General features: G+C 40.2%; 1 protein-coding gene across 1 annotated transcript; it reads right to left on the bottom strand.

The window, feature by feature from the left end:
* Positions 1-15,402: 15,402 nt before the first annotated feature.
* GMPS (guanine monophosphate synthase) lies at positions 15,403-68,125 on the bottom strand. Its single transcript, XM_079767172.1, has 16 exons — positions 67,813-68,125; positions 59,562-59,743; positions 53,722-53,836; positions 43,677-43,774; positions 42,400-42,503; positions 38,550-38,743; positions 38,133-38,298; positions 34,428-34,579; positions 33,753-33,926; positions 32,146-32,251; positions 29,888-30,003; positions 25,783-25,908; positions 22,741-22,856; positions 19,263-19,393; positions 18,169-18,341; positions 15,403-16,898 (listed from the first exon to the last, which is right to left on the bottom strand). The coding sequence occupies exons 1-16, from the start codon at positions 67,837-67,839 to the stop codon at positions 16,797-16,799; spliced, it is 2,082 nt and encodes a 693-aa protein (XP_079623298.1). The 5' UTR covers positions 67,840-68,125; the 3' UTR covers positions 15,403-16,796.
* Positions 68,126-72,089: the final 3,964 nt, after the last annotated feature.

Genomic DNA, 72,089 nt, shown 5'->3' with positions numbered 1-72,089 from the left:
ATCCTCTGGGTCCTTGCTGGCCTCAGCCCTTTGATCATTCTCATACCCACCAAAAAGGCTGTAGACCTCTAGTCATACCTCCATTCACAAGGCCCTTCACTCTGAGACCTCCTTTCCATGGTGCCAGGCTTCTTCTCACCTATCAGTCCTTTCCACTTCCATGCAGAAGTACCTGTGACTCCCCAGTGTGCCCTGGTACAGACCACAGAGAACAGGGGCACTATTTTAGGCCCTTCATGGAAATATCTCTCCCTGATACCACTTCTGAACAGAGCCATGAATAGGTGCCATAACAAACCCAGGACTTCCTTCAACAGCCTCCAGTCTTCCCAGTCTGGCTACCCTCTGACAGCCCCAAACCTGTTTAGATGTTTAACCCTGAGGACGTGAAGAGCCAAGAAACTCTTACCGGGCCCTCGAGGCTCTTTCTCAGCCCCTTTCTTCCTCTCCCACCAGAAGGACTTCCTGTTTACTTTCCCTTCTGGAAACAATTCTCCTTATGCCATAGCTTCTTTCTTACCAATCCCATGAGCTTCCTTTCTACCGGGGAATATTTTCCCCCTTCCCTGGCACCAAAAAACCTCATGGTATAGCTCTAATGGTAGAAGGACTACAGAAAAAAGTAATTTTTAATTACCAAAAATAATTTTGAAAAATCATTTCAGAAATATTCGTTTCTTTACAAAGCAGGGATTAAGTGTGATGATCTGTCTCCAGGACTTGGGAGCTTGGATCTACCACTTACTAACTGCATGGCCTTGGGCAAGTCACTTAGCTATTCTGCACTTCAGTTTCCTCCTATGTGAAAAACAGAGACAATTCTAAGCTTGATCTGAGGATTAAGTATAACTGTGAGAAAGCAGGTGTAGCACTCAATATAGATGCTGGCACAAAATAAAGTGTCTTGCGAGCATCAGAAGTTAATAGTGTTTCTTTATCCCCTGGCTACTAAGGTAGTCATTTATTCAGGTTATTAAATTTCCTATGCAGAAAGGAACACTAAACAAACAAAAGATATGCATCATTTTCTTTACCTTTAATACCCATAAAATTCCACCTTCTTCAGTGTTTTAGATTACCTTGCAGAATGTCATGGCTGAGATGCCTGACTAACCCTGGATGACATTGTGCCAGGGGGTAGAATTCATTAAGACCTTAGGAAGTGGGTCCTGGCTTTCTGAAAATGGTATAATTCTAATCAACCTGACAAAATCTTAGGCTAAAATGGGTCTGCCATATAGATACATATTAAAACCAACCAGAAGAAGTATCTGCTTGGTTTTAATATCTTTAAAAAAGGCATTTGCACATCTTAAATGATCTATTTAACACTATGTTTTATTAGCATTGAAAAATATATTTTTTATACTTCAATAAGTGCTATTATCAGTACATAGTCTTTTGTATTCAATGGTCAAGTGTTCAGTAATATCTGATTATTGTGGCTTAATTATCAAAGTCACTTCTGACTGGATCAGAAGCACTTTGAAACTTGGCTAAGATTATTTATCTAGTTGTTCCAATGCATTTCAGTGAAACAAGCTAATACATTTACTTGGCTCACAATCAGGCTTTCTCAAAGTTTGTTGAATAACAAAATGGTATCACTCAATTGCCTTGAGCCAATAATTCCTTAGAAACTACCATTATGGAAAGATTTGGGGTATAAAATAAATTTTACTTAATTTAGTAGGATACATTTAATAACTCACATTGGACTACCATATTCTTTTGTTCATTGGTTCATTCACTCAAACTGTGGTTGAGAGAAATCATCAAAATAAGCCAGATTTGCAATTTCATTAACTCATACCAGAATGCACAAATTTTTCTCTTAAAACTTGGCAGTCTAAATAGTAAATATGTGTTTAATTTAACTAAATATCTAAATAATATTTCTAAGATATCTGAAATATAGTTGCTCTTAAAATGTAAATCACTAGTAACACCCCAAACATGATCAGAATCATATTTATAGTATTAATTTTCATCACCTACAAAGAAATGGTTGGCAGAGCAAACCTCAGACTAATCCCAATGCAATTAAGAATGGAATTCTTAATGGAATTAAGCCCAAACTGAGGAAACTTTGTTGCATTTAGAACCACAAGCAGAGCTATGTCAGAACAAACTAATGCCTGGCAGCTGTGGCTCAGTGGTTGAGCGTTGACCCATGAACCTGGGAGGCCACAGTTGGATTACCTGTTAGGGCACATGCCTGGTTGTGGCTTGATCCCCAGTAGGGGGCGTGCAGGAGGCAGCCAATCAATGATGCTCTCTCATTTTTGATGTTTCTATCTCTCTGCCTGTCCTTTCTCTCTGAAATAGAAAAATAAATAAATAATATAATATATATATTTTTTAAAGAGAACAAACTCCCTTTTCTCTCCATGAAGCCAGTTTTACATTTATTGAGAAAATTCATTTCAACATTTCTGGTTGTGTATAATTCTCAAGCTAGTTGGTTCTCCATTAATTAATGAATCAAATAAAATCATTGAAATTTTTCATTTTATATTTGCATGAGAATCATGATTTTTAGCTTTTTATTAAAATTACTAGAGGCCTGGTGCACAAAATTTGTGCAGTGGGGCGGGGGTGGAGCGGGGGTCCCTCAGCCCAGCCTGCGCCCTCTCACAGTCCGGGACCCCTTGGGGGATGTTCCCAGGGGGATCAGGCCTAAGCTGGCAGTCAGACATCCCTCTGGCAACCCGGGAGCCCTCAGGGTATGTCTGACTGAAGCCATAGTCAGACATCCTTAGCGCTGCCAAGGAGGCGGGAGAGGCTCCCGCCACCACCGCTGCACTCGCAGTCATCAGCCTGGCTTGTGGCTGAGTGGAGCGCCCCCTGTGGGAACACACTGACCACTAGGGGGCAGCTCCTGTATTGAGCGTCTTCCCCCTGATGGCCAAAGCGCATCAATCATAGTGACCGATCATTCCATGTTATGGTCAATTTGCATATTACCCTTTTATTATATAGGATCTTTTAAACAGATCTAAGACACCTACATCAGTCCCTTCCCAAAAGGAAATGTTGAATTTCCCTTCCAAAAAAAAGAAAATATTAATTCCAAAATCACCCCTTAGAGAGCATCCCTGGAGCAAATCACATATTCTACCTGCCATTTCTCACATTGTTTCAAGTTTTTTTGTTTTTATTAATTAAAAATCATTAACCCATAAAGTATAAATAATATATGTGTATAAAGCAAAGAGTGACATCTTCTCCCTGAACCCATAAGAATCACTTCCCAGAAGTAACCAGTGTTGCCAGTTTACCACTCCCCTCTTTATCTCAATCAAATGAAGATTAAAGTGAAGATTGTGCAGACTGGCTGGCATGGCTCAGTGGTTGAGCATCAAGCTATGAACCAGCAGGTCACAGTTTGATTCCCGGTCAGGCACATGCCCAGGTTGCAGGTTCAATCCCCAGTTTGTATGTGAGGGGGTGGGGAGGTGGGATAGGGGGGTTACATGCAAGAAGCAGCCAATCAATGATTCTCTCATCATTGATGTTTCTATCTCTCTCCCTCTCCCTTTCTTTCTCTAAACTCAATTAAAAATGTATTTAAAAAATAAAATAAAGTCAGGAAACAGGAATTCTGCATCCCTTTCGTGGCGTCCTCACAGGTACCATGTGCAGACACCTGCCTGTAGAAGCTGCCCCTGCCTCTGGAATCGCTTCAGGCCCACGCCCCACCACGCACCCTCCCGGATGCTCCACTCCTGGGGGTTTTGTGGTGGTTGATGTTCCCCATTTTTGTTCTGTAACTTAATTCTCATTTTTTAAACAACTTACAAAACCCAGTTAGAGACCCTCTGTGCCAGTGGTCAGCCTTGGCACTCTTCTAGAATATGAATTCCATCTTTCCCTTCCACCAAAGGGGATAAGTAAGTACACATAAAACCAGGTGAGAAAGCAGCCTGCTAGCATCTAGGCCATGTTGTTCCCAACAGAATATAAGCCACACTCAGAGAATAGAAAAATGCCTAAATAAGGCCACTCCATGACCGTATTGAGAATAAGAGAGATAAGGCCACTCTGCAACCACAAAAATGGTGAAACATCCCCCTCTTCTGTTTAACAGGAGAGACTGCTGCTCCTTCACCTCGGTAAGAGCACACCCACCCCGGCCAGTCCTCCTGACTGATAAACACGGCTAAGACACACAATCACAAACCCGCTGCTCTCTCCTCAAACAGCTGACCCACATTGGCCTCCACAACCTTAGGCCCACCCTGAATCGCCCAGAACCCACGCACATGCTACAAGACGCTTCTCCCAGCTCCTCCAGGTTCCTTTGCAGCGTTTGCCGTCTTGCTACAGCAAGAAAAATAAACCACATTTCTTTTCCTTACCATCAGTGTGTTCCTGATGGCCTTTCATTGGTGGGCTTTAACACAAAATACCTTATTTACTTCAACAACATATTAAATTTCATTCTGCTCTTCCAGGAATCCTTAAAAATGATTCTCTCTGTATGCTTTGTAGCCTTCCATTTCGAATGAAGCGTCTTCTTGCCATGCATTTTCTCACTTTAATCTAGCATCAAACACGTAAAGCAAGTAAAATAAGTATTTTTGTCCCCAGCGCCCAGCGAGGTTGAGACTGGTGCAAGTTCATCCAGGGAGTTGTGAATAATGCCATGTAGAGCTCTGACTTCTCCACCTCTGAGAACACTCCAACACAGGGAGAGAAAAGAGCCAAAAGTTTACATCGATCCCCTCAAAAAATACATTGGGGGCACAGGAGCTCCTAGAGAGGCACACCAAAGAGCTGAGCATGGGCTCGGGAACAGTAGCCACTGACACCTGAGCACCTGCACCAAGGGAAAGGCTGGCCAAATAAGCTACTCCTATGGCCCCTGGTCTATACATACATCGTCTCATTGGGGATGGCCAGACTAGGGAGACTATCGGAACTGGAGGCAGAACAAAACCTGTATTCAAGTCTCAACTCTGCTATTGATGTGTATGTTAATTGCTTCTCCAAGGGGAAGACTGATTAGGAATTCCCAATCCCTGACTCCTTTAATATTTTTATTTTTTTATTGATTTCAGAGAGGAAGGGAAAGGGAGAGAGATAGAAACATCAATGATGAGAGAGAATCATTGATCAGCTGCCTCCCGCACGCCCCCCACCGGGGATTGAGCCTACAACCCAGGCTTGAGCCCCCGACTAGAATCGAACCCAGGACCCTTCAGTCTGCAGGCCAACACTCTATCCACTGAGCCAAACCAGGCAGGGCCCTGACTCCTTTAAACACTCCATCAGTGCCCTTCTTTAACTGCCACCACATCTGGAGTCACCTTATTCCCAACCCTTCACCCACTATCTCCCACCCACAGCTTCACAGGTGCCACCTCCAGGCTTCAGAATAGCACAGCCTTCCCAGAAGGTGATCAGAGAACCTGCAGCTACACGGTCCCTATGTGTGACACCAGCAACTTTGTGAGATGTAATGTCAGCAGACACTTGGCTGGTCATTAAGACTTCCTCCAAAGCATTGATAAGCTCACCACTGAAGAATAAGCCTTGAGGTTCCAACTTCAGACACAAGTTATATCCAGAACCATCTCCTTCCCAAGACAGCTGAAGCACTGGCATGGGGCTGGGGCCACCTTCCTAGTTAGTGCCCTTGGCGAGGTCCCAAGTGGCCTATCTTACACTGCTCATCATTTGGGACAATTTAGGTCATCGGAGATGTTGTAATAGCAGTTAACATGGGAAGAGAAAAGTATCAATCCTTGATCCCTGTCTCCTATGCAAATATGACCACTTCCATTCCAGCAAATTCTGAATACCTCATTCCAAGGGATATGGGTTAGAACCTAAGTCTCATTGTCTTCAAAGCTCTTGCTTTTTCCACTGAACCTTCTGGCATAAGACCAATGAGGATTTTAAATAACCACTTCAAAAGAGGCCGCTGCTAGAGATCACTGACCTAGCATTGACTCACATTGAACTAGTGCTATCAAATGACACGTTCAAGTTTTACTGCCATGACCTGCACCTCAAAACACATGAGGACATGTAGTAGGGCTTTCAAGTCTTTTAATATAAAATATAGCAAGAGAAATTGCTTTCAGTGCATATATATTAAATAGAATCTCTTTAAACAAATTTCCATTTAGATAGTTATTTGCAAACACGAGAAATAACATATTCTATGAGCTGTCACCACATGGATCCAATATTTGCAGAACTTTCAGCTGAACATCCTAATGGAACCCTGAGTCACTATGATATTCTTGTGCGTGTGTGCGTGCGTGCGTGCGTGCGTGCGTGCGTGTGTGTGAGAGAGAGAGAGAGAGAGAGAGAGAGAGAGAGAGAGAGAGAGAGTCTGAGCCTTATTTAAAACTCAAGCATTTCACTTTCCCTGGAAAGGTTGTTGGTTTATAAAAAGCCTTCTGGACATCAAGTATAAATAAATGGACTTTTTGAGAAAAGTCCATTTTTGAGTTCCAAAATTGGTATAATGAGGTGTAAGTTAATTCATGCTATTTAGGGTTCCTCTCAGAGGCATGTGCTGTGGTGATTTTACATAGAGGCTATGTCTCCTCTCCCTAAATAGACTCTTGGTTCCTGAGGACTAGCCCTGGGCTTTCTACCCTTTTTATGTTCCTCACAGGAGGCCATAGAAGAGGCTGACATTTAATGAGCCTGTCCTATGTGCTGAGCACATACAGTACCTCGCCTAATTGTTTTAGTTATACCAAGCACAAATATTCCTATAATTTTAAGTAAACTGAGGCACAGAGATTTAAGACACTTATCCAAGATCCCTTGAACTATTATATGAATCTGCTGTATACCCATATACTACACTGTAGTGTGATATACTATGCTATACCACACACCATAAAATGCCTCACTCCAGCTCAGCATGAAAAGCAGATTATGTTCACTAAAGCCTAACCATCCGAATTACTATTGAGTGAGAAGTCAAGTCAGTTAGAAGACACCAATACATCTTCCTTCCATTTTCAAGATTTGAAATTAATAATTTGAAAAGCCACGTAGCAAATGTAAAGCATTCCAAAATATGCAACACATAATCTCATCACCAAAGGAAGAGGACAACCTAACAATTACCTGGTGAAAGTTAGAGCCACATACCTGACACATGTGTTCAGAAAGCACTTATTGAATGAATGAATGCATGCATGCATGAATGAATGACTCAAAGCTAAGCAACACATTTTGCTCTGTTAAGCATTAAGAAATCACTTCAGTTACTCTTAAACTAGAAATATTAACATGAAGCATAAGTTATTGAAAAAAAACTGAGGTATAAGATACACTCACAGATACATTTTTTTTAAAAATCCCAGCACTGTGAGATGTCCCTTTGTCTGAGGAGGTAAGCACAAGAGACTCAAACAGATGCTGCTTGCAGCCCAGTTGGAAGAGTTCGGCAGATGCTCTTGCCCCTCAGGGACTAAGGCTGCAGTGTTCGGGTACAATTCAGCTGCTTTTCTCATCTTTAAAGTAAATAGGATTTGGAAATCCAAATGGTGAAGGAAAGTGAAAAATCCAATAAATCCAGCCTGCAGGGAGGCCCTCTGCTGAGAAGACTGTGAGTCCTCCCCCCGGCCCGCCCCCATGCCCATCCTGCATATGTATCCTCTCTAAATATCACAGTTGCTGCAAAACTTCAATATGGCAAAGGCCAGAGGGGCTTCCAGACTCTGCAAATGAAAGGCAGTGTCATTCTTCAGAGACCCAGATTTGGGCTTATCATTAACGCGGTTCCTAGGAGGGTGCTTCACCCATCTAGCCAAGTCTGCACAGAGAAGATCAATGTACAAACAGGCTGAAAATGAAGGAACAGGGCAAAGGAGTCTTGTAAAATCCAACCACCATCTGCCACTCCAGATCCAGCAGCACTAGAGTAGTTAAGTTGCAGGAAGTGTCCCTCTGGCTTGTAGAAAAATATTACTTAGGCAAAGGTGGAGTAGGGCACTTGGTGGTTTTATGCACAGGAGGACTTTGAGTGGAGATAAATGAACACATTGAGAACAAACAAACAGGAATATCAGAAAGAAATGTGTGCCTGGGTAACAGGCAACTGCAACAACTAGTGTTGGGCAGTGATGCTGCTCAAGTCAGGCTCACCCATGGATGTTGACATAACCTCAGGCATGACATTCTTGGCACAGCACATACACATTCTTCATTTCACTCTGCACTGCCCACATAGATCACGGGGAAGAGCCGTTTCTACCTCCACCAGCAGCGCACGAGGATTCTCGTGTCCCCTTATCTTTGGCCACTGTTTGATATTATGACTTCCTAACTTTTACCAACTGAATTGTGGGAAAATTGAGTCATTTCATTTTAAATTGCATTTTCTGATTACATTCACTTAAGATACTTAATAATTATCCAAATTTCCCTTTTTATTCATTACTTATCAACAGTCTATTTCTGACTTTTCTGGCTGTAAGTTAAAATTATGTTTAAGAATTCCTTGAATATTCTAGAATCTAGATGGTAATTCCTTAGTGGTTTTATACACTGAAAATAGTTGTTCCAAGCTGTTTTCCTGTAGATTGCTTCTCTATGATGACCATTGATGAGTAAGAACCTTTAATTTTGATAAAAATAAATTTTCCATGCCCTAGCTGGTTTGGCTCAGTGGATAGAGTGTCGGCCTGCAGACTGAAGGGTCCCAGGTTCAATTCTGGTCAAGGGCACATGCCCAGGTTGCAGGCTCGATCCCCAGTAGGGGGCATTGCAGGAGGCAGTCATTCAATGATTCTCTCTCATCATTGATTTTTCTCTCCCTCTCTGAAATCAATAAAAATATATTTTAAAAAGTAAAATAAAATTTTCATGTACAATATAAACTATCTGGAGTCTTATTTAAGAAATCTGTCCTCAAACAGCAAGACAAAGATAGTCTCCTGCATTTCCTCCCATAAACTTTAGTTTTATTTTTCATATTAAGCTCCTTAACCCACCTAGATTCCACATGGAGACCTGGATATTCATACTGCTTCCTGAGTGGGCAATAGCAATGCAGCTGCAGCCGCTATGCCATATGGGACGATTGGCAAAAATTCACAAATCTTCCCATTTTTCAAGAAAAGCCAAAAATCTTGCTTCTTTCTACAATGTCTCCTGATATTAAAAACATAGTGCTGCCCAAACAAGACATACGTATATGTACGTGGAGGGTTGGGGATGGTGAGGGAGTCAGAGGAACGAAATGTGCCTATGTCTCCTCCAGGCGTGGAGTGCTCTCTGGAGTCCAGCACAGTGCAGGGCACAGAACAGGTGCTCAGTCAGTAGTTACTGCCACAATGAACCTACATGGGCTCGGAAGATAATAAATGTCACGTTACATATGCCTTCCCCTTACTGAATAAATGCCAAATGTTTATAGTAATTACGATGGATAATAAATCTCTTGCTCTTCTGGCCTTAAACCACAAAATTAATGCAGCCTCTGGCTGCCTCGCATTTGCCAGGCCACTCAGCAGCGCATTAGCACTCAAAAATAAACCTCCTGGGATCAACACCATCAGTCTTCACTTCCTGAGTCATGAACTAAACAGTATTTCTCGGCTGCAACAAAAGCTGAAAAACAACCCTGAAGTCCTCATCGAGATTTAATGACCTAAGCTTCTTTCTACAACTCTCCTTTTATCCTTGGGAAAGAGCACAAGATGGCCAGAGAAGAACTAAGGAGAAGAGTTTCTAAAGGAAACCTGAACTGCCAACAGGCCAGTCTAACCATAAGCACCATGGAAATTGCTCAGACCATCTGAAGCTGGGTCTACCACCCACTACTAAATGCTGTGCTTTTCTTTTTCTTTTTTAATATATTTTTATTGATTTCAGAGAGAGAGAGAGAGAGAGAGAGAGAGAGAGAGAGAGAGAGAGAGAGAGAGAAACATCAATGAGACTCACTGATTGGCTGCCTCCTGCACACCCCACACTGGGGATTGAGCCCACATCCAGGGCATGTGCCCTGACCAGGAATCAAACTGTGACCTCCTGGTTCATAGGTTGATGCTCAACCAATGAGCCATGCTGGCTGGACTATTGATTTTTAAATCTCTGGATACTTATTACCAACTTCTGGGAAATCTCACTATGTGCTACATCATTTATTCAATCATTAAGTAAAAGTACCAACTCTTGAATTTAAGTAATAGGAATATGAATGGGACGCTAGTTGTGTATGTTTGAAAAATCTTAAGGAGATTGATTATGGACATAATATATACAACTCCTAGCACCTTTTTCCCTAAAAAACAAAGCACTAAAATAAGTAGTTCCATTCATTATATCATTACATCCTTACCACTCACACTGTAAAGATGCTGCTTTCTAGAAGAATCAGAAGCTGGAATTTTCTTGCACTTAGCTCAATATTTTGTCTATTAAGCTTTTACTTAGATATTAGAGCAAATATCGATCACCCTAATGCAATTAGGTAAAGACATCTTGACAAAAGGCTCTCATGTTCCTCACTAGTCAATGTGGCCACATTAAGTGGAAATTTTTAAAATATACTTTTCTCTGTGGTTTTTTTTTTTTTTTTTTGCATTGGCAAGTGATATACTGCTAAACGAACTGTAATATAAAACTTCATGTAGAATAGCACTCTGAAATATGAAATGGTATTTAATTAGAATTCGACACAGTATTTGGGTAACAGTGAGGTTAAAATGAAATTCCTAGTTGCTTTTCTAGTATCTAATGTGTGTGTGTGTGTGTGTGTGTGTGTGTGTGTGTGTGTGTATACTAGAGGCCCAGTGCATGATTGAATCATGCACATGTAGGGTCCCCTACACGCTTTCCCTTTCGATCACAGGGAGCTGGGTGCCTGTCCGTTGGTGCACCAGGCCTTTCAGAAGCCTCCGGCGCCGCGGAGGCTTCTGAAAGGCCTGCTGCCTGAGCGGACAGGCACCCAGCTCCCACACTTTTGCTTTCGATTGCGGGGGAGCTGAGTGCCTGTCCGCTCAGGCAGCAGGCCTTTCAAAAGCTCCCCCGCTTTTGATGGTCCGTGCGGCGGGACGTCAGCTCACTGCCCCAGAGGCCCCTTCTGTGCCGCAGCACAGCCATGGCGCAGACGCTGAGCTTGTGCCGCTGCTGGTGACGCAGCTCAGCGTCCCGCCGGCCCAATCAGCTACCCCTGCCACCCCGAGTCCCGCCCCTCCCCCCGCGCCTCCTGGTCAATCATGGGCATAGTGAAGGTACGGTCAATTTGCATATTTGTCTATTATTAGGTAGGATATATATATATATACATATATATATATATTATAATAATCCAGTAACAATCTACAAAAAAACTCTATGTAGCTATGGTATGAAATATAGCTTTTGAGAGCAGAATTTTTCTAAAAAAGAGAGAATGACAGATTTTTGAGAGTTTAAGATATAAACTCAATATTGATTTGAGCCATGTTAAAACAATAAGAACTTTTCAAAAATACAGTTGAATTAAATTCTTCTCAGATAGCAGGCCAGACCAGATCAATGCTGTGAAGGAAACATACTGGAGCAATGGAGCTAGCTGAGAGTAATGAGTGAATTGGTTCTGAACAAAGTTATTTCCTCAAATCCTCATATTTGTAACTCACTCATATACACATTTACTTTGATGAGTTTGATCAACTCTGATAACATAGTTCTGAACAATGAAATGGATCCAATTTTTGTATCTAATTAATAAAGGTAACTTAAGAAATTGGGAACAGATTTGATTAAATATAAATATGTAAGAAGTGTATGTGTTTGTATGTATGACTTTAATTTCAGAAACACAAATACACACCCCTTTAAGCTAATCATTTAAATAAAAAGCTTCCCAGTATTTTATGTCCACTATGCTCACTGTTAACATTCTAGGCAAAACGCTGCCCACCCTCTCACATATGTAAGAGAAGGAGATTAAGTTCATTATCCAGAAACCCCTGATAGTCTATGCAACTTATTTCCCACGTCCCAATAGTGTGTCCTCTTTGCTCTTGCTTCTGACTTTCTCATGAACACTGAAGCTTAACGACAAATTGTGAAAGTGGTTTTCTCCTTTATGACGCATATTGAAGACAAAAAGCATTAAAGTCATTTCACATTAATTTAGCAAAGCGATTTTATGCCAACATTATCACAACATACAAGTATGCCATGAACAATTACATGATTATTTCACAACTATACTACTTACTCCAATTAACAAAATATTTCTTTATGAAAAGTCTGTTCCAAAGGTTACATTCACTTCTTCATTTAATACCTTAAGGTCATAGTAGATTCAAAGACAGAGAATTTCTTACCTTAGATATCTGTAGTCTCCAAAAGCATACACTCCACTTCGGTTACTTTAGTATACCCAAGAAATAGCCAAACTCTGCCGGAAGTTTCATGATTTTGTTAATCAAAGGGCCTTAACAAAGTTAAAAAATGCCACAGGAATCACCAGTGAACAAAGACCCTAGTGGGTAGGTAAATTAAGATGGAGGTGCTCAAAAGATTCTCACTCAGGAACTTAGGTTTCAGGCAGGTAATCTCTAGCTCTCCAGAGAATTAGTCTAATACAGCTCCAGGACTCTTGAGTGGGTACAGGACTAGCTCAGTATCAGTTTCATGATCTGGCCAGACTCAAATTTGGAGAGGTGGCTGCAGCATAGGGGTAGACTGCCCAGCAGTTGTGGCTCAGTGGCTGAGCGCCGACCTGTGAACCAGGAGGTCACGGTTCGATTCCAGGTCAGGGCTACATGTCCCAGCCTGGGCTCAATCCCCAGTAGGAGGCGTAGCAGCTAATCGATGATTCTCTCATTGATGTTTCTCTCTCCCTCTCCCTTCCTCTTTATATATATATATATATATATATATATATATATATATATATATATATATATATATATATACACACACACACACACACACACACACACACACACATCAAATAGATTGAGAGAAGCAACCTCAACAGGGGCAACATTTATGTCAGCTGCCTTAAATACCACCAAACAGACCTTTGTAGTGTCTGAGCAACAACAATGCAGTGTTAGACTCATTTCTGGAGTCTGAACTAACTTAGCTATGAGCTCTTCTACAAGGCAGTATCTATGGCCTTCTCTTCTCATCTATAGGTTTGTCTAAGATTTTAAACCATAACCAGATAGGCCAGGTATATTTCTCATTAACAATTTATTCCAGTGGAGAGACTTAAAACTGCCAATGCTTGAGCCCCACCAAGATTCACATTTGAGTTGATGGTGGGTTCTGGGCATTCATATTTAAGTCCTCGGGCAGTAGTAATAGGCACCCAGGGTTGAGAACCACTGGCAGAAAGAGCAGAGTTTGGTAGCATACCTGGGCCTCTTCAATAAGAAGACCAGGGCTGGGGGCTGGCATTTGACTGGGAGAGTCCAAACCTCTTGTCATTAAATGAAACACTCAGGAAGAGAAGAGCCAAGGATGCCAACATCACTGTCAACACCCTACAGTGGTGAAATACCCTGAACTCCTGTCACCTGTGTGGCCAAGCTATCTCAGTAGGGACAAAAGGAATGCTTTCCGATTGTGGAGGCATCCAACTTGTATTCAGTTTCCTATTGTATTCTTAATTTGGGACAATGAAAGGAGCCTCCATAGGTGTGTCCTCACCACATTCCAATGAGAATTCAGGAAAGAGGGGAAGGAGCAGCAGTGGAGAATAGTGAAGGGGAATAGTACGTAAAGGTAGAAAGAAACCGGGGTATAACATTGGGCATGAGTGTCAGAGGAATTTCTGAAAGATACTACTATCTCCAAACACTAATCACTGTCAAAAAGATGATTAACACTTTGGAAGTACATTTACCCCCAATGGTCAATTACACTGGTAACTTCCTGTTAGGCCTTACCACAAAGGCCCATAGAGCATTACTTCTTCAAGGCAGAGAGTTGTAACCCTGGATTTGAGCTTTAGCTCTGCCAACAATTACCTGTCTACAACTGATTGTGGGAGACTCTTATACTGGCCTCAAAGCAAAAGCATATTCTGCCAACTTTCCCAAAAACACACAATGAAGAGATTGCCAGCGGGTACATATTGATGGGCATTTTCCAAGTGTCATGATCACAACGGAAGATTCAACCGCTCAAACCCTGCTTACGTATGCCATAGCTTCAAAAAAGGGGGTAATGTTTGATTTTACAATGCATTTTGATATTTACCTTTGGGTTATATCTGATGTGGAAAAAAAATTAAAGGACAGTCCCACCTACCTAATCTGAATGCCTTTATTCTCTCAAGGTTTGATTCAAGGATTTTGGTAGAACAGGCTCTCAGGAGTTAAACCCAAACACACCAAGAAACAAACTTTTGCAATTCTTATTTGGCTACATACATGCTGCTGCTTCAGGAAGAAGGCAGAAAAGATGGGTTCTTAAATATTGTATCTGGTTCTTAAATATTCTTTTGTATTTCCCAATCTTAGGAAGCAACGATGCTTCCAGTGCTCTGCTACCCTCCTTCTAATAGGTACAAAGAAACAAGGTATATTAGAGGGGAATCCAGGTAAGTGGTGAATGACAGGGATGCAAGTCATGACCTACCAAGGGTCACATTTAATCTGAAACTCTTTAGGTATCTATTACTAAACTGAGTTTGTTTCCTTAAGTGTAAAATGGGATTATAATCTTAACATTTCTCAGATGCTCAAATGAAATACTCTGAAGATATAGAATAATACTGTATGGCACAAAACAAAAGTGCTTTGCAGAGGAAGAGATGGTATAAAATGTCAGGGAATTTCTGAAATTTTAATTTTTTCTGAATCATGTCAAGGTGTGCTTTGGAGAAACCATTTTCCAGTATTAAGCAGGACTATTTAAGAAGGTGTTTGGTGAATAAATATCAGGAAAACATCAGGTTTAAAAAATTTTAACCACTGTTAACTTCAAAATTTCTCAGAGCTTTGAATGCAATATATACCATCAGTCCCCAAGATGGAAGGACAAGTGAACAGCACTTTCCAAGCTTCCATGATCTAACTCTTTACGTACCATTTCAGTGGAGCAATGTTCCCTTGAATGCACTTTAGGGACAAGGACACAAAAAACCCACTATTACTACAGATTCCTAGTATTTGCTTAAAAACAAAATCATGACACTTTTGCTAGAAATTTTTCACATAAACATAAATATCTGTAAACCCTTTATAGGTTGTCTATTCCAGCTCTAACGGCCAGATCACTAACATATCCTCTTTTCAAAAGGCCATTATGAATAACCCATCATCAGAACAGAGAAGGAGCCTTTCAAGTTTTGTAGAAGTCACTGTATTCCTTGGTCTCAAGTAAGGATACCGGTTACAGTAGACAGAGCTCTTCCCTAGACGGTCCAGCAACAGTTTTCTTGTACTCTGGGCCAGCCAGAATGAAGACATCTGCCACACATAATTTTATTATTTGTCTAACACTGAATCCCATACAAAATTTTGTACCTTAATACAGAATTCTGAGAATAAGAGGCAGCAACCTGAGATGGAAGTGGTATGAGAAAAATATAGACACCTAAAACTAATATGTTGCATCTCAATTGTACTTCAATAAACAAAAGAAGAAAAACATGGTAACATTCTTAAATAGTAACATCAGCTAAAATACTGAGAAATGGTTGTAGAATGTATGTCAAATACTGCCTATTTTTATAGTGCTTACATAAATATTACAAAAGATCTGGTAGAAACTGGTGGCAATCAGAACAAGTCCTACACCAGTTCTTGAATCTTCTCTTACAGCTGGTAGCATTACAAAGTTTGGCAATAGCATGCACAGACCAAGACTAGTCAGTCTTCTGGGCAGTGGGTAATGAACCTGTCTAACACATGACATCTAAGAGTTCATTTTAAACTCTTCACTAGGTGATAGAAGCTGTGGGCGTGCATTTGTAAGCTGCGGGCGTGCATTTGTAAGCTGCGGGCATGCACGATGGTCTTCATGGTCTCAGAGCTTCCCCTCTAACCAAACAAGATTAAAGCCCTCAAACTTGATGCTGCACCAAAGCCAGTTTCTTCTAGGAAGAGAACAGAAACTTCCTATGAAGGCTGCTGTAGCAGGCAATATAAGGCAGGGAGGATAAAGCTCCTTATTAGTGAAAAGGTTACGTGAGCAACACGACATCTATGGGAAATAGGATTTGAAAACATTTTAAACTGAGACCACTCCTATTTTCTTTCTCCCATGGTTGTGGTATCATAAAATTCTAAAGCACTTCCGCAAATTCCTGGTGCTTTTCATCTTAAAGTAGCTTACGTTTATGATGCCAGTGTTCTGAAAAAGTGGCTGGAACAGCCCACCTATACCTTTATCTGACATGTTCATCACTTCCCCCAACCTTTGGAGAAACAAGGTTACTTACATGGAAACTCTGATTCTCCAACAGGCATACATACTAAGTCACGGGAGTTTTCTAACAGCTCTTAGAAACTGGCAAGGGAACGTAGAAGCCCATTACTACCCCAAACTCACCCACCTCCATACATCTTCATTGACAGACATCAACAGCAACAGTAAGTTTACACATAAAGAACAAGTGAGGCAAAGGCAAATGCAGTGTCAATTTGTCTGAGTGTAGGCAATGATGCATTGATTATACCCGTACAATCTTCAGTCCCCTTTAGTTATCCCCAACTGAGCCTTCAGGCCATAAATTTTTGCTGTGAAGAATTCAGATGTAATATAGCCGATCCAGCACTCTTCACAGTACTGCGTGTCAATACTGGGAATGGTCTCTAATGAATTTAAACTGCACACAGTACTTTAGTGAAACAAGAAGTTTATTACTCCCACTCAGTAGTTCCTGGGGGCTTTGATGTTAAGTCATACATAATTCGAGAAATACCAGGAATCTTCTTAATCTCAGTGACCATCTTTAACACCACCTGTTATAAAACAAAGATTACAATTAAAAGAGCCAGAATCCACTGCATGTCCAAAAACCCTAAAGGGCTTGCATTTGCAATTTGAAACTGTAATCTATTTTTACTATTTGCTTCTATGTACATGGGATGGCCTCTGATTAATTTCAGGTAGTGAACCTACTTCCCTCTCTAGGTTGAAGTGACTTAAAGTCAGTACAACTCAAAGTACTGCCCACAGATAGGTGCTAGCCTACAGGTTATGTTTGTCAACAAGTGTTTAGAAACATTCATAGCAATTTCGCATTGCTCTGGCATCTAAACAGTATTTTATGTGTTTAAGCCAATTCTTCACAAATTATCTGTGGCTGAAACAACTCTGAGGCTACCAAGGTGGTGCATAATGCATTATAATAATAACCACTGACAAGTGTACAGGAGGAGAAAGCCTGGTCACTGAACAAAAACTTGGCAAATCTGAGCCTAACAGAAAACAGACTGTAAGCCACATTTCCCAGCCCAGCTGTGCAGCTACAACCAGAGCCTTGCATTAGCTACTGGAGCAATGGTCCAACTAACAAAGGCTCAGTGTGATTTTCATCTTCTAACAAGCAAATGGCTCCTTGGTGGAGAGAGAATAGGAGAGGGAGATGGTGATCAAAAATTGAATTGCTGGCCCTGGCTGGTTTTGCTCAGTGGATAGAGCGTCGGCCTATGGACTGAAGGGTCCCAGGTTCAATTCCGGCCGGGGGCACATGCCCAGGTTGCGGGCTCAATCCCCAGTAGGGAGCATTCAAGAGGCAGCCCATCAAAATTCTCTCATCATTGATGCTTCTATCTCTCCTTCTCCCTTCCTCTCTGAAATCAATAAGAAATATATATATATATTTTTAAAATTGAATTGCTGGTAGCAGAACATTAAAGAATTCTTGGGTTTCTGGTCATAATGCCATCAATTCTCATCCTTATTTCCAATAAACTTTTCTTCAGTCCTTGGGTTTTCTTCTTTACTTAAAAAATATTATTTGTAAAGTAGAGGCTGGTTGGCAAAATTAAACAGTTATAGATTAGAGTTGGTTGGTTCCTCTCCATATAGTAATCAGACATCTAGAGGGTTATAATACATTTAAGGCCTTTTTCTACTATAGTGTACTGAACAATCATGTGGAGATAAAAAGAGCCTGTCTTCTGAACAGAAAACCAAATATCAACATTGTTATAGTCTATTCCACTCACCATATTATAAAATGAATGAGGTACTGAAAATACACATTAGAAGGAATATGTAAATTACCTCTACAGGGATCTCATTGCCAGGTGTTGCAGGTATACCAGTCATGAAATCACTAGTAATAAAGGTTCGAATAACCACAGATCTCTGGCATGAAGGCTGCTTCTGAAGTGGGTCCCGATCAAAATGTAATGGTGTCAAAATCACTGGCATCTGACTGATTTTTCCAGCATAACCTAGAGAAAGGAAGTTAACATAGAGCCAATCGCCATCCATGGAAAAGCACTGCGACCTAGTTCAATAAAACCCTCCCAGACAATATCTGAAATCACATACACACACCAGTTAGGACAGCCATTGTGCATTGTTTCCAGCTACTCTCACAGCATTTTAAGTAAGCTCAATCACAAACACAAGTAATAAAATTTGACTGTAGTGCTATGTTATAGTGATGACACTTTATACATATGTAATACATATATATATATATATATATATATATATATATATATATATATATATAAAGCCTATTCTTATAATTCATGGTAGTTATGATCTAGAGGAAATACAGTTAGGTTCTTGCAAGCCTCTGGTCACATTTTCATCAACCAACCAGTACTACCTTGTTTTATGTGTGTTTTTGTTTAAAGACACCTAATTTAATATTTATTGCAGATTAACATTGAACTCATGGCCAACAGCACTGTAATTCAGGCATGAACAAACCTTATCTATCCTACATATTTTCTCTCTGAGACACATCACAGCTTTCCTATGCTCAGAAATCTAGACAGCACCTCAGCACTATGCTTGGAGGATATTTTAAATAGTAAAATCACCAACCAAAAGCATGAAAATGTCAAAAATATGCCACTAAATAGCCTACAAAAAAGAACATTTGTTTACAGTAAGAAGGCAAAGTACTGCCTTGTTCAACATCAGTTGCAAGTTGGGCAACTCAAATTTTTTGCCACTCTGCACATGTCTGCACACAACCAAAGGGTGGATAAGTTTTTTATGGAGGCAATATCATAGAATTATCCATAAACATGAAAGCACCTAAAAATTAAAAATCTTATTATTCTACTACAAATCACAATGCCAAGCATTCAAATTTTAGTTAGAGCATGCAGTGATAAGCAAAATGAGCAACTTACCGGACTCCCTGAGAATGTTCTGAGCCTCAAAATCAGCTTGGCGTAAAGTACTGAGCACCCCTGTTGTCAAGAAAGTGGGAGTAACATCTGTAGGAGGCTCTTTAACTGGTGGGCCAAATATATAGACAACTCTAGAAGGCGGAAAGAGAAAATCAGAGAGAATTACAATTTAGTATGATAAAGCAATGCACAAGGAATAACATTTTTTCCATTTACTTAGGCCCTCTCCTACCCATTTCAAATCCCCAAATGGATTGGTTAGAATATAAAATTATAGAGGGGTCTATGTTCTATGTACTTCCTCAAAGTGCATTCTCTAGAATACTAATATCTTAGAATGTGCAAAGATATATGTGGTTACCATATTCCTCTTTTCATATGTCTTGGGTTAGAGTGTCCCCAATATACCATATCCACCTGGGACCTGTGGTGAAAATAGGATATTTGCAGATGTAATCAAGTCAAGATAACGTCAGGGTGGCTGTTAATCCAATGACTGGGTGTCTTTCTAAAAACAGAAATCTGGGAACGTAACACATACAGACAGAAGAGGGCATGTGAGAATGAAGAAAGATTGGCGTTATATTGCCACAAGCCAAGGACTGCCAACAAACACCAGAAACTAGGAAGAGGTAGGAAAGGATCCTCCCCGAGAGTCTTCACAGAGAGCATGGCCCTGCTGAAACCTTGATCTTAGACTTTTAGCCTCCAGAATTGTGAGAGAATGATTAATTTCTCGTTTTAGCTTCTCTGTTTGTGGTAATGTATTCCGGTAGCCCCAGGAAATTAATACTCATAAGCTTGGGGAAACAGTGAGTTGAACAAATAAATAGGTTTTACCACAACCCTTCAGAAATTGTAATATGCTAATATGCACTGAAAACATCCAAGATGGGGCTACAGTGAATTTCCCAAACTTATTTGGCCACTCGATCTTTTTTTCATTTTGGGCAACACTGATCCCAAGGAAAGATTCTCCTTTCCACTTTATTAAAAATGTCACCAAAATGGACACCAAAACTTGGTATCCTACTAGTTCCTTCTAAAAAGAATAACTCACTAGTGCTTTCAGTAAATATCTATTTGAAAGATACAAAGGTACGCCGCTGCAGGTGTTAATAAAAGTAGGGTTTGGAACATAGCTTGAGGAAGTTAGGATCAAACAACTCAAGGGGAATCTTACCACCGTTTGGAGGATCTGTTGTACAACCTTCACTCAGGAAAAAAGAGGCAGTCAGGGTAGAGACAGGAGTGCCAACTCGCCTCCCCATTCCAACTCTAGTCAGCAGACAACTAACTATCCCTTTCTCTTAGCCCTGTCTTTAGCAAAGAAGATAAATTTCCCTTGGCAATCTCCCATAATTAAGTTTACTGATGTTTTTCTTTTCTTATTAATATCCTATCTAATAAAGATGGAATATGCAAATTGACCATAACTCTGTGACAAAGATGGAAGCACCCACAGCCAATAAGGAGGGAATATGCAAATTGACAACAAGGTGAGAGGCGGAAGGCGGCAAAATCTAAAACTTACGAAGACACTTTCTTTTAAGGGCTTGTTAGGTTCATATTTTAAAATGTAGTAGGTTTTTTTGTTGTTGCTTATTTGTTAGACATCCTGGGGGAGGGAGGGTTGTACAAGGAGAGAGAAAAACAGAGAAGAGAGAAAAGACAGGAACAGAAACCAGCATATAAAGGGCAGAGACTAAGTTTAAACATGGGTGAGTGCCCTAGGCCAAAGAAAAATAGAGGGAGATAAAACTGTAAGAATGTACTAACTGCAGAGTAAGAGCAGGGGAGTCAAAATTAGGGAAAGGAAATATTCCATTTGACCTCTAAAGTTTAAGTATTAGCATTATTCAGAAGATAAATTATGAGCCATTATTTTAACCAAAACAATTATCTCCATTCAAAAGAGTTAATTACAATCCTAGCCGGTTGGCTCAGTGGATAGAGCGCTGGTCTGTGAACTGAAGGGTCCCAGGTTAGATTCCAGACCTGGGCACATACCTCTATTGCAGGTCCATCCCTGGCCAGGTTGGAGCACATGCGGGAGGCAACAAGTTGATGTGTCTCTCTCACATTGATATTTTTCTCTCTGTCTCTCCCCCTCCCTTCCACTCTCTAAAAATCTATGGAAAAATATCCTCAGGTGAGGATTAACAACAACAAATAGAGTAAGCACCATGATATGCAGATGGAGTATATGCTATTTGCTAGCCCTTCCCATCTTCCACATACTGATTTCCAAGTAACAAAAATTAAAGCCCTGATGGCTCAAATTGCAGAGCTGCCAGGTCTTGGCAGATGAATTCAATCAATAAAATTTGCTTATATAATAAATAAATAAAAAGAGGTATTTACAAATTTACCATTATTTCTCTTAAAATTCACTCTTTTTCAGTGTATTAAAGGTGATTCCTTATTTGGGGGCCTTAGGTTCATCGGAGTAAACCTTTTAATAGGCATATTCCCACCAGTAAAAAACATGGCTTCCCTGTGACTCCTTGTCTGGAAGGCCCCAGCAGCAGGTATTCAGAAAACAATACACACTCTGCTAGGTAACCACCAATGGAAAGATTTCTAATTTCTGCAGCAAATTTGAATAAACTAAAATATCAAGTAATTATTTTTGGTTGTTAACTACCCAATACCCACTTAAAAAAAAAGACTAGATTAGAGTGAACAACTGTGAAATAAGAATAGTTAATGAGCAATCTGACACCAAACAAGTTGAGATTTTTTAACTATACAAAGGATAATGTATTGTAAAATAGATAAAGATTATAAATCAGCTATTGATATATCCAACATAAAAATTAACGTGCAAATTAAAGGGAAAATAAATCTGAAAAACTAAATTAAAAGTAAATTATACATATAGTTATTTTAATGATATCTGGCATATGCCTATTTCTTTTCTTTGATTTCCTGAGATTATTATTAAGTTAACTAAGCCCCTACTTTTAATTCTACAGCCTTCAGATATTTTTTTCAATCCTTTGGAATAAAACGTTACCATAAAATAGGTAGTGTAAGCTGCTAATTTGAAAGACATGATTTAAAACTGCCTTTTTTAAAGCAGATAAATGCATTGTGCTGAAGAAACAAAACACAAGGTATTAAATATATGCTCAATTGTGACCTAAGTAGATATATCTGTATCTACACTTGAGCTTTTTGGTCCTTAAAAAAAACATCTTGTTCAGTTGGTGTGGCTCAGTGTTTGAGGGTCAACCCATGAACCAAGAGGTAACCAGTTTGATTCCCAGTCAGGGCACACATGTCCAGGTTTTGGGCTTGATCCCCAGTTTGGGGAGTGCAGAAGGCAGCTGACCTATATTTCTCTCTCACTGATATTTTATTTCTCTATCCCTCTCCCTTCCTCTCTCTCTAAAGGAATTAATAAAAACATGTTAAAAAATAACAACTTATCCTTCTATTACACCTTATCCCCTGCTCCCACTGTAGAACATACCTGTTAATGTTGTGACACATGCGAGGTATAAGCCTAGCCAGGAAAATAAGAGATTCCCAGTCAGGCTCATCTTTACTGGAGATTCCACACACATAACTGTAGGAACGACAATCACCCTGAAAGTAAAAATGCATTCAATAATTTTAATGGTTTTGCAGATGAGTGGATTAAAAAGCTGTGGTACAGCTACACAATGGAATACTACACCACTATAAAAAGAAGGAATTTTTACCGATTGCAATAGAATAGATGGAACTGGAGAGCATTATACTAAGCGAAATAAGCCAGTCAGAGAAACATAAATATCACATGACCTCACTCATATGTGGGATATAATGATCAACATAATTTGATGAACAAGACTAGATCTACAAATAAATGGCAGGGGAGGGAGGGTTAGAGAGCAACCAAAGGAGTTGTATGCATGCATATTAGCATAATCAATGGACACAGACACTGGGGTGGGGGCTTGCCCGGGGTAGGAATGGCTGGAGGGGGGTAGGGGGGAGGTCAAGTGGGGAAAAAGGAGATGTATGTAAAACTTTAGACAATAAATAAAATAAATAAATAAAAAGTAAAAATAATTTTAATGGTTTTGTAGAAATCAAAAAATGGACTAGAAAACATTTCATGCATGATGACACCATTAATAAGAATCCTTTTTGGAAAAAAAACTTGTTTATAAAAGTATTAGAGGCCTGGTGCATGACATTCATGCACTGGGGTGTGGTCATCCCTCAGCCCAGCCTGCGCCCTTTAGCAGTCTGGGAGCCCTCAGGGCCTAAGCCGGACATCCTTAGCACTGCCATGAAGGCCAGAGAGGCTCCCACCACCACCACTGCACTCGCCAGCTGTCAGCCTGGCTTGTGGCTGAGCTGCGCTCCCCCTGTGGGAGAGCACTGACCACCAGGGGGCAGCTTCTGCGTTGAGCTTCTACCCCTTGGTAGTCAGTGCGTGTCACAGCAACTGGTTGTTCCGCCATTCAGTTGATTTGCATATTACCCTTTTATTATATAGGAGGATATATGGATACTTCTCTAATAATATAAATAAATCCGAAATTAAAAATCTCATATTAAATTCTAGCTAAATCAGTTCAGACATAAAGTGTCATGGTAATTTCAAGAATTTATTCAACACATGCCAGAAGCCCATTGGGATCTAATTCTAAGTACCTGCCCAACTGTGGGCAGCCAGCACACTTAATTTGGAAGACAAGATCTGCCCATGTTGATTAGGTGAAAAAAGGGTTCTAAAGTCAGAGATAAAAAATAAAAATGAGCTTAAAAAGTTATTAAAAACAAGTGAATAAAACCGGTAATAATATTAATTCCCTTTTTCTTTGTCCTGTTTAATCCAAGTAATTTTCTTTTTTTAAAAATCAAATTACACTAAAGAGCAATTTTTAAAGAGTCATTAAACCACCCTAATAAACAGTCTACTAAAAAATGAGAATTTAGGCTACATGAATGCTAATTTGACAGGATCTATTGCCCTAGCTGGTTTGGCTCAGTGGATAGAGCATCGGCCTGCAGACTGAAGGGTCCCAAGTTCAATTCCAGTCAAGGGCACATGCCCGGGTTGTGGGCTCAATCCCCATGAGGGGGCGTGCAGGAGGCAACTGACCAATGATTCTCTCTCATCATTGATGTTTCTATCTCTCTCCCCCTCTCCATTCCTCTCTGAAATCAATAAAATATATATATCTATAGATATAGATATAGATATATATTAAAAAGATAAAAATCATATCCTATATAATAAAACCCTAATATGCAAATTGACCGAACAACAGAACGACCGGCGGAACCGGTCGCTATGACATGCACTGACCACCAGGGGGCAGATGCTCAACGCAGGAGCTGCCCCCTGGTGGTCAGTGCGCTCCCACAGGGGAGCACCGCTCAGCTGAGTGCCAGGTGCCAGACACCGGGCTCACAGCTGGCAAGCACAGCAGCAGTGGCATGAGCCTCTCCCACCTCCATGGCAGTACTACCGAGCTGCGGCAGGCCCAGTGGGGCCGGGATGAGCAGGAGTGGCATGGCACGTGGCCTGAGCTCAGGCTTCTCTCTGGCCGCCTGCCACTTCACGCACTACTACATCCCCCGAGGGGTCCCAGATTGCAAGAGGGCGCAGGCCAGGCTAAGGGACCCCACCGGTGCATGACTGGGGCTCAGGAGGGATGCAGGAAGTTGGCCAGCTGGGGAGGGACCGTGGAAGGGTTCCAGGGTGTGTCTGCTCAGTACTGACCAGCCAGCCCCAGCAGCAAGCTAACCTACCAGAGCGTCTAACCCCTGGTGGTCAGTGCACATCACAGCGACTGGTCGACCCATCAACTGTCTGTTCCCTGGTGGTCAGTGCATGTCATAGCGAGTGGTTGAGCAGCCTTAGCATATCATTAGCATATTACGCTTTGATTGGTTGAATGGATGACCAGACAACGGGACACTTAGCATATTAGGCTTTTATTATATAGGATTATATAGGATTATGAATAGCATTATAAAAGTAAAAATTATATGATCCTCACATGCTTTTACAATTGGAAAGACAGAACAATAAATACACAAATGTCATTTGTACATTATCAAAGCTAAAAGAGAGAAGATGTAAAAGAAATAGAGCACTAGTTTAAGAAATACACAATTTGAGAACAAAACCTAATTGGTGTGTAACATTCATCAGGGGCCTTCTTGCAATTAAAGACTTCTAAAGCAATAGTATATTTCATACCAAGAAGGATAAATGAGAACATGACTTCTTGGTGACTATCCTTCAAGGCAGAAGCAAGCAAGCAAACCCTATAGCAAGTCATTCTTTGAGTTTTTACTTTTGATTACAGATGACAGATGTTCCAAAACTACAAGATCTCAGCCTGAATACTGAGTTCCTATAACCTTGTTCACTCCATAAATATTATAAAAAACATTACCTTTTTACATATTTTCATATTCATTTTCCTAAATCATTCCTATTTGAACAACAGTGAAAAAAACATCTGCAGAAAGTTATGTCACAGGACAATGAATTCACACAACTCACCTGCACACCCACAGTTTTAATTGGCAGCAGGAAGGCATTCAGGGAATGCAGACTTGTAATTTGCATCAGCTTCTCCTGGTCCTCTTCTGTTGTGCAGGCTTTGACTCTTTGTAATAGCGTATGCGGCTGAAAAAACACACAGGTATTTATTAAGGTTTCAAGAAATAAGGTACTCACTCTTTTGGTATCTATTACTATCTTAGATATCTACTTACTGCTTTATAGCAATAGATCCTATTGGGCATTTCTCTTTGATTTGTGTGTGCTATGCAGTATAAACCCTAACCCTGTTTTTATTCTTTTAGAGTTCCCCTTAAATGTTATCACGCATAATTAACAAGAGAATCTCTCTAACCACTTGGCAAACAATGCAAGCATCTTTAAATGCTTTAACTCCAATCAATCCCCTTGTGGTTTACATGTTATATATTATTGTAATATTTTAAAAATAAACACCAATAATTATAGATCATTATTTTTATTATATATTCCATGTTTGCTTGAATGTTACCATTTTCTTTTCTGTTTACCATTTTCTTTTGTTTACCATTTTTTCTTGCATATCATAAAAAGATCCTTTTGCTTCTCCTAAAGTCAGCCCTTTAAAACAGTGGTTCTCAAAAAATAAAATAAAATAACAAAATAATAAAATTAATTAATTAAATTAAATTAAAATAAATTAACAGTGGTTCTCAAGCCTCGCTGTACACTCAAATTACTTGGTATAATCAGGTTCTATCTTGGATTAAATAAGAAATTCTAGGAAGAAGGGGTCCAAGCATTGTACTTTGAAAGCTCCCCCAACCCTGGCCAGTGTGGCTCAGTTGGTTGAGTGTTGTTCATGCAACAAAAGGTCAACAGGATTTGATTCCGGGTCAAGGCACATGCCCCGATTTCCAGCTGGATCCCCAGTAGGGGGCATGCAACAAGAGGCAGCTGGTCCATATTTCTAAAATTAATAACATAATAATTAAAAAAAAGCCCCCCCAGATGATTCTAATACACAGCCAAGGGGTGTGTGTACTGCACTGTTGGTAGTAAACTGTGTTTATCTGAAAATGTCTTTATTTTACCCTACTTTTAGAAGACAGTGTATCTGTTCACTATTGTTCACCATTATTTTCTCTTGGGACTTTGAAGTCTTCTTGCTTTTACTACAGCTTTCTGTATAATAGTCTTTCCTTTGTAGAGTAAAACAACCTTTCCTCTGCAGCTGCTTTGTCTTTGGCAGGATGCAGTTTTGCTAGGTATGCCAACTCGGTATCAAATTCTTTTCATTTATCCTGATAGCAATGTGTTATGTTCTCCTGAATCTGAGGCATGGTTTCAACCAGTGTGGAGAAATTCAAATACTTTTGTCTATTACCTCCTTCTGAAAATATACTAAAGTTGACTTTTTCATTCTATCTTAACTTCTATCCATTGTTCTGATTTCTGGAAAATTTCTTAACATCTTTCCATAGCTGTTTAATTTTAGCTATTATTTTCATTTTTACATTTTAATTTTTTAAAAACTGCCCAGTCATTTTTTATATTCTTATCCTATAAGAATAGCATATATTCTTATTATCTATTGCTTCTTTTAATTTTATGTACTTTATATTATCTATCTGCTAATTTCAGTATTTTGAAGAGTTTGAGGGTTTTCTTCTCGTTTCCACTAGCTCTGATTCATAGAGCCTTATTTCTATACATATTTTGTAATTTTTTTAATGTAAGCTCATATTTGCTAGAACTGTATCTATGGGAATTCTTTGAAGCCTGGTTGAAGATATTCCAAAGAGTAAATTAATTTACATTGCTTCTTGCCTGACACCTGGAAGCACTACCAACCAAGGTCCACTTTAAATAAGAATTGAATTCTCAGCTTGCAGGTTTTCAGACAACACAGGTTATGAATTTAGGCACCAAAACTACAGACAGACTGGAAGACTTTTCCATTCTTTCTCAATCTGGAGCTGAAATAATTCCCCTTGTTTTCTTATAACACATATACAGTATTTTAAAACATCTTTTAAAAAAATAAACAAATGGGACTCCATCGAAATAAAAAGCTTCTGCACAGCAAAAGAAACCATCAACAAAACAATAAGAAAGCCCACTGCATAGGAGAACATATTTGCCAATGTTATCTCCAATAAGGCTTTAATCACCAGAATTTACAGGGAACTCATGCAACTTAACAAAAGGAAGATAAACAACCCAATCAAAAAATGGGCAAAGGACCTAAATAGGTATTTTTCGAAAGAGGACATATGGAAGGTCAAAACACACAGGAAAATATGCTCAAAGTCACTAATCACCTAAGAGATGCAAAATCAAAACAACAATGAGGTACCATCTCACACCTGTCAGAATGGCTATCATCAACAAATGACAAGTGCTGGCAAGGATGCGGAGAAAAAGAAACCCTCGTGCACTGCTGGTGGGAATGCAGACTGGTGCAGCCACTGTGGAAAACAGTATGGAGTTTCCTCAAAAAACTAAAAATGGAACTCCCATTTGACCTAGTAATCCCACTTCTAGGAATATATCCTAAGAAATCAGAAACACCCATCAGAAAGGATATATGCATCCCTATGTTCATAGCAGCACAATTTACAATAACTAAGATTTGGAAACAGCCTAAGTGCCCATCAGCAGACGAAAAAGGGTGGTACATCTACACAATGGAATACTACAGGCTATAAAAAAGACGAAACTTTTACCATTTGCAACAGCATGAATGGACCTGGAGAGCATTATGCTAAAAGAAATAAGCCAGTCAGAGAAAGATAAATATCACATGATCTCATTTGTGGAATATAATGAACAACATAAACTGATGAACAAAAATAGATCCAGAGACAAATACCAAACGGACCATCAAACCTCAGAGGGAAGGGATCAACCAACGGACTTGTATGCATGCATATTAGCATAACCAATGGACGTGGACCCTGGGGTGGTGGGAGCTTGTCCTCAGGGGTGAAAGTGGCCAGGGAGGGGTCGATGGGGGAAAAAGGAGACATCTATATAAAAACCTAATATGCAAATCGACCGAACGGCAGAACGACCAGTCACTACGATGCTCACTAACCACTAGGAGGCAGACACTCAACACAGGAGCTGCCCCCAGCCCTCAGGCCCCATCCAGCGGGAGTGGGGGTCGGGGCCAGCAAGCGGGTAGTGCCAGGCCAGCTAAGGCTGGTGGAAGCGGGGTCCCCTGATCAACCCGCTGGTCACCCCACAGAGAGAGGCAACCAATGGCGGCAGCTGGGGTGGGGCTGGCAAGCAGGCTGCTCCAGGCCAAGGCCAGTGCGAGCAGGGGCCCCAATCACCCTGCCACTCGCCCCACAGATCAACCGTGACCACGGGCCAGACCTAAGGACCTTAACCATGCACGAATTTCATGCACCAGGCCTCTAGTATGTAATACTTTAAACACTTAAAAAACAATGAAAAGAATAATAATAATATGAAAACTTGGGGGGAGGAGCAACAACAAAGCATAAATAAATAAATAAATAAACAAACAAACAAACAAATAAATAAAACCCCTTTTCATTTCTAGCATTTTTAAGGATTCAGGGCATCCAATCTGCTATATAACTGAAAATAGGAGTCTGCATTTTAAGTGTTTACGTAGAATATTTTCTTCATAGTCATTCCAAAAGTTAAATTACTCTGAATTTTCAAATAATGAAACCCTAATAAAACCACTGTAAATTCTGGAGTACAAGAATCCATTCAATTCCTTGTACTGATTAGTTGTGTCTGTTTAAAACTCCCATCCTATAAATTAAAAGGCTAATATGCAAATCACTTAACGGCAGAATGACTGGTAGCTATGATGCACACTGACCACCAGGGGGCAGACACTCAACGCAGGAGCTACCTCCTGGTGGTCAGTGCACTCCCACAGGGGGAACACTGCTCAGCCAGAAGCCGGGCTCATGGCTGGCAAGTGCAGCAGCGGGAGCCTCTCCCACCTCTGCGGCAGTCAGACATCCCCGGAAGACTCCCGGACTGCAAGAGGGCGCAGGCCAAACTGAGGGACCTCTCCCCGAGTGCATGATTTTCGTGCACCAGGCCACTAGAAATATATAAATCCAACGTTAGTTACCTTTTTAACACTTGCAGAGAAATCAGCTACTATTTTCAAAATGTTGTTGGTTTCAGGGAAGTCCTTACAAATGTAAGGTTCTTCAGCACATATTACTCTAATTGCCAGGCCAGGACCTAAAGTGAAAAGTAATAATTTAAAAATTATTTTGAAATGTTAATATAAAAATGTCACTACTCCCAAAATATAAAACCTTTCCAAAAATTAATATCCATGTGCCACTTCAAAGTTGTTTTTTTCAGTTTTACTGACTGGAAAATTTATTATTTTTTATATAATTGATATATCACCATTGCAAATAGTTTCTATTGTGAGGATCAAATAAGACCATATTTGTAAAATATGTAGCAAAATGCCTAGGACATACCAGCACTCAAGAAATGTGAACTATTGCTTTTTTAAATTTCATTAAACCATTTTCTCAACTTATCACCAAATGCTGAGAGCTAGAAACTGAAGTACAAAACTTGCCCAAATTCAAGAACTCATTTAAAAAAACAAGATTCTCAATCCCGACTTTAAACAAATATCACCTCTGTTTTTTTATATGACAAAATAACTATTTCATCTGAGTATTTTTTATTTGTTCATAAATTAGTTACATATGGCCTGTGCAAAGAAGTGGTTCAGCCATTCAGATAAATGAGCCACGGCATAAGGATTTCAGAGAACCAAGTTTTATTAACCCTGTCTTCCATCATGATATCATAGAAAGAATATACAAATCCCAGTTCTGACACCAATAACTGTGTGGCAATGTTATTAAAATACTAGAAGCCCGGTGCACGAAATTCGTGCATGGCGGGGGGTTGTCCCTCAGCCCAGCCTGTACCCTCTCCAATCTGGGACTCCTGGAGGGATGTCCGACTGCCCGTTTAGGCCCGATCCTGGTGGGATCGGGCCTAAACGGGCAGTGGGACATCCCTCTCACAATCCAGGACTGCTGGCTCCCAACTGCTTGCCTGCCTGCCTTCCTGATTGCCCGTAACCGCTTCTGCCTGCCAGCCTGATCACCCCCTAACCACTCCGCTGCCAGCCTGGTTGATGCTTAACTGCTCCCCTGCCAGCCTGTTTGCCCCCAACTTCCCTCCTCTGCCAGCCTGGTCACCCCTAACTGCCCTCTCCTGCAGGGTTGATCACCCCCAACTGCCCTCCCTTGCAGGCCTGGTCCCTCACAACTGCCCTCCCTTGCAGGCCGGGTGCCTCCCAACTGCCATCTCCTCCTGGCCATCTTGTGGTGGCCATCTGGTGTCCACATGGGGGCAGGATCTTTGACCACATGGGGGCAGCTATATTGTGTGTTGCAGTGATGATCAATCTGTATATTACTCTTTTATTAGATAGGATAGAGGCCTGATACAGGGGTGGGGGCCAGCTGGTTTGCCCTAAAGGGCGTCCCGGATCAGGGTGGGGTTCCTTTGGGGTGTGGGGCGGCCTGAGCGAGGGGCCTGTGGTGGTTTGCAGGCCGGCCACGCCCCCTGGCAACCCAAGCGGAGGCCTTGGTATCTGGAATTTATTTTCCTTCTACAATTGAAATTTTGTAGCCTGGAGCAGAGCCAAGCCTGCTGCTCCCTCCGGGGCGGCAGCCATTTCTGTGGCAGTTAATTCACCTTCTACAATTGAAACTTTGCGGGTGAGCCCGGCCAGGGTGTGCGGAAAACTTTGCTTCCCCTGTTGCCGGCGGCAACCCTGGCCTGCTCTCTCAAGCTCCATTCTGCCGCCATTTGTTTGAGTTTGTTTACCTTCTATAATTGAAACTTTGTAGCTTGAGTGGAGGCTTAGGCCTGCAACGGCTCTCGGAAAGCTTGGCTTGCTCTGTTACCTAGGAAACCTTGCTCTCTGTGGCTGTAGCCATCTTGGTTTGGGTTAATTTGCATAGTCACCCTGATTGGCTGGTGGGCGTGGCTTGGCTGGTGGGCGTGGCTTGTGTAGTGGAGTGATGGTTAATTTGCATATTACCATTTTATTAGAGAGGATCTCTATACCTTGGTTTTCTCATCTGATGGTAAGATGATATGTCATCATATAATTTTGGTATGGTATAGTATTTAAATATAAATACAATGGAAAATAACTCTTTAATAAAATGAAGTATATACACTAGACACTAAAAAAAATGTTTATTCCCTACACACCTTTTTCTTTCTCTCAAGTTACATTTTCCTTGTGATAACAAAATTCTTTCAAAATTGTCTGAATTGATTTTTCGTCAACATGAAGGCCTAAGAACATATCAAACAATTCAATTTTAATTTTACCTGGAAATGGATGCCTGGAAACTAACTCTTCTGGAAGTCCAAGTTCTCTGCCTAAAACTCTTACTTCATCTTTATGAAAATCTTTCAGAGGTTCTATTACTTTTCCCTATATGGGGGAAAAAAACAATTAGCACAAATTAGTAACCAAAATCACATGGAAACAAAGGGTAATAAATTATTGGCTTTCCCTATTGTCTTTTACCTCAGATTTAAAAAATCAGTTTTTAAAACTTCACTTCCTCCTGTATGCTTATAGTCATTAGATAAACATTTCAGTGACCTTATTTCTCTTTGAAACACATTTTAAATATAAACCTTTTAGATATAAATAAATCAAACCAAATCTTCCCCTATCTCTGATATAGTTTTCGTTAGAATACAAGGAAAATTAAATATATACTAGTGTTTCAAAATAAAACTCTCCAAATGATGCCATCAAGAAAGTGAAAAGATAATACAGAAGGCAAATCATGTATCTTATAAAAGACTGGTAACTAGAATATATAAAGAACAATTCAATGAAAAGATAAATAAACCCATTTACAAAGGGGCAAGTATCTGAATTGATATTTCTCCAAAGAAGATATACAAATAGCCAATAAGCACATGAAAAGGTATTTAGAAACATTAGCTATTAGGAAAATACAAATCAAAACCACAATGAGTTACCACTACACAATGAGTTACCACTACTCTCTTTATTTATGCACAAAATAAAGACAGACATAATTCACAGCCATTATGATAACTACTATTAAAACAACAGCAAATAACAAGTGCTGGCAAGGTTTTGAGAAATTAGAACTCTTGGTATTGTTGATGGGAATGTAAGATGGTGTAACCACTATGAAAACATGAAGAAAGCCTCAAAATATTAAAAATACAACTACATGATCTTGCCCAGATAGAGTGGCTCATGCACCAAGAGTTCACCAGTTTGATTCCCAGTCAGGCAGGGCACATGCCTAGGTTGCAGGCTCAATCCCCACTTGGGAGCATGCAGGAGAGCAGCTGATCGATGTTTCTCTCTCTCCCTCCCTCCCTCTCTTTTTTTCCCCCCAAAAATACCAATGAAACATATTTTTAAAAAAATGCAACTACATGATCTACCACTTCCTGGTATATATCCAAAAGAATTGAAAGCAGGGTCTACAAGAGATATGCGCAAACCCAGATTCATAGTATAATTTACAATAGCCAAAAGTGGAAGTAACCAAAATGTCCACTGACAGATAGATGGATAAACAAAATGTGTATATACATACAACAGAATATTATTCAGCCATCTTAACATGGATTAACCTTGAGGACCTATGTTAAGTGCAATAAGCTAGGCACAAAATAATTTTACCTATATAAGCTTTCTGAAGTAGTAAAATTCACTGAAACAGAAAGTAGAATGGTGGTTATCAGGAGTTGGGGAGAGGGAGAAAATAGTAGCTGTTGTTCAATAGGTATAGAGCATTTCAATTTTGCAACATGAAAAATTAAAGAAATCTGTTTCACAACAATGCAAATACACCTAATACTACTGAATTGTACACTTAAAAATGGTTAAGGGGAGAGGAAAGAGGCTTTATGGGAACGTTTCATAAGTTTTTACCTACCTCTTCTCTCAACTTCCTGATAAGCTCTGTGTCATTGTGATGGGTTTTGATGAGTTCAGCTTTGCCACTTGCAACAAGGGATGCACTTTCAATTAGATCAGGCCGTAAAGTACCTTGGGCAAGGAAAACCTCCTCAGGTTTCAGGTTCATTTCTCCAATTACTTCATTGGCAATCTATAAGCAACCAGAGTAAAAGAGCCTTTTAAAAGATGACTCTTTTAAAAAGACAGCAAAATTTTATACTTTCAGCTAAATTTCTCAAAGTCCTTGTGCAATATTGACAGGATGAAATCTATCAACTCCCAAAATAAACTCCTTTAACAACATATGTTCTTTAAAGAACATGCTTTAACATGATTCAAAAAGGTATGCAAACATTCCCCCCATTCAAAAGCTAAAAACTAGTCATTGAAATACTGAAAGTCTAACGTCAACTGAAAATACCTATTCTTAAAATAGTTACATCAAATCAATAGCAAAACATAAGAATACATGTTTTTAAAATATAAAAGTTTATACTATTGGTCTATATAGTAGTAATATACAGTAAAACTCTTATCCAAAAATAAAATAAAAATTAGTCAGCAAATTTGGTCATTTGATATAATGGCAAGAAAAAACAAATACTAAAATTCACATTAAAAACACTACACCTTGAGGATATTAAAAAGGTACCTTAACAAAAGTATCCCCAATGATTTTTCTTTTCTCCTCAGGACTTGTTGTCATATTTAACGTTTTGCTGATTCTTTTTCGTGGAGTTCTATCTTCATCTGATATTGGTAGAGTTGTTGTTCCATTGTAGAAAGAATGAGCAGCATTTATCACTGGGGAAAGGGAGCAGAAACGTGTTTTAATCTTTTTTAAAAATATTTCTAAATATCATACTAACAAATCAAACTACAGAAAGAAAACCAAGATGGGTCCTTTGATCTCCCATTAATTTGCCTACATATTCCAGAACAATCAATAAACCACGATTAATGGAGTCTAGACAGAGGTACTCATTAATTTTGTTTTGTGAATCCTGTGACATTTAATGATCTAGGCTCATGGTAGCATAAATTATGCTGGCTGTTTTTCCCCTACTCAGTGCGTCACCAGAACAACAGGCAAAAGTGACAGCAGAAAATCATGGCCCCAAGGAAATAAACAGCAATGGTTCATGTACAGTGATCAAAGTTCTCAGAACTACATAGACTAGTCTCTTGAGAAACTGATGTTTATGAACATACACTTAGTGATTCTTGACTGTCCCTTAATATTTAAGAACAAGGTATTCAAAAACCGACTAAGATCTCTATCTATATACATAAAAGCCTAAGTGACTGAATGACTGGTCGACCAATCGCTATGATGCGCACTGACCACCAGAGGGCAGACACTCAATGCAGGAGTCTCCTCCTGGTGGTCAGTGCGCTCCCACAGTGGGAGCACTGCTCAGCTGACTGACGGGTGCCAGAAGCAGGGCTCACAGATGGCAAGTGCCGCTGCAGTGGCACGAGCTTTTCCCAACTGGAACTGACTGGGCGCAAGGCCGTGGCAGGCAGGGGCAGCAGGCGGCATTGGACTGCTGGTTTCGGCCCAATCCCTGCAGGCCACGCCGAGGGACCCCACCAGTGCACGAATCTGTGCACCGGGCCTCTAGTCTATACATATAAAAGCCTAAGCGACCAAACAACAGGTCACTATGATGCACACTGACCACCAGGGGGCAGACGCTCAACGCAGGAGCTGCCCCCTGATGGTCAGTGTGCTCCCACAGTGGAAGCACCACTCAGCTGACTGCCGGGCACCAGAAGCCGGGCTCACAGCTGGCAAGCACAGCTGCAGTGGCATGAGCTTCCCCCACCTCCATGGCAGCGCCACCAAGCAGGGATGGTGGCAGGCACAGTGGGGCAGGGATGAGCAGAAGCAGCACGGCACCTGGCCTGGGCTCAGGCTCAGGCTCCTCTCTGGCCACCTTCCACTTCGCAGACTACTACATCCGAGGGGTCCCAGATTGCAAGAGGGCGCAGGCCAGGCTGAGGTAACCACCAGTGCATGAATCCATGCACTGGGCCTCTAGTTTAGTAATAAGAACAATTGGTGGGCTTCACTGTAAGATGACAAGGCAGCTTGCTTTTTCATTGGGGGACCTACAGTAAATTTGTGGGTCTTTCTCTTAAGTTCTGTACTCCAGAGAAGACACCTCTAATCTCCTGCCTATCCTCAGAAGTAGTGGTGGGGTAAGAGAGTCACTATTCAGTACAAACATTTCTACTTAATCCTACTGTTTTTAATGTAAAATCTTACTTTCACTCTCAACTATGCCTGGCATTATTAATTTGCCAAAGTCCAAAGCCTCTCCTGTTTAGCCTCTCTATAGAGAATGAACCCAGTCCTCTGATGGGGAGGGACAACAGCAGTTTGTTCCCACATTAAGGAAAAGAATCTGCTTCCCAGATATCCAACCAATCCATTTTAGGCTCACCCAGAGAACCAGGAACCACAAGGAAGCCAATGCTTCTAATTCCTGAGCCTCCACAGAAGTCTTGTTTTTTGTTGGCTTTCTCCCCTCATCCCCACACCAAGGTTTTGGAGTCCTCCATTCTACTATGTCAGTTACCAGGAACAATGCAGTTTTTGTGGGGCTAAAAATTTTTATAATTTGGAAGCCTCTTTCAAGAAATAGAATTGAGTCCTAGCTGGTTTGGCTCAGTGGATACAGCGTCAACCTGTGGACTGAAGGATCCCAGGTTCAATTCCTATCAGGGGCACATGCCCAGGTTGCAGGCTTGATCCCCAGTAGGGGGAGTGCAGGAGGCAGCTGATCAATGATTCTCATCATTGATGTTTCTCTTTCTCTCCCCCTCTCACTTCCTCTGTGAAATCAATAAAAAATAACAAACAGCCCTGACCGGTTTGGCTCAGTGGATAGAGCATCAGCCTGCGGAATGAAAAGTCCCAGGTTCGATTCCGGTCAAGGGCATGTACCTTGGTTGTGGGTACATCCCCAGTAGAGGGTGTGCAGGAGGCAGCTGATCGATGCTTCTCTCTCATCGATATTTCTAACTCTCTATCCCTCTCCCTTCCTCTTTGTAAAAAATCAATAAAATATATTTAAAAAACAAACAAACAAGAAAAAAAAAACAGGAGGGTTAATACATGAAAAAAGAAAAGAAATAGAACTGACAAATTAAGTATTTAAAAAGATCACAAGGCAATACTAGGGTGGCTAACATGAAATGAACTATATAAAACATATGTACAGGCATACCTCGCTTTGTGCTTCGCTTTATTGCTTCTCCCAGATGTTGCTTTGTTTTTTTACAAATTGAAGGCAAGACCCACCACTAGCAATAGACCTTACTCAACTTTTTCTTAGCCTAATCCCAAAATGCCCACAGCTACTCAACCACCACCCAACAGTCAAATTAGAAAAAAGAGTGTTAATTAACTGTAAGTTATTAAAATTTCTTACTTTGCAAATTTAATAAAAATATAAGACCATCTGAAGATAATACTAGGGTCCCTCCCAGGATTTTGGAAAAGGATTGACTTGTAAAGGGTCAGGAAGTTTAAACTTTATTAGCTTAGAGATAATCTGCTTTATCCATCTGCTTTCCACCTTCCAAACATTTTGTTGAAACCATTAGCCCCATATTCCCTTCTCTGTTCTTTGTCCTTGTGGCATTACACTTGTTTTATACCCATGCTGTCATTTTAGTGAAGTTTTGAAAGAAGAAATAGACCCATCTTCACATGTTTAATTACAAGTCTTCATTTTATATTCAATCTTTGGGCAATGATTTCAAATAACTCCTTAATATATATGGTTTGCATCATTAAACTACTGACATGATTTCACTATAACTATTGATTGCATCTTGTTGGTTTTTGTTTTTGTTTTCGTTTTAAGCAAAGACTTCCACAAATGTAAATGTAGTTATGGCCTAAGAAGTTGATTAGTGGCCTTTAAAAAAAAAGTGACTGTAGACTTTTCAGACTCTTCTTTATAAAAGCCTTACTGTTTGTAAAATAAACTATATGGACATACCTTTATAGGAAGGCTTGGTTATTCTCATGCATAAATAGTATTATGGATGGGAAAAGATAACTTAAAAAAGAAACAGAATGAGTAGAAGAAATGATGACAACTGGAAAATGGTAGGTTTTTTATCTATATATAACATTAGGAGTAAGCAACAGTTTTAAAATTTAAACTGGGATTCCCTCCTGAACCAGAAATAATTATAAAAATAAAAATAAATATTTCCAACCCTGAGATTACCGGGAAAACTGAACTTGGTTAAGACAATGTGCTTACTTAAACCATATGCTAGATTTGATTAAACAAGTCCTGACACGAAAATTAACTTTTCTGGGAGTCATCAATACCTTTGACCTGAATTCCAAGTTTTTTGAGGGCCTCTTCTACAGACTGGCTTTCTCGTTTTCTCATAAAGCCATTATCAATGTGTACAGCAATGATTTGATCTTGGTTCAAAGCACGATTCAGCAAAGCTGTACAAACTGTTGAGTCTACACCACCACTGAGTAAAACCTACAGGGTGAAATGTAAAAGATAAAATTGATTAAAATAAGCAAAAAGAAAATAAAAACTATCAGCTAAAATCGTTACCTAAGACATTGTTATCAAAGGAATGTATGGAACTGAAAAAGCACTCTCAAGCAGTGCAACTCACAAAGCGTATGAACCCAGTCAACACTGATGGGCTATAATGTTGAGGAAGCCAGCTCTGTGTTCTAGTATTATTACATAAATTCGTAGACTTTCAGATGTAAATTGCTTACCAAAACTTTTGATGTGCCTACTCTCTCTTTGATCTCTCGAATGCACTCCAGTTCTCTGTTCTGCACAGTGAAGGTCCCACTGCACCCAGCTATATCATAGAGGAAGTTCTTCAGTACTGCTTTCCCGTTTTCTGTAAGGCCAACTTCAGGGTGGAACTGTACTCCATATAATTTTTTAGATTCATTTGCTATACCTTTACAGAAAAAATAATCACAAATTAAAAATTTTTCATACTGAAAAGACTCCACTAGTATTCACAATAATTCCTAATAATTTCTTCCTCAATAAATGTGAAAATTGATATGAGTTAGCTGGATTTTCAGCAACAGGAAAAAATAAAAATTATATTACCATGATCTTTCTTTATAAAAGTCTTTCCTTATGCAGCAATTAGTGAACTATGTGGTAATAAAATAAGTCCTACAGAGATTATTTCATAGTAACCTCACTTCTCCACCTAGATTACTTCAATGTCTTGACTATTAAATGCAATAACTCAATTTTGGTTCTTGGACCCACATGGCTTTCATCTAGAATGTGCAGGTACCAATTTTCTCTCTGAGAAGAATCTCATATATTAGACCAGACAGAATACTTCAAGTGTACCTTTAACCACAAATATAACTTCACTAACTGGACTAATGTGCTTCTGACAATTACTGATTAACTACTGGGCAGTAGATGTTAGACTAGATATTTCACTTGTGCATGTATTACCCATTTATAGCTCTGAGATATCAAGAAACTTGTCTGAACTCACAACTATTTATGTAGTTAAAACAGGCCTGGAAGACTCCCAAACTCATACTCATTCTACTATACCAAAGTACCTCACACTTTCTTTACTTAGCTTCGAAGACACCACTTTCTCGATCCACTTAATTATTTCACTGTCTGCTCCTTCTGAATCTTTTGTTAGTTCCTCTTCATCTTATCCCTCGCCACACATGCCAGTTGCCCACTACTCAGCCTTAAATCTCTTCTCTGTACATTCTGAGTGATGTCACTCTCATGACCTTAAATTCTACCCAAATTTGTTGGTACACTCCCAAATTTGTACCTCCAGCCCAGTTCTTTCCTCTCCAGTCCAGACTCATATATACAACTGTCTACTCATACCTACATTTCAATTTTTAATAAGGCATCTTTAATTAAATATGCAAACCCAAACTTATGCAATCTTCCCCATCAGGTAAACAGAAACGCCATCCTTCTGGCTGCTGAGGCCAAAAACTTTGGGAGTTAAACTTGACCCTACCCTCATCCTCACTCCACATGCAATCCCAAAAGTAAATCCTCTCCCTTCAAAACATGTCAGAATCCAGTCTAACTTCCATTTCCAGTCTGGAATGTAAAAAGCTGGAAGATGCCACTATGTCCTAACAAGAAGTAAAAAGCTGACTACTGCCCTTGGAGAGACCGACAGTGAATACAGAGAATGACAACTTAACATAGCAGAAACCCATGGGTGCAAACTGCTGATGTGGGAAACCTGAACACAACTGATGAATTGCTAGAGGCTCAGGAAGAACAAATCTGAGAGACAAAAACTCCAGAAGGACCCAGTCATCGGGGGATCCCACAAATTTTGTGAATTTTATGTCCAGCAGGATTTGGTAAATTTTTCCTAGAAAGGGCCAGAGTAAGTATTTTTAGCCTTTGTAGGCCCTACTGTCACTGAAGCAACTAAAAACAACAATAGACAATACCTTAAGAATTGGATGCTGCTGTGTTCCAAGTAAACTTTATTTATGAACACTGACATCTGAATTTCATTTAAAATTCTCTTTAAAATATTTTTCTAACCATTTGAAAACATAAAAACCATTCTTAGCTTGCAGGTTATAAAAAAAAACAGGCAGTGAGCCCGATTTGGCAGGAGGCTGTAGTTTGCTGATTCCTTGACTACAGGACAAGGTCCAAGTCCTTTATATTAAACAAAGAGTGGTCATTAAATGGCCACTGTCCAATTAATTTTACTTCTCATCTCCCTTTCATTCTCTATTCCAGCCATTCAAGCTAGCGTGATTACCAAAATAAACCATGTTCTCACCCCAGGTCTATGCAAAAAACCTGCAAGTATCAACAACAAAAACCACTCCTGAATAATAACTGTTTAGAGCAGGACTGTAGGATACAGGTTAATACCAAAAGTTCAGTTTTCTTATACATCAGCAATGAAGAAGTAGAATTTGAAATTTAAAACACAATTAACACCCCCACAAAAATGAAATACTTAGGTATAAATCTAACAAAATATGTACAAGATCTCTATGAGAACCCAGCTACTCCCAGCCGCTTCCACCTCTGCCACACTGTTCCTTACACCATTCTCTCCTTTTCTGATTACTACCATAGATTTCTAGTGAGCCTCCCGGCTTCCACATTTGACTTTGTCTTTTCTCCTCATTATAGCCAGGACAATCCTGAAGTTAGATCACATCTCTCCTTAACCCCACCTCACTATGAGTAAAGCAAATGATTTCATAATGGCCTCAAAGGTCCTGTGTTCTGGTCCCCAGTAACCTCTCTGGCCTCAACTACTAACACTCTCCCCCATGTTTACTCCACTCCAACCAGTCTCCTTGCTGTTCCTCAAACATGGTCCCATCTCAGAAGCTTTGTACTGCTCTTTCCTTTCTCTCCAAATATCCAGAAAGGTCTGTACTTCCTTCCTTCATGTCCAATATCATCTTACAGAAATACCTTCCCTGAATATCTAATAAAACAACTCTAATCACACATGTTCTGAAACACTCCTTTCTTCACCTATTTTTTCAATGCACTTAATAAACACTGACAACCGATACAGTCTGTATAGTCTGTCCCTCCCCTACACTAGAAAGTAAACAAATATTTTATCCATTGTGTTCATTACTGTATCTTGGCACCTAGAACTGTGATGGTACATAGCAGATACTAAAATATTTGTTGAATGAATAAAAATACATAAGCCACCTACCACTGCTGATCTTTTACATGAAATAAAAACATGTCACTATGAAAACCATTCTTATGCTAATATATTATCCTGATAAGTAACTGAGGGCAGTTTACTCAATTCATTTTAGCCATGACAAATCTTTTTTTCAACTTATTATTTAGATATGGCATTTCAAACAAAAAAGAACTTTATTAATTAACCCACTTTTTTCTTTTTTTCCAGAATTACTTGTAATTTATTTACATTACAGTTATCTAGTAAGCAAGTGATTACAAACAGCCAGAAAAGCAAGTCCTCTTCTTCAAAAAAAAAAAAAAAAAACAGAACAAAAAATGGTTTCAGAGTATGGGTTGACAAGCTTTCTACAGAGAGCTAGATAGTAAAAATGTTAGGAATACACATGTACAGTCTCTTTCTTTTATTATAACCCTTTAATAATGTAAAAATCATTCTTGGTTCCACATACAAAAACAGGACTACTTGCTGGATTTGACTCAGAGGTCAGTTTGCCAACCCTGGTTCAGAGAAATTCTGTTTTGCAGCCATTCAAGATACATGCCTATGCATACCTAAGAAAGGCATTTAAAAAGGCAATTATAAATATAGCACCCTAGAAAGAATGGCAGTTCTCAAATTTTTCCCGAGCTATAAAAAGTATAGCTGCTGTTTTATATCTGAAAAACTTGTTAGGATAAACATTTCTAAAAGTATTTTAGAGCAAACCAGTGACTTTTAGATAAACCTTCTAATACTAAATTCCCTTCACAAATTAATGAATGATTAATCCTATGACATTTAAGTTATCTTTTAAAAATAAGAAAAATCACAAACAGTATCTCATAAGAAACATATTTTAGATTACTCAGATAAATTTTTTAAAATCTGCAAAATTTTAGAATTTTCACCTGCCACGATGTTCCCAGAACGTGCCACAACCTTGAATCCATCAGCTACTTTATCTACACTATCTCCATGAGTAAGCAAAACAATTTCTTCCTTCTGAAGGCCCCTAAACACACAAAAAGTAAAATATAACACATACAGATGTAAATTAAAGACATGATTAATGGGTTCCTTTACTTTTTTATCCAGCTTTATTGAGATATAATTAACTTAAACATTGTGCAAGTTTAAGGTGCACAACATAATTATATATACAGTGAAATAATTACAGTAAGGTTAGTTAACACATCCATAGTTACCATTTTTTGTGTGTGTGTGGTTGAGAACATTTAAGATCTACTCTCTTAGCAACTTTCACTTATACAATACAGTGTTTCAACTGTAGTCACATTCATCTTATTGGAAGTTTTTTCTTTTACTTTAGAAATTCTAGTTTGATCAGGAAAATAAAAATAAGCATGTAACAGTGCAACACTGCTGGAATTTAAATTTTTTTATCCATTATTTTAAAAAGCCAATAAAAGAATATTAAATATAGCTCAAAAAATGGGCTTAATCCCAAACATAGAAAAAAACAAGAAAAGAAAGCAAGTGACTAACACTTAAATTTTCTGGTCTTTCTGAAAACTCAGCAAATTTATTTATTTACTTTTTTTAGTAAAGCAGAGATAAGTAATTCTAGGAAGCTAGTGAACAGCTCATTCACCAATTTTAAAGTTATACACCTAATATACTATCATGTAGCAATAAAATCAGTTAATAAATTCACTGTATTCAAAAGACAGCATACCAGGTACAGTTATGCTCAATGTAAAGTTCAGAGGGAAACAAAGCACATATTAAGAAATGAGTCCAACAAATAGGTGGATTGCTAAGTAACAACAGGAATGTGGTATGGGAAGGTATATAAATGCATTTGGTAGATGCAGGACAGTTTACAACGGTATCCATCTGCCACATCTGGCATACATGTTTAGAATCACACTCTACATCAAAGAGTGAAAAGGGAAAACTACAAATGTTGGAATCACAATATGCAATCCCAAATAGGTGTCCAAGACTGCAGAGGTGCTTTTAAATTAAATCATAAGTGCTTTCCTTATTCCTAGTGAACATCACCACCTCCTCTGCTGTTTTGCCACCCAACTAGAAAATAAATACTATTGACAATTATACCTTTGGCCAATACTGAATTACAGTCTCTAATTTTGAAGCATAACAATCACAACTTTAAATTAATCTACTACTATTCTCATTCATCTAAAAATATCTGTAATACCTGAATAATGAGCATGTGTTATCCATGGTAATACTGAAGACTCCATCTTCTCTAACATTTTTTTTGTGCACAGTACCTCCAAATACTTTATTCATCATCTGTTCAAAGATAAAATAAATTAATGTTAATATAAATCAAAAGAAAATTAGCTATTTTCTTAATTACCCTAATTTCATAATTATATTCCTTGTTTTCAGGATATATTATGTCTATGACCAAAAAATAAAAGAAGTTTGATAAATGTAGATACCTTGGCATTATTATATAATTATACAGTTAATTAAGAGACACAGTTATAAAACAAAACTAGATTAAAAATCTGACCTGAGGTTAATTTCCATTAAACACCGGCAGATTTTCCATTTAGTGTACTTTAATTAATTCATCTATTAAAAGTAAGTTTCTCTAATACTTTTATCTGAGTTCAATTTAAAAAGTAATATGAGCTTCTTAGGAAAGGCTATAGTAAACAACATAAGATTTGTGGTATTAAAATTAGATATGTATAAATTCCTCCAACCTGTTTAATCTGTGGCCCCAAAGGAACAGTCTGAAAGCTGGAAGAAGACTGTGCTATGGAGATGGGATAAGCAAAACAATCTGGTCTTTTAATTAAACTCATTTGTTCAAACCCCATATACCTACAGACTTTTATTTCAAACTAGAGGCCCGGTGCATGAATTCGGCCTGGCATGCGGGATTGGGCCAAAACTGGCTCTCCAACATCCCCCTAAGGGTCCCGAATTGCGAGGATGCAGGCCAGGCCAAGAGACCCCACCGGTGCATGATCAGGGCCGGGGAGGGATGCGGGAGGTTGTCCAGCAGGAGAGGGATCGTGGGAGGGCTCCAGAGAGTGTCCGGCCCATCTCGCTCAGTCCTGATCGGCCGGACCCCAGCAGCAAGCTAATTTACCAGTTGGAGCATCTGCCCCCTGGTGGTCAGTGCACATCATAGTGAACAGTTGAGCAGCCTTAGCATGTCATTAGCATATTACACTTTGGTTGAACGGCCGACTGGTGGACCGGACACTTAGCATATTAGGCTTTTATTATATAGGAGGAGGATGGTCTCTTCATCCTGTCCTTCCTTGTGTCAATCAATCTTATTTACATTTACAAATGCCCAAACTCCCAAAAACAAATAAATACAAACACTATTTTTACAAACATTAAATTTGCCTTGATATCATCATTACAATTCATATTGATATGTTTGCTCCATAACAGGTGTCATAAGATATCTGCCATAACAATGCCAGTTGACCTAGACTCCATCAGAAAAGCAAGCAAATGCTACCTAAATGTTCATTCTTATAGTGCAGTGGCATATTCTTCAAAACCATCACCAAATGCTACCCTCTATATTCTCCTCTTAGGCATTCACAATAAGCCTTCCTACAATGAAAGTTTGGGCTAAGCCTATCAAAAAAGAAACTTGCTAAACCTTGTTTAACCCTTTGTATGTCATAGGCGTCTATAGATGCAAACTGGTTTCTGTTTTGGATGCATGGAAGTTAACTGGTTAAACCCAATACAGGTATAACTCATTTTTATTGCGCTCACCACTTTATTGCTCTTCACAGATGTTGCCTTTTTTTTTTTTTTTTAACAAATTGAAGGCAAGACCTTCCACCAGCAAAAAAATTACAACTCACTTTATTGCGGTGGCTAGAGGCTGTAGTTTGCTGACTCCTTGAATTATAGGACAAAGTGTAAGTCCCTTATATTGAACAAAGACTTGTCATTAAATGGCCACTGTCTAATTTCACCTCTTATCTTACCCTTCATTCTTTACTTCAGCCATTCAAGGTGTGTAATTACCAAACAGGACATGTTTTCACGTTTTCAGGTCTCTTCATAGTACCAAGGGACTAACAAAGTATGTGGCCCAGAGCAGTCATTCAAATTTGCTGAGTGAAATCTGCTTCTATATACTCAAAGAACCTTGTATCAATGAACCTCTAACTTGTAGTTCTTAATTACAAGACAGCTGAACAATCAAGATAACCAAAGCTGTTGAAATTCTATACAATTTTAAAGTCCATAAAGTTCAAATTAAAGGTTTTTTAATAAAGCCAATGGCTGGCAGTAAAGATTAAAGCTATGTCACCTGTTCAGAAGGCTTTCATACTTATTTTTGGTTCCTGACTATACAACTTAAAATTGAAAGTGCAAGGAGTTGAAACCCTGACCAAGTAGCTCATTTGGTTAGAACATCCTCCCCATAAGCCAAGATTGTGGGTTCTATCTCCAGTCAGGGCAACATACAACCAGCGAAAACATAAGTGGGTGGGGCAGCAAGTCAATCTCTCTCTCTCTCTCTCTCTCTCTCTCTCTCTCTGAAATCAATAAAACAAAAGCAGTGCAACAACTAACTGATGTTCCTCCCTCTCTCAAATCAATATTTTTTTTTAAGTGCAAGGAGTTGAACAATCAGCTAAGTGTGTGTTTGTGGGAGATGGGGATAATTTTCTGTGTAATAAAGAGAATTTGCTATCTTATTAAATTTTTGTTTTAATATTCTATTTTAACTTAAAGAAATGGTTTTCAGCGTGGATTCCTGAAAATCCCACAGTCCTAAATGCCTCAAAGAAATCCCTGTAATACTACTCCAGGTCTACTACCCCCATCAGATCAGCCCCTATTTTATCTATCTTATATGCCAAAACTTTACAATATCAGGTTTGGGAGGAAGACAGAGAAATTTTGTAAATAAAAACAATTTGACAAAACCTGTGGTGTGTGTAAAAAATCAAGTGCTTGTAATAAAGATGTTTCTTAAAACTCTAAAAACAACAATAAAAAACCCAAATGAAATTATAAAGAATGAAAAGTCACACAATCTAGAAACTATCTGCAGTAAAGTCACAAGCTATAGATTGTTTGCAATATACATAATTGGTGAAAGTTTAGTATTCAGCATATACAAATGAATTTTTTTAAAAGACAATTTAATAGAATACAGGCAAAAATCGTGTTTTACAGTAAAGCAGACACAACGGCAAATAAGCATACAAATTTTACAATAAGGAAAATGAACACTAAGACTACAATGTGATCCTATTTAGTGCCTCCTCAGATAGAAAAATACAAGCAACAAAAAAGTCTGACCATGTCAAGGACTGGCAGAGATACAGAGCACAAGAATTTTTATATACTGCTGAGGAAACGTAAACGGGGAAGAAGAGGGTGTTTTGGAGTGGGGGAGTTGGTGGGAGAGAGTGGGAATATCATTACTTAGTGAAGCTGAGACTCAGCATTTCAACTTATGGTTACCCTGGAGAAAAGTCTGTGTATGTACAACACAGAAGACAAGTACAAAAATACTTATAGCAGTACTGCCTGTAATAGCAAAAACTGGAAAAAGACCAGTAATACTAACAGTGGAATATATAATTAATTTGTGCTATATTAAAACAATAAATTCAATAGTGAAAATAAGTAACATACAATTAAAATGTATTAACACGGATGAATCTCAAAACCAAAGTTGAAAATAATACAAGCAGTACGATTTCAATTATATAAAGGTCAATGGGCAAATATATTATTTCACAATATAAACCTATGTGAAATAAAGTGTTACTCGTGGTGGGAGAAGAGAAAAATGTGAAGAGAGCAAAGTATAAAGGAAGTTTCAAAAGTTCTACTAATATTCTATTTATAGTGCTAAGTGGGGGCAAATTAGTAATAAAGATAAAAGGAGAAGGAAGCAAAGAATTTTTTTCTCCTAAAGATTTTCTTCTTCTAAAGAAAATTAACAGGACGCAACTAGAAAGGCTCATACAAGAGAATCTAGTTAATGGAGAAATATGGTACACAAATATGGAAATTACTAAAGTTTCAGGATGCCAAAGGGGTACACAAAGGTACACATTCGAGTGAGACCTTTGGTGCTAAAATTGCCCAACTAAGTCCCTAAGAAGTGGCAAGTCTATTCCATTATTCTACTATGAAAGCTGATGATATAAAAGCAAACCTTTTTTATGCGTTTAACATAAGTAGGCCTGGCTCTGGCTACCATAACATCCCTATTGAATGACAGCAAAATGTGGCCTTATAATTATATGGAGAGCTGACATAATGGAGAAATAGTCAGCCTCTACCACTTAAATTAAGGAAGCATTTTCCAGATCAATTTTACTATAAGTGGGTGGGGGAAAAAAATCCTGCAAGACTCTTCTTTACAAGATGTTAAAATGCCTCTCAGTATACCAAAACCCTTTTAACTTAATTATAAGTTGTGCTATATAATTAATATTGAATACTCTGGCAAAGGAGATCAATAAATTAGATCCTGGAGGAAAGGTATATTTTTTAAAAGTCAGCCAATTTCCAATGTTTAACGCAATTGGGATGAAGGCTCTTCTAAAAAATATATTCTTTAGAATATTAAGTGGGAAAACCTAAAAATAAGTTATTTATTATCCAAGTCAAATTCATAATCACCATTTGGCTTTTCAGAAAACATTAACAGGGAAAACGAGCCTTTTACTATGCAATGCTTATTTGCCTATAGAAGAAAGTATCTACTGTAGAGTTTTTACTTTGTACTTGACATATTCTTAGTGATCAGTATTTCTTTTAAATCAAAGTGGATAACCATAACAAACAATTAGCAAGAAATGAAGTCTGGTAAAGCTGTTTTCAAGACCAGTGATTTTTAATATCCGGCTCTTGTATCTAAAATAGAAATAATAAAATATTCACATTTTTATATGAACACTAGAGGCCCAATGCACGGATTTGTGCACCGGTGGGGTCCCTCAGCCTGGCCTGCGCCTGTCGCAATCCGGAACCCCAGGGGGATGTCAGACTGCTGGTTTCGGTTGGATCCCTGGCCTGCGGAGACCAGGCGAAACCAGCAGTCCAATGCCGCCTGCCACTCCTGTCTGCCGTTCCCACTCATCCCGGCTCTGCTGTGCCTGCCGCGGGCTCACGCCCAGTCAGTCCCAATCGAGAGAGGCTTGCGCCGCCACAATGGCACTCGCCAGCCCTGAGCCCTGTGCCTGGCACCCATTGATCAGCTGAGCGGCACTCGCACTGTGGGAGCACACTGACCACCAGGGGACAGCTACTGCATTGAGCACCTGCCCCCTGGTGGTCCGTGCACGTCATAGCAACCGGTCGTTCAGTTGCTTAGGTTTTTATACATAGACTAGCGCCCGGTGCAAGAAATCGTGCACTGGGGGGAAGAGGGGGTTCTCCCTCTGCCCGGCCTGCATCCTCTCCAATACAGGACCCCTCAGGGGATGTCCAATTGCCTCTCGCAATCCAGAACTGCTGGCTCCTAACTGCTCACCTGCCTGTCTGCCTGATCGCCCCTAACCCCTCTGCCTGCCTGCCTGATTGTCCCTAACCACCTCTGCCTACCTGATTGCCCCTAAGTGCTCCCCTGCTGGCCTGATCACCCCTAACCGCCTCTGCCTTGCCCCACCACCCGGGACCTGGGCTTCCCTCCCTCTTGCCTGCTGCAGGTACCCAGGACCTGGGCCGGCTTCACCTGAGCTGGCTGCAGCCACAGGTGACCGTGAGCAGGCGGCTTTGCCTGAGCCACAGAGGCAAGTGCTGGCGCTAGGGACCATGGGGTGAGAGGCTTATCCCTCTCCCGGGCCGCAGTGGCAGGCTCTGGTGCCCGGGACCATGGGGCGGGCGGCTTGTCCCTCTCCTAGGATGCAGGTGCAGCCACTGGCACCCATGACCGCAGGGTGGGTCCCTCTCCCAGGCCGCAGCCTGGCTGATCCCCATTTCTCTCTCGCGAGCTCATTTGTGCCTGGTCCCTATTCCTCTCTCGCAAGCTCATTTATGCCTGGCTGGTCCCCATTCCTATCTCCCCAGTGTTGAGTGTCTGAGCCTTAATGGCGTGAGGGTGTGACAACCATTTGCATATTAGCTCTTTATTATATAGGATAGATTGATTTATATTTCTTTGATAACTCCAGTCAGTTAGAAGAAAATATATTGGTCTGTTCACTTTCTACCTTTTAAACAGCTTTCCCAGTATAATATTCATATTAAAGCGCAACAATTTCAATCACACTGGGTTTTTTGCCCACTTACAAAAATTTAAATTATGTTCAATACAAGAACTTAAAACAACTCAGCCATTAGGGAAAAGGAAACATCTTTATCAAGCCATTTATGCAAGAAATTAACCTTTTGCACTCGGATGTCGAGTGTGACTCGACACGGTTAGCATTAGAATAAAGGAATCGAGAAAAAAGCAAGTGAGTACAAAGGGTTAAAAATTAACAGATAATCCTACCTAATAATAGACAAATATGCAAATTGACCATACCTCCGACACACCCACAAGCCACGCCCACCATCCAATCAGAGCGAACATGCAAATTAACCCAAACCAAGATGGCTACAGCCACAGAGAGCAAGGTTTCCTAGGTAACAGAGGAAGCCAAGCTTTCCGCCTGCCCTTGCCAGGCCTAAGCCTCCACTCAAGCTATAAAGTTTCAATTATAGAAGGTAAACAAATTCAAACAGAAATGGCAGCAGAATGGAGCTTGAGAGAGCAGGCCAGGGTTGCCGCCAGCAACAGGGGAAGCAAAGCTTTCCACACACCCTGGCCGGGCCCACCCGCTTAAGGCAACAAAGTTTCAATTATAACCCCAACACAAATGGCTGCCGGCCTTGGAGGGAGCCCCAGGCTTGGCTCCGCTCCAGGCTACAAAGTTTCAATTGTAGAAGGAAAATAAATTCCAGATACCAGGGCCTCTGCTTGGGTTGCCAGGGGGCGTGGCCGGCCTGCAAACCACCACAGGCCCCTCGCTCAGGCCGCCCCATGCCCCAAGAGAACCCCCACCTGATCCGGGACACCCTTCAGGGCAAACCAGCTGGCCCCCACGCCTGTATCAGGCCTCTATCCTATCTAATAAAAGAGTAATATGCAGATTGATCATCACTGCAACACACAATATAGCTGCCCCCATGTGGACACAAGATGGCCACCACAAGATGACCAGCAGGAGAGGGCAGTTGGGAGGCACCCGGCCTGCAAGGGAGGGTAGTTGAGAAGGACCAGGCCTGCAAGGGAGGGCAGTTGGAGGTGATCAACCCTGCAGGAGAGGGCAGTTAGGGGTGACCAGGCTGGCAGAGGAGGGAAGTTGGGGGCAAACAGGCTGGCAGCAGAGTGGTTAGGGGGTGATCAGGCTGGCAGGCAGAAGCGGTTAGGGGCAATCAGGAAGGCAGGCAGGCAAGCAGTTGGGAGCCAGCAGTCCTGGACTGTGAGAGGGATCCCATATTGGAGAGGGTACAGGCTGGGCTGAGGGACAACCCCCCTCCATGCACGAATTTCGTGCACTGGGCCTCTAGTTCTTAATAATCAATTAGGGAGGACCAAAATATTATGAGGAAATTAAAAAGCTGATTTTTAATTAACACCAATTCCATTTTGGTCAATTAGGACTTCACAATTAGATTAATTCCACTTGTATTCTGACCTTATCCTCCCTTCCACTTTAGTATGTGCTATGCCAGAAGTTGGTCAAAAGGGAAAAGAGGTCAAGATAATACACAAACCAGTTAATCCACAGTCACTATATTTATTTGGCTATTCTATCATGGCAGAAAATTCTGCATTAAAAAAAAAAAGTATATTGCTTCTGACACTAGCTAGAAAAGGCAAAATACCATAACATGTCAGTTACTAATACTGTGTTACTCAGGGAATACTTTCCCATCCAATTCAATTTTTAGATGATCTGTTAAATAAAATGCATTTTTAAAATTATCTTAACTGGAAAGTCATTTTGCTTATCACCAGGGATAACTTTTCTTAAATGTATTTATTTATATTCCCACCTCCTCAGTAAATAGGTCTTATTGAAGAAAGCATCTATATACCGTATATAAAACCCTAATATACAAATAGACCAAACGGCAGAACAACCAAACAACAGGTCGCTATGACGTGCGCTGACCACCAGGGAGCATGCGCAGACCATGGCGGGCATTGGCAGCAGGTGATAGAGCACAGATCATGGTTGGTGGCGGCAGCGGCGGGATGGTGGAGCAGGTGAATGGCGGCACCAGACCAAGGGGGAGCGCTGGTCAATGTCACCAGGGCAAGCCTCTGGTGGTTACCGAAAATTATTTGCTCCTGTGCACCATGGTCCCGCCCGGTGCTCAAACCTGCTGCAGGTGCCAGCTCCACTTGCACCTGTGGCTGGTGCCAGAGCAGCCGCTCAAACCCGCTGCCAGAGCCTGGCACCGGCCCCAATTGCTCAGCACCATCAGCGGGTGTGAGCAGCAGCTGCCGGCCCCGATCGCCCCTCAGGGTTTCTCCACCTCCCCCTGCTCTGAGGGGCGATTGGGGCCGGCACCCACTTCTCGCACCTGCTGCTGGCGCCAGAACCACCACTCACACCCACTGCTGGTGCCAGCCCCGTTCACATCCACAGTTGGCACTGGAGCCGCCACTCACCCGCTACTGGCACCAGCCCCAATTGCTCCACGCCATCAGTGGGTGCAAGTGGGGCCGGCACCATCAGCATGTGGGAGCAGTGGTGGTGGGAGCGGGGCTGCCAGCAGACAGAGAACTGGAGGCCACGGCAGGAGGGGCCAGGCGGGGGCGCAGAGGATGGGCCAAGACCCACCCCTGTGCTCACTGCAGCCTCGCAGCCCACAATTCCTTTCAAGGTGCACAAATTCGTGCACTGGGCCCCTAGTTCTTTGATAAGTGAGAATGTAACATATTATAGACTCAGTATTATCAATCATCTTATTCAATAACTAGAGGCCCAGTGCATGAATTCATGCACAGGTGGGGTCCAGCCGGCCCACCCTGATTGGGGCCGATCGGGCTGGGCTGGCTGGGGGGAGGAGCCATTGGCTGTTGGCCAGCTGCCCCCACCCCCTGATCAAGGGAGGGGAGCAATCAGGAGTGGGGCCAGCCAGGGGGAGGGGCTGCAGGCCATTGGCCGGCCAGCCCCACCCCCTGTTCGAACTCCCGGTTGAATTCCCAGTCAAACTTCCAGTCCAAGGGACAATTTGCATATTAGCCTTTTATTATATAGGATCACATTCTACTTATTTGTTAAACTTATACTACTTAAAAATAAAGTAAGCAAAAAATACATTAAATGAGCCAAAATGTATTTCTAAACATTTAACTCATAGGAGAATAGCTTATCTCAACATCTCAATTAGTCCCTATTTATTCTTGCTTTTATACAGCTCCAAGGTACAGATAATTAATAATATTACAGTGACCATCATAACCAAATGACCAAAATTAACATCACCAGTCAAGACACAAATCAACATTGTATGTCTCCTAATGATATGCTCTGGGAAGACCACAGCATCTCTTCTGTGGTACTCCTGCCAAAAATATATGACCTGAACCTAACAATGAAGAAACATCAAACAAACCAAAACTGAGGGATAATCTAAAAAGTAACTTAAAAATAAAATCTATCTAGGTCATGAAAGAGAAGGAAAGACAAAGGAATGGGTCCAAACTAAAGGAGTCAAAGAATCATGACAACTTAAATACAACGCATGGTTGGAACGGATCCAGGATTTACAAGGGACATTAATGAGAAAAACAGTGAAATGTGAATCAAGTCTGTGGATTAGATTCTAACACTGAATCAATGTTCACCTCTGACTTTTAGTTGTACTGTGGTTATGTAGGACAAAGTTCTAGTACTTAGGAAATACAAAGAAAGGACATCATGTCTGCAACTTACTCTCAAATGATTAAAAATGTCAACAGAACTGAGCAAAAGTAGATAGGAGCTCTGTGTACTATTTCTGCTACTTTTATGTAAATTTTAATGTCAAATTTGTTTTTATTTTAATGAACAGTATTGTTATATGCAGTAATAGAGCTACTTTTCTAAAAATAGATTCCCACTCAGGTCCATTCTGCCTTACCAGTGTAACAACTCACAAACAGATATAATATGCACAAATTATCTCATACAACTAAATATCCTAAATAGTCTAAAGACAGAAAATACTAACAGGGTAGGATTCACAAACAGAATAAAATTAAGTCAGCTCTTAAGGCAAATTTACAAATGTACCTGCATGCCATAGCAAATTCCAAGAACAGGCTTGCCAATAGTGAATATTGCTGGATCAAACCAGGGAGCATCTTCTGCATACACAGAATTAGGTCCTCCAGAGATGATAATAGCACTGTGGATTTAAGCAAGAGAGTCAATGGAGAATCTCTAACTGCTAACTTTTATACAAAGTCTACAGATGCAGTGAGTTTATGTTTTTGGTACATTGTAGATATCTAGATTCTATCACAACTAATTAATATCCTCCCAAAGAGCTTAATTATACTTACTCTACTGCAATGTGTGGAAGCCTCAAGTCAACATTTATTTGTTAATAAGCACAACTTCCAAATATATAAATACTAATGTTTCTATCTACTAAGGTGGCATAAATTTGTTTTGATTGTTTTCATTAATGGAAGAAGTAAATGAGAATTCTAAAAGATGGAGAACATACATGTCTTTCTGGGAGGCAAGGTGTAAAGCAGGTCACAAAAGGACAATTAAAGGTATGAAGGCTCTGGATGTCTCAGAGCAACATATTCTACAACAAAGAATGGCAAAATGTGAATAATTACCTAACTTGGCCTCTTCAAAACCTGTCCAATATTCCCAACAATTTTACTTGAGACCCAGGAAAAGGAGCTAGCATCACTTTTGCCCCATATGCCCTGCTCCCAGAATCGAGGTCAATATTATAACTTAGCTACACTACAACTCACAGAGCATTCTATAGGTTAACTTGAGAATCAAACTATTAGTATAAAGGAAGCTACAAACTGAGGCCCATGTTCCTCACCAGGCCACTGACACATCAAATTTGACCTTCAGTATTCACTCAAAAAATTTAGAACATTTTATTACTAGTAAGAATTTGACAGAAAAATTCAGATTTTCTGGATTTTATTTAAGAAAAAGAAGGGAAAAATCTGGCAAAACTAGGCCTTCACTCTCAGATGGCTACAAAAAAACAAATCACAGAGTTGCACTATCATACTTTCATACATATCATATATGCTGTCCAGTTTGCCACACATGCCCACTTACATACAACAGGCAAATTTAGGTCCTTTACTCAATTTAAGATATTCTCAGACTCATCTTAAGTCTGAGTTAGCAGGAATCCTGATTTATCTATATTTCTAAAGGAAAATGCATTCCAAGAGCTAACCAAAATCTACTTATAAATAAATCTGGATTATACAATTTATAATTAGTGGCTGCCTGCCATGTAAAAACATATAAACTAAAATGCTAGGCTTGATATATCCAGAAGAATAATATAACAAAGTCAAGTTCATAAAAATTTCTCAGCAAGCTAGAGCATTTATTTTATTTTTTAAATATATAAATATATTTTTATTGATTTCAGAGGGAAAGGAGAGGGGAGTGAGATAGAAACACCAATGATAAGAGAGAATCATTGATTGGCTGCCTCCTCCATACCCCCTCTACTGGGGATTGAGCCTGCAACCCCAGGTATGTGCTCTTGACCGGAATCAAACCCAGAACCCTTCAGTCCACAGGCCGACGCTCTATCCACTGAGCCAAACCAGCTAGGACTATTTTTTTATTTATTAAGTTCATTGGAGAGACAGTGGTAACATTATATAAGTTTCAGGTATACAATTCTATAATACATTATCTGCATATTGCATTGTATGCTCACCACCCAAAGTCTAGTCTCTCTCTGTCACCATAAATTTGACCCCTTTACCTTCTTCATCCTCCCCTGACACCAAGCCTTTTAAAAAATATATAACTAGAATTTAAGTGAGCTCAAAAGCCCCACTTTTGGAACTTTGTATTAGTAACATGAATTATGTTATATATATTTTGTTAGCCCATCTTCTTTAGAAAGAAACTGAAGACAACCTACTCATATGATAAATATAACATCTTTAAGACAACAATCCTAAAGAGGTGCATCAGGTTAAACCTAATGGTAGATATATAACCTGGCATCCTAAATATGCAGAAGCTAAAATTCTATAAAATATATGTAATATTCACAACCTCTGTAATTTCAGTATATTTCATTTTATTAAGGATAACCACTATAGGACTACCCAGCACCCCACATTAATCTAATAAATAACTCAAGGCTCTAAGAGTCATAATACTTAAAAAGGCAACGGTCTTAGCCAAGGCTAAAAAACTCAAGCAGTACTTACACCAATTACAAAAATTCTCATGTCAGTAAATCTTGAGAAAAGCTAATCACTCATTCTGAGTCTTCTATTTCTATGCTGCTATTATGTTGAAACTAACTTACAATTACAAGGCTCAATAAGACATAAGGCATTCCAGATATCAATTTTATGTTATCAAGCAGATCAAGGTTCTACAAACAAGTAGGTTAAGATGTCTCTTATGTCATAAAACTAACATTTATTCAAAAAAAGGGGGGGGTCAAATATTTATCTCAGTGGCAAAGATCACAGTAATAAAACCCACATAGTTCCTATTCTCCTACAAAGAAAAGAAGCTCTAGGCACAAGCAAGACCTAGGAACTATTTATGACCAAGTGACAAGAAAAACAATTAAACTTCTATTACCAAGTATTTATCTATCCTACTCTGAAACAATTAGTCTGGGTTAATTTGCTGGGAATGTTTTGTTGGTTTCTTTTAGGTTGTGGAATGAAGAAGCTTGGATTTGACAAAGAGCCATTTGGATTTTTCACCGTCTTTGATTCTCTTAAAATTGATTCTCAATGGTAAATGAAGACAGATTAATTAGATAAACTCAAGGATCCCTTCTTACTCTAAAATTCTACAGTTCAAAAAAGATAGCTGTTCCCAAACCACTATGCTCAATTAATATTTGACAAAGGAGGCAAGAGCATACAATGGAATCAAGACAGTCTCTTCAATAAATGGTGTTGGGAAAATTGGACAGATACATGTAAAAAAATGAAACTAGACCACCAACTTACACCATACACAAAAATAAACTCAAAATGGATCAAGGACTTAAACGTAAGACGAGAAACCATAAAAATCTTAGAGGAATCCACAGGCAGCAAAATCTCAGACATATGCCGAAGCAGTATCTTCACCAATACAGCTCCTACGGCAATGGAAACTAAAGACAAAATAAACAAATGGGACTCCATCAAAATAAAAAGTTTCTGCACAGCAAAAGAACCCATCAACAAAACAACAAGAAAACCCACTGCATGGGAGAACATATTTGCCAATGTTATCTCTGATAAGGGTTTAATCTCCAACGTTTACAGGGAACTCATACAACTTAACAAAAGGAAGATAAACAACCCAACCAAAAAATGGGCAACTGACCTAAGTAGATACTTTTCTAAAGAGGACATAAGGAAGGCCAAGAGTCATATGAAAACATGCTCAAAGTCACTAATCATCCGAGAGATGCAAATCAAAATGACGATGAGGTACCACCTCACACCTGTCAGAATGGCTATCATCAACCGATCAACAAATGGCAAGTGCTGGCGAGGATACGGAGAAAAAGGAACCCTCCTGCACTGCTGGTGGAAATGCAGACTGGTGCAGCCACTGTGGAGAACAGTATGGAGTTTCCTCAAAAAGCTGAAAATGGAACTCCCAGTTGACCCAGTGATCCCACTTCTAGGAATATATCCTAAGAAACTAGAAACACCAATCAGAAAGAATATATGCACCCCTATGTTCATAGCAGCACAATTTATAATAGCTAAGATTTGGAAACAGCCTGAGTGCCAATCAGCAGATGAGTGGATGAAAAAACTGTGGTACCCTGGCTGGTTTGGCTCAGTGGATAGAGCACTGGCCTGCGGATTGAAGGGTCCCAGGTTCAATTTCGGTCAAGGGCACGTGCCTGGGTTGTGGGCTCGATCTCCAGTAGGGGGCGTGCAGGAGGCAGCCAATCAATGATTCTCTCTCATCACTGATGTTTCTATCTCTCTCTCCCCTCTCCTTTCCTCTCTGTAATCAATAAAAATATATTTTTTAAAAATATTTAAAAGAAAAAACTATGGAACATCTACACAATGGAATACTATGCTGCTGTAAAAAGGAATAAACTCCTACCATTTGCAACAGAATGGATGGACCTGGAGAGCATTATGCTAAGCAAAATAAGTCAGTTGGAGAAAGATAAATATCACATGATCTCACTTATTTGTAGAATATAATGAACAACATAAACTGATGAACAAAAACAGATCTAGAGACAGAGAAGCATCAATCAGACTGTCAAACCTCAGAGGGAAGACAGGAGGGTGGGGGTAAGGGGAGAGAGATCAACCAAAGGACTTGTATGCATGTATATAAGCATAACCAATGGACACACACACTAGGGGAGTGAGGGCATGAGCGGGGGTTAGGGGAGCAATGGGGGGATAAGGACACATATGTAATACCTTAATCAATAAAGAAAGTTTAAAAAATAGCTGTTTTAACCTGCATCTGAAGACTAGTACAGAGTTAAGTAAACCTGCCTTTTCAGATTTCCAATTCAGTATAATTCAGAAACAAGAATCACAGGATAATGTATACATGTCTATGAAGTCTTTAAATGTGAATTTTTTGCTCTTAAAATAGTTGTTTTTAAGAAAAAATTAATTTTTGAAAGAAACATAGCATTAACATTTAAGAGCCAATTAAGGATATAAACTGCAGTTGCTTAGTTCTGGATAAGAAAGAGTATTAGCTTAATGCAAGGGTGGGGAACCTTTCTTCTGCCAAGGGCCATTTGGATATTTATATCATCATTCATGGTCCATACAAAATTATCAACTTAAAAATTAGCCTGCTATATTTGGTCAAACATTTAATTAACTCACCCCTAATGCATTGTCAGGGCCAGACTAAATGATTTTTCAGGCCTTATATGGCCTGGCCAGAAATTTTCCAACCCTTTAATGAGAAAATGCATAAAATTAACCAGAAATAGCTGTTAAAGGAAGAAACATATGTGTGTGTGTGTGTGTGTGTGTGTGTGTGTGTGTGTGTGTGTGTTTGCTGTCATTTGGACTAGTTGTAAGAGTACAAGCTGTGGAATTAGCCCTTATATTAGACTTATATTAGACTTAAGAAATCTTCATCTTTTAGAAATTATTTTCTTGGCATAGGAAGCAAAATTCTGTGCACAGAATTCTTCTCATTTAAGTATTCTAGCCACTATATATATTCCTTTGATGAAATGCTCTGGGATCAATGAATGAATGACCACAATAGCTTTACATAGTCTTATCCAGTAACCTTATAAAACACTAGAGGCCCGGTGCACAGATTCATGCACAAGTCGGGCCAGGGGAGGGGCCGAAGGCAGTTGGTGGGCTTATCCCGCCCCCTGGTCAAACTTCCGGTTGAGGAGAGGACAATTTGCATATTAGCATTTTATTACATAGGAGGATAAAACATCCAAATGCAAATCCTGCCCTAGCTGGTTTGGCTCAGTGAACAGAGAGTCGGCCTGCGGACTGAAGGGTCCCAGGTTCAATTTCAGTCAAGGACACATGCCTGGGTTGTGGGCTCAATCCCCGATCCCCCATAGGGGACATGCAGAAGGCAGCCAATCAATGATTGTCTCACATCATTGATGTTTCTCTCTCTCTCTCCTCTTCCTTCCTCTCTGAAATCAATAAAAATATACTTTAAAAAAACAAACAAAAATAATGCAAGTCCTCATGACTGTGCAATTAAAATTAAGGTAATCTTTTTAACTGAAAAACTTAAATATTTCCTTTGTTTTAAAATCAGAACCATGGGAAACTTCTTATAAAACCATTCCATATCATATATCTATTTAAAAAAACACAGTGCCCAAGCAAGTTAATAATAAAATACCCTAAAATGTAAGCTCAATATCCTCAGAAAAACATAAGAAAAAAGTCTACCGGAATCCATGCTCTTTTATAGCAAATGCTGGTGTTTCCAATGGGAAGAGTTCCGACTGCACGAACAGTTCCCTCACTCTTCGATCTATGACTTTCCCGTACTGAGCACCCGCATCCAGAATGACCACAGCTCCTTCATAGTGGTGGCAGCCATCCTTAATGTCTCCTCCGGCATTCTCCAGCTGCAAATATTAATACAAACATCTACTTTAAGAAACAGTTGTCATGGTCAGCTCCAAAAAACACACAGAAACAAAAACTGTTAACTTAGAACTTTCTAAGTTGCCAATTCAAAACACTTCTTTTAAAGTGAAGATTTTCATAAATATCCATATACTAGCATACATGAACACTTTAATAAAAGCTACCCTTTACTGACTATATGATATAGTCACTTTATATATATAGTGCATCCTACATTATTATCTAATAATATGGTAAGCATACAATCCAGTCATGCCAAAATATAGTCCTGATTTATGTCTGTTATACTGATATTATTAATAATGCCTCTTTCAAATCTCAAAAGCATTCAATTGGACCAGTGGTCAGCAAACTCATTAGTCAACAGAGCCAAATATCAACAGTACTTTGATGGAAATTTCTTTTGAGAGCCAAATTTTTTAAACTTAAACTTCTTCTAATGCCACTTCTTCAAAATAGACTCGCCTAGGCCATGATATTTTGTGGAAGAGCCACACTCAAGGAGCCAAAGAGCCGCATGTGGCTCGTGAGCCGCAGTTTGCCGACCATGGAATTGGACAATAAATTATATGGTGACCCTACCTAGTACTCATGGCTTTCCTATGATGGATGTACTGATGAGAAACTGTAAAATTTGATGCCGGAGTATAAGTATGCCCAAATTCACTTTATTAGGAAAATGATATATAAGTATCTAACCCATAACATAAAATTAACTCGGTGTGCTGAAATATTTTCCTGGAACTGAGTACAAAAGAATGCAAGTGTAGGTGGGTATAGATAAAACATGACTGCTTATATACTGAAATCAGTCAGGTTATAGTGCCCTGGCCAAGTAACTCAGTTGGCTGGAGCATCATCCTGTACACTAAGAGGTTGTGGATTGGATTCCCAGTCAGGGCACATACCTAAACCTAGGTTGCGGGATAGATCCCCAGTCGGAGCACAGATGGGAAGCAATCGATGTTTCTCTCACACTGATGTCTCTCTCTCCCTCTTTCTCTCTCTCAAGTCAATAAAAACATATCCTTGGGTGAAGACTAAAAAAAAAAAAAAAAAAAAAAATGAGTGATAGGAACATTCATTTTAGTCTAGTCTCTATGCTGTTCTGAATATTCTAACTTATGAAAGGCTTTTAAAATGTGTAAATACATTGAAAATCCACTTGGAGGAAGCATATAGGCTATGGTTCCATTTTTAAATATTTTGTGTAAAACACAATAGTGTATGTGTGCGTGTATGAAAAAAAAAAAGTCTAAACAGAAATACACCAAAGTATTAACAGAGGATATATCTGAGTGATAGTACTTCAGGAGATCTTAAATTTTTCTCTCTATATTCTTTGGTATGTTCTAAATGTATACAATAAACATATTTTGAGTTTTTCCCGCCTCCAGTTGTAAAATTTGCACATAACAAAAAAGTGTAAGTCAGTCTTTTTGGCTCTTGTATAACCCTTTCCCTTTATGTGAAAAAAATAAATGCAGATCTCATAACACCACTAACACTTCTTCTACTGTAATGAAAAAAGCAATGATCACAACCATCTACAGAGGAGGATTTGCAAACGGACCAATCACATGCCAAAAAGAATTACTCAGATCTTAAATATGGTTTTAATTAGGAATACTGAGCAATGTAGAAAAATCAGGTCACAGAAAGCAGCAATTTACAGAATATATTAGTGCAAGAAATACTAAAACTTTTTTCCTTCCAGACCTTGGCCTTCATCTTAATTTATATGCTTGTGCGCACACACACACACACACACACACACACACACACACGATGTACTTTAAGGAATATATCTACAATCCCTTAATCTTAATTTACTTTTTTTGTAAAGAATAAAGTATTTTCGAAAAACCACTATGCCATTCAGTCCCATTATCACCTTCACATTTTTCACCAAATCCAAGTTCAACCTGTTTGTTTTTTCACATTATAGGCAGAGTTTTCACTTTGCATGATTCTGATATGCACAAATTTGTTATCATGTTTTAGTCCAAGGTTTAGTTAATTAAGATTAGCCCCCAAAAACATGGCTCAAATTTCATTAACATATTAACTGTGAGTAGATCAAGTACAAACTTCAATGCCAGTTCTTCAGTCCACAAATCATCACATAAATGACAGGTAAACATCTTTATCAGTGACCAATCACATCCCTTCTTTCAAAGTCTGTTGGTAATTGGTCACTGTACAACAAACAGACAAGAGTGTAAGTGGTTACCTTCTTGACACCCAGTGATAAATCCATATGACATTATAACATATGGATAATCCAAAGTGGAAACTTAACAAGGATGAAGGTGTAGCAAAAACATGAAAAATGATATGCTACAAGTGAAATTCTAATCCAAAATAAATACAGTTACAGAAGAAATAGTTGGCTGTGGCAATGACGACATGGTTGCAGTTTGAGCACTTCTAGAATGTGCAGTCAGAGGAACTTAGCAAAGCGAACTTATCAGCATCAATGAGAAAAGTCTCTGTGATGAAAAGGATGTCCCAGAGGAAGCGACTCCAGAAAAATACTTCAAATTAAAGTAATTCTTGGAGATATTTCATGACATTCAACATGCAAAGGTTATACCATGTTGAAAGCTCTCAAGGCATAGAAAAGATGTGAAGGGGAGGCCAACACTCATTCTTGATAAATTTTTTACAAAGAAACAGCAATTTTTAATGTTTCTAATGTTTTAAGTTATACTATACTAAATAGTAGTTTTACTGTTTATTTCATTATAAATGCATACTTACCTTTTTTAAGGAGTAACTAATGAAAGAAAGACATCAGGGAAGAGAAACTAGAGAGAGGCACTGGTCATTACCTCTAGAGAGGTAGGCTTGGTGAGCCCAAGATGTGCTGGACAGGATACTAATACCTCACCGGCAAATTGATAGAGGTTTTCTTACCAAATACCTAAAAATAGCTTTATGTGTTTGGTAACATTATTTTACAGCAATTAGAAATTTAAGTTATTGGAAATTCAAGTTATTTTAGTCCCTCCTTTTAGGATCAAGTGCCCAGTTTAGGCAGAGAATATATATTCACACTACTATTAACAAAACCCTTTATATTCCCTATCACATTATAATGGACTCCATTAGGCAACATATAGACATAACTACATAAAGCATTTCCTGGGTCCTCAAACCAAGAACCCAAAGCCATGACAAGGGTCAACCAACAAGTATATCAACTAATGTCACATTATTACTACAGTAAACCTATTTTTGGAACCACTGTGATTCTTTTTAAAAAAAATATTTTATTGATTTATTACAGAGAGGAAGGGAGAGAGAGCCAGAAACATCGATGAGAGAGAAACATCGATCAGCTGCCTCCTGCACACCGCCCCCCCCCGACACCCCCCCCCCCAGGAATGTGCCCACAGCCAAGGCACATGCCCCCGACCGGAATCGAACCTGGGACCCTTGAGTCCGAAGGCCGACGCTCTATCCACTGAGCCAAACCGGACAGGGCACCACTGTGATTCTTGAGCAAATACAAAAACATCTCTATTCCACAATAAGCATGGAAAAAATAATATTCTACACAACCCAGAATTATATGCACTATACAAAGGTTCAAAATTCTTTGAAACAATTACTTCGTTGTTTCACAGTGTTTCAGAATTATGTATTAATCCAGAGGATTTCATTCATTTTGAGCATCTAAATACAATTTAGGTTTGTAAGGAGTCATCAAAATAGTAAGTACCATAATGGAAGAAATTTTTATCATTGTGGATAGCAAACAATTATTTACTACATCCAACAGCATCTTTTGGAATATAATTCATTAAGTGACCTAAAAGAACAGTAAGAAATATATTTGAACAGTATAGGACAAGCCTAAATATTTTGTTCAATTCTTGAAAGACAATTATTTTCCTTAAGAGACAAGTTGGCCTACACCAGTGGTCGGCAAACTCATTAGTCAACAGAGCTAAATATCAACAGTACATAGATTGAAATTTCTTTTGAGAGCCAAATTTTTTAAACTTAAACTTCTTCTAATGCCACTTCTTCAAAATAGACTCGCCCAGGCCGTGGTATTTTGTGGAAGAGCCACACTCAAGAGGCCAAAGAGCCGCCTGTGGCTCGCGAGCCGCAGTTTGCCGACCACGGGCCTACATTAAAGGCAAGGTCATCTGAAGCTCCTAGAGGAATTTCAAAACCTTTCAAGTCTAAGAACAAAAAACAATAAAAACCAAACCATTCCTTTTGTCTGCAACAGCTCTTCCATTCTAGATTAATATCTTAACAGAACAAAATCTGAAGCAAAGAAAACAAACCATTTTTGACCTCTGAAAAAATGTACAATAGGATTATCAAACGACAATTCTCAATACATCCCAGATAAAAATTCAGGTCTTCTTCCCATTCAAGTACAAAAACTTATACTTAAAAGTGCCAAATTTAAAGTTTTAACATCAATAAGTATTTAAAAAACAACTTTAATCCAACTTTAATTCATTTCTACTCCAACCAAGGAAGAGTCTGAAGTTTGCATGGGGCCAAAACATGGGAAACTTGACAAGTGGCTCCAAAACCATTACTATGATAATCCTACTTTAATAAAACTGAAAAAAAGTTATTACATCTAATAATGGGCAGACATTCTATTCATATACAACACTGAATAGTTGTGAACATTTTTTAAAGAATTACTGACCCCTGGCTGGTTTGGCTCAGTAGATAGAGCGTCGGCCTGTGGACTGAAGGGTCCTGGGTTCAATTCTGGTCAAGGGCACATGCCAGGGTTGCGGGCTAGATTCCCCAGTAAGGGGTGTGCAGAAGGCAGCCAATCAATGATTCTCTCTCATCATTGATGATTCTCTCTCCCTCTCCCTTCCTCTCTAAAATCAATAAAAAAATATATTTTTTAAAAAGAATTACTGACTGCCTATGTTCTTGTTTAAGATCTTTAAATAACATTTGTTAAGGAAACAAACTTTGTCTTGAGTAGTTAACCAAAGTACCCTGAAAACAAACAAACAAACAAACAAACAAAAAACAACTAGGGTTTAATTCCCAATTGTTTTTTCAGCATATGAAGCTGCAACACATAAAGGTCCTTTCCAGCTCTAAAATAATACTCAAGATCAGTGGTTCTCAACCTTTCTAATGCTGCGACCCTTTAATACAGTTCCTCATGTTGTGGTGGCCCCCAACCATAAAATTTTTTTCGTTGCTACTTCATAACTGTAATTTTGCTACTATTAATGAATCGTAATGTAAATATCTGTGTCTTCCTATGGTCTTAGGCTCTACAGCAGCCTTTGAGAACCGCTAGCAGGGTTGCCTAAGATCATCGAAAACACAGATATTTAAATTACGATTCCTAACAGTAGCAAAATTACAGTTATGAAGTAGCAACAAAAATAATTTTATGGTTGGGGGTCACCACAACATGAGGAACTGTATTAAAGGGTCGCGGCATTAGAAAGGTTGAGAACCACTGCTCTAGATGGACAAAACTAATGAAAACAGTCCAAATGCTTTTAGAGATTTTAGCTCTCTCCTGACTTTCTATCATGTAAAAAAGAAAAGTCATTCTAGAAATTCCTGATAAAAATTGAAATACACCAGAATAGGAATCAAAATCAGTTCTCTCCTCACTTTAATTTATGAACTAGGATTTACACACAACTGTCGGAGCCACAACCGATGTACAAAGTAAGCTTGGGTCCTATATTTGTATTTTACTCCCGAGGGAAAGGTGGTCCAGTGGCAAGCTATGGAAAGAGGATGCCTACTCAGATTTCCAGGTGCATCTCTTAGAAATATCTTATTTCACTTACTTTATTACTCATATTTCCCATACTTAAACATCTCTTCACTTGAAATGTTTCCTATGATCAAACAGGGGTCCTCAAACTTTTTAAACAGGGGGCCAGTTCACTGTCCCTCAGACCGTTGGAGGGCCAGACTATAGTTTAAAAAAAAAACTATGAACAAATTCCTATGCACACTGCACATATCTTATTTTGAAGTAAAAAAACAAAACGGCAAAAACACCCGCATGTGGGCTGCGGGCCGTAGTTTGAGGACGCCTGATCAATGACATATCGTGGTTTAATTGTTGCCCCGCCCCTAGGAGTACGTGACATAATCATAGATTTGATGAAATATGTTATTTCCCTGCATTGCTCCTCTTGAAAATGCTTCCAATTCAGTCCATATCTAATTGTTAGTATAAACACACACACACACCTGATGGTTATAAAGCATAAAGGACCTTGAAATAAAAATAAGTTAATCAACAATTCACCTGATACTCTTTAAAATTCAAGTTGGGAAAAAAAAAATACCATCTAGGAAGCAAGTGTATGTTCTATATTCCTGAGACAGATAAAGTAGTTTGGAAACTGAATCTTGAACTTTCTTCTGTTACTTAATTTTGTAAAAATGCTCTTCTGAAATCACCACATACTTTGCAAAAATTAGGTTTGAGTCCTTCTAGTAACACTCATTTCCTCTACCAGGACAAAGCTGAATCTTGCCAATGAGTTGTAAGGCTCAAAATAAAAAGAGAAGAAAAATGCTCTGTGAACTAGTGTACAGGAAAGAGCTGTACGCTGAGGTTTCATTCTAAGGTCAGAAACGAAGGGTTTGAATGTCTTCATCTATTTAATCTGAGAAAGAGCTCCTAACGAGTCTGAGCATCAGTTCCCTGTTTAAAAAGAGTATGTATCCGCTACTTTACAACCTTGATTCATTTGTTCACCCAACACTAAATGAATGCTTACCTAGTACTAGGCAAGCATTCATGAAGGAGACCCACCGAAGGGTGACACTTTGGCGTCACCTTTGTCAGAGAACACTGCCTGGGTAAGACATTGCCACCTGACTCACCACCATTCGCATCTGACGTTTAGAATTCCACGCACCTGAATGACCTGTAATGGAGTGATTTCTTAACGCCAGGCCCTCGACAGCGTACAGGGGGGGGTACACCAACTGCTCAGGGAAATCGCAAGTGAAAACCATACCGTTTCCCGCTGATGAAACGGACTCAGTGAGGGTCTGAGAGAATTCCAGGCCAACTTCCATCGTAACACAGAAATGAGAGCGAGGGCGCTCCATTGGGGAGCGAGAGGGATGAAGGTCTAAAGAGGAGTCAGCTGGAGGTGGCCAGAAGCGCCGCGGGGCTCCAACGTGCTCCCCCCACATCAAGTTAGCAACTTTCCCGGCTCCGGGGACCCCCGGCTTCCCCTGCCTTCGGGCGCGGCGGCGGCCAGCATCCCGGGGACCGGTCCCCGCGGCGGGAGCCCGTCCGGCCGCAGAAGGAACCTGTAACTTAGGGAGCGCGCCGCGGGGCGGGGCGGGAAACGCTCCATCCCTCCGAGCGTGGGGGAGGGGAGGGGAGGGGAGTGCGCGACCCTCGGGCCACCCGTCGGACCCGCTGCGGGGGGTGGGGGCAGCAGGCACACGGCTTGGCCGAAGGCTGGCCACGCCGCCGCGGACCCCGAGGCTAGCGCGGGGGGCGGGATGGGCCCCGCCGAGGGCAGGCGGGAAACGGGGTGGCGGGAAGACGAGGGGATGGCCCAGCTCGATCCCCGCACACGAGGCCCGTGCGGGCCCCGGGATCTCCACAAAGGCCCCCATCCTCCTGGAGGGACGGGATGAGGGCTGAGGAAGACACACACGCACACACACACACACTCACACACACTCACACTCACACGCTCGCCTCCCTACCCCCACCCCTCGGACCGCGCTCCGCGGACTCGGCGCCCCACAGAGACGCGGGGAGGCCGGGGCCGGCGGGGCGGCCGCGGGGGACTGACGCCCTCCCCGACTCCCGGAGCCCGACACGCAGACAAAATCAACAAAGCACCTGCCCCTCTCGAGGAGAAAGCACGCCACAGGCCCGACCGGTGCCTCCCCGACGCGCCGCTGCCCCGGCCGCAGGGCTGCGCAACCGGGTTTGGGCGCGGGGGCGCGAAAGGGCCCCGCGGCGTAGCTTCGCGGCCCCCGAGTCTCGCCTTCGTCCGGAGGCGGCGAGGGCAGGGACCCCACGCCAGAGACTGACCTTGGAGTCTCCGTTGCACAGAGCCATCGGGGCCGGGGCCGCGGCGGCCAGAGTAACGAGACGGGGCGGGAGAGGGCCGGCCGGGTGGACGCCACGGGCCGCGACGGAGAGAAAGGCCTGGCGGAGGAGCGGGCGGGCGCGGAGAGCAACTGGCCGCCGGCGAAGCGCCGAATCCAGCAGCGGCGGAGCGCGGGCCCCAGCGCCGCGGGAGAAGAGACCGGCAGCGAACACGCTACCCCGCCTCCTGCTTCCGCCCCGGCCGGCCACTGGGAGGAGCCAGAGCCCGTTTGGCTGGGCCGCCGAGTGGTGGGCAGCCCCCGACGCTCCGCGGCTAAAACAGCGGCTTCCAGAGGCGGGGCTTCCAGCCGTGGGCCCCTCCTCCGGGTCCGCAGGGCCGCAGCGGCCTGCGCTCCGGAGAATAAGCCCGCCCAGTCCCCGGGCTGCCCGCCCACAGAGGCGGGGCCTGAGCTGCATGGCTCCGCCCCGTCTCCAAGCCCCGCCCCCTTGGGAAGGAACGTGTTCCGCCGGCGTCTCGCCTGCCCCTGGGAGGGAGGAGCCCGCGGCGACCGGAAGGCTCCGCCCCTCCCGCCCCCGCACTGGGCAGCGGGCCCTAGGAGAAGGGGTCCGAGGCGCCCCCCCACACACACACACACACACACACACACACACACCCGCCGTAAAGGCCCGCCCCCAAGCAAAACCCGAGCCGCCGCCACCTTGCTGTTATCCCGCCTCCCTGCAGCCTCGGACCTAGGCGAGACCCTGGCCCCGAAGAAGAGTTGGAGATCTTGGAGAGGTGGGCCCGGCGTGCGCGACCTCATCTCCGGTTTGGGAACCTGAAGGAGGCCAAGGCTGCTTTGAAGAGTTTTCATGGTGATGTCAAAGTGTGAATTGATCAGGGATGTCAAAGTGTGAATTGATCACTTACGTCCCTCAAAAGTTCCACAACGGGGGTTAGAATCTCCAAAAGGGAAGAGGTTCGGGAGCGGCTGGGCCAGGGGGGGCTAGTCCTGAACTCGGTTTGCACAGCAAACAGTGTTTTTATGTCGATTGCTTGTGGAGAACGGGTTGCAGACCTTCCAACTACTCTCTGACGCCCGTCAAGATGAGATATTGTTATGAATTTGGTCACCTGAGAGGCTAAATTCGGGTTGGGGAATAAATGAAAACATTTGGAACGGCTTCCAGTTAGCAAAGATTTTTTTATTTTATTTTATTTTATTTTTTATTTATTATTGAAAGTGTTACATATGTCCCCTTTTTCCCCCCTTGACCTCTCCAGCCTGCCCCGTCCCAGCCCCAGGCCTTCACCAGCAAAGCTTTTGAATAGATATTCAGTTACAGAAAACCAAATTTGCTGAGCTCATGCTGTGTCAGGCTCTAGTCCAGGTATTAAGGAGCCAAAGTGAGACAACCCTGATTTCCAGAAACTCATTTCCTTCCAACCACCCCATGAAATTAGTGAGGTGGGATTGATGTTCTTCTCCACTTTTTAACTAATGAGAAATTGAGGCTCAGGGAGATAAGGTGCCTCTTTGCTCTCCGTGTAGGTCCTGTAGGATAATGGGCACCTGATCTGGGAAAGTTTAATAGTACAGTATTTACAACAACAAAAAGCCCAAAACTCCAGTGGGCCTCTGACTCAACGAAAGCATTTCACTTACCCATTTTTAAGGGGGTAAAAAATGGATACTTGAACTTTCTAAGGCCATAGATACTGCTGGATTCTCTTGGTAGGTCTGTATGAATAATCCAGAGAACAGTGTAGTAACCAATAAAACCAATATATTCTAGTGGCCACTTATGTTTATGGCTAAGAATATCGACATGTACCAGAATCCTACTCTGTTATGTTCTTCTTCTGCACCTTTGGCTTCATTGACTCCCTTCGCTCTTTCTTGAAACTGGATTTTCCTGACAATACAGCGTCGAGGTGTCTTTTCACTTCCAGGATTGTTCTTGGTCACCTTTTCCTGCCCTTCCTATATCTGTCCTACAGGAGAAGGCTAAAGTGTTGGTTTCTTCAGGATTTCCATTCCTAACCCTTTTCTCATCTTTCTCTTCACCTGTTTCCCTGGAGCACTTGTTTAAAAATATAGACCTGCTTAAAAATTACCTTAATAGACTATGTTTTGACAGCTCTCTTCTGAGCTCCAGATCCATATTACTCTACACATCCCCAGGCATATCGGGCCACAAACTCAACAAGTCCAAAACAGAAGTTCCCAAATTTCTGTGCCAAATCTCACTGGCGCTTGACATTAGAAGGAAACATTTAGTCTTTCACCCATAAACTACAGGTTTTCATAGATGCCCTCTGTCAAATTGAGAAAGTTCCCTTTTATTCCAATTTTGCTTAGAATTTTTATCATGAATGAATATTGTAGAATACTTTCTCTGTGTCTATTTGAGATAATCATATGGTTTTGATTTTTTCAATTTATTGTGGTAAATTACATTGATTTTGAAATGTTAAATCAGCCCTGCATTCTTGGGATAAATTTAAAGTACTATATTGAATTGGATTTGGTGAAATTTTTATTTTGAATTTTTGCATCTATATTCTATGTTCATGAGGAATATCAGTTTGTAGTTGTATTGTAATATCTTTGATTAGTTTTTGGTATCTGGCTAATGCTGGCCTCAAAGAATAAAGCTGAGACTTTTTGTAGAATTATTTCTAGAAGAGTTCCTTAAATTTTTGGTAGACTTCACCAATAAGGCCATCTGAGCCTGAAGTTTTCTTTGTAACTATATATATATATATATATATATATATATATATATACACACACACACACATACACACACACACATATATATATTTCAGAGAGGAATGGAGAGGGAGAGAGAGAGAAATATCAATGATGAGAGAGAGTCATGGATCGGCTGCCTCCTGCACGCTCCACATTGGGGATCGAGCCTGCAACACCGGGCATGTGCCCTGACCTGGAATCCAACCATGACCTCCTAGTTCATAGGTTGATGCTCAATCTCTGAGCCATGCAGGATGGGCTATAATAAGGTTTTTAACAAAAATTCCACTTTGAAAATAGATATAGGTCTCTTTATATATGAGTGTGTGTATATACCTATGTGTTCTTTAGGATATCTTTTTTTTAGCTTTGGCAATTTGTGTCTTTCAAGGAATTTCAGTTTCATCTAAGTTGTCAAATTCATGTGCATAATGTTATTCATAATATTTGCTTTTAATCTTTTAAATATATACAATCTGTAGTGATGTCAACTTCCTCATTCCTGATATTGGTAATTTGTGTTTGCTCTATTTTTTTCCCATCAGTATGGCGAGAAGTTTACCAATTTTATTGATTCTCTAAAAAAAACAACAACAACAACAAAAAACAACAGCTCTTAGTTTCACTTATTTTCTCTATTGTTTTTCTGCATTCTACTACATTAATTTCTACTTTCATCTTTATTATGCCCTTTCTTCTGCTTGCTTTAATTTGCTCTTTTTCTAGTTTAAGTTGGAATCTGAGATCATTGATTTGAGACCTTCTTCTTTTTTACTATAGGTATTTACCTCTATATATTTATCCCTAAGCAGTTCTTTAGTAATATCCCACAAATTCTTATATATCATTTTCATTCATTTCTAGTGTCTAAATTTTTTTAAATTTCTTCTTTGATCTATGGGTTATCTAAAAGCATGTTATTTAGTGTAAAAATATATGAAGATTTTCCAGAGAACTTTCTGTTATTGGTTTCTAATTTAATTCCATTTCAGTCAGAGAAAATATTGTGTATGATTTAATTTCTTTTAAATTTATTAAGATTTGTTTTTATGGCTTAGAATATAGTCTATCTCGGTGAATGTTCTGCCATTGTTTTGTGAAGTGTTCTATAAGGGCAAATAGGTTAAGGTGGTTGATAGTATTGTTCAAGACTATTATATTCTTGCTGATTTTCTGTTCAGTGGTTTATCAGGAATTGGGAGAATCACTATAATTGTAATTTTATCATTTCTCCTTATAGGTCTATCAGTTTTGCTTTATCTATTTTGAAGCTCTGTTAATAGGGCCATATATTTTAGAATTGTTATAGATCAATTTATAATTAGGAAATGACATTCTTTATTCCTGGTAATGTGGAAGGATAGTAAGAAGCTAGGAAAAATCCTGGGCAAGTAGAATGGGGAAACTGAGACAAGAAAATTAAACAAGGCCAAACAATTTGAATAACTTACAGCCAGCTAGTGAATGGCAAGACCTTATCTTCCCTAACCAAGGACACTTGAGAGCAAATGGTTTATACCT

This window comes from Cnephaeus nilssonii (assembly GCF_951640355.1).
Source record: "Cnephaeus nilssonii genome assembly, chromosome: 3".
Taxonomy (NCBI): domain Eukaryota; kingdom Metazoa; phylum Chordata; class Mammalia; order Chiroptera; family Vespertilionidae; genus Cnephaeus; species Cnephaeus nilssonii.
Note: the sequence above shows the minus strand (reverse complement) of the source record. Positions and strands in the feature narration are given on the sequence as shown.

What these genes read in the sequence shown, in the direction of transcription:
- GMPS (XM_079767172.1), bottom strand. Translation starts at nt 67,839, where the DNA reads ATGGCTCTGTGCAACGGAGACTCCAAG. An exon ending in ATAAAAGAGCATGGATTCCG is followed by an intron (nt 53,837 to 59,561) that starts GTAGACTTTTTT and finishes TTAAATCCACAG; the next exon opens with TGCTATTATCATCTCTGGAG. An exon ending in ACTTGGAATTCAGGTCAAAG is followed by an intron (nt 34,580 to 38,132) that starts GTATTGATGACT and finishes CCCTTTCCCCAG; the next exon opens with TGATAAATGCTGCTCATTCT.